The 72,089-nt window shown below is 34.9% G+C and overlaps 1 protein-coding gene across 1 annotated transcript; it reads right to left on the minus strand.

The window, feature by feature from the left end:
- Positions 1–31,144: 31,144 nt before the first annotated feature.
- Positions 31,145–42,416, minus strand: LOC126830164 (uncharacterized). The gene is made up of 4 exons (XM_050560460.2): positions 42,331–42,416; positions 40,103–40,271; positions 35,941–36,102; positions 31,145–35,044 (listed from the first exon to the last, which is right to left on the minus strand). Exons 2-4 carry the CDS (start codon positions 40,222–40,224, stop codon positions 31,915–31,917), a joined length of 3,414 nt encoding a protein of 1,137 aa, XP_050416417.1. The 5' UTR covers positions 40,225–40,271; positions 42,331–42,416; the 3' UTR covers positions 31,145–31,914.
- Positions 42,417–72,089: the final 29,673 nt, after the last annotated feature.

Genomic DNA, 72,089 nt, shown 5'->3' on the forward strand with positions numbered 1-72,089 from the left:
CTTTCCCTAGTCGCTTGTTTAACACCCGTAGTATGATCTCATGAACGGTGATGAATTTTTTTTTTTGTCTCCGTATGACGAATGGTTTGGAAGTCACTATGACCGCATGCAAGACGAATAATGGTGTATTAATGGTAGAATCGTGATGTCATCCTTTGAGAACAGTATATCTATAAGTATAACCGTAAAACCCGTCAACTATATCATCGAAAAAAATATTTTTAGACGATAATAATAATGTGTAATCCAGTGAATGGGAAATACTATAAATGCTTTCAAGAATAAATGAAATGGACTTTTACGCCCCGTTTTTCTGCACCGACTCGGCTAACCAAAATCTACGTACGTAATGCAGTTTGTTACGACTTGCTCCTATTTCGAATTTCAATTGTCAAGAGTCCTTTTACGTGTAGGTGGTGGGGTAGGCGTGGGTGGGGTGGCCGAATAGTTAACGCATGCACGTTGGATCAGGAGGTCTGTCATTGGGTCAAGTTGCGTGGTTTCGATTCCCCGCTGATATGTGACAAGGAGTAGAATCGCCTGTCCAACCCCTGTATTGATTTTAAAATATTTAAACCCACCAAAGGTAAAATTACTCCCCCCCCCCCCCAAAAAAAAAAAACCCGACGACGACGACGAAAAATCGATTGACAGAGACTAGACATTAATACTCCATGATCAGCCTTATTTAAAATTTACAAAGATACTATTGATTGTATAAGACAACTATTTTATAAAGACTTAAATAATCGATTGTATTTCGCTTACAAATCATTTACAATGCAAAAAAAAAAAATAATATGATCTTGTGTTATATATATCTTTACAAAAACAAGTTTTCGAAACTCAAATTCAGCATGATGTCCAAGTAATAATTCGTAATAAATACACTACCATGTATATTTATTGCGTTTTATCTCGATTAGAAACGGCTTCCAATTTAATATTACTCTCCATAAGACATTAGACAATGAGACGAGCCACGCAGTTTATCATCTTTTCTCATTAAGACAAACGACATCTTTTGTCTTTTGAATGATTTCTTGGGTCACAAAATAACGTCAGATGTCGCTCCACACCTCTCTGATATCCGATCTTCTCGTAGCGTCTCGCGGGATTGTTATACCACGAGCTTCGTTACTAATTTAATTTCATTTACACTACTTTGTTAATCGTTGCAATCAGTGATACCATAAGAATTTTTCACTTTTCTCCGCTTTAATTAATCAAACTACGCGTCGTTGCCCTAGAGACGTGGTGTCGCCATCTTGAATTCAAGTGCCCACACATTAGGGGGTAGATTAGTTAAGTAGCGAAAGGGCGTGGCCAGCAATCTGATCCGAAAACGACAAGCCCTTCTGTCACTCAACTAACAGTACTTTGGGCGATTAAGGGAATTAATTTCTGAGAAAGGGGTCGATTTGGTTGTTAATTGAAATAATTATTGTCCAGTAATCGTTTATTGCACGTTTTATTATCCGTGTTTACGATACATTGAATTTTAATCAAGGCGTGAGACGAAGATGAATATCTGTATAAGCTTTCTTTTTTTAAAATGTTTTGCAGGCGTAAATACTAGGTTACACGTGAAAAGCTGCAACATCTGGTGGGGACTTTACAATTTAAAGATTAATTTTCCGACCTTTCGTTGCGATTCATAAAATGAGCTATTTACTTTTATTGAACAATGTAATTTTGTGAACCACAAAGATTTAATCGAACATAGGTGTCAGAGAACTCGGTGAAAGTAATAAATCAATTTGAAATATTGAGCCTCGCAATATATTGCTTCTGGTGGAAGGCAACATAATAAAATATATACCAAGACTTATATTTAGCCATACACGGCAACAGAGAATACCCAGAACTCTTTAGTTTCTAGTAATATATTATCTTTTGTTCTCTATATGTTTCAATAAATATGTATTGGATGCATTTTTAGTTAAACATGGAGGGGGGGGGGGTGGCAGGTGGGATGGGGGTGGGGGTAAAATATTTTATAGTATCCAATATATACTATTTTTGTAATTTACAACAATGCATCAAGTTTGAACAAGAAATATGACATGCACCGTAAAATGAAATAATTTCACCTAATGCTCTGTACTGCTCTTAAGCTTTTCGAACCTGAAAGAATGTGTCGACAATTTGGGCGCGAAACCATACCGCCAATCAAAGATATTTGGTGAAAAAATAACCGCATTTTAAAAATAGGATACCTCCATAAGCTGAGATGAGGGAAACACCAGAGTGAGAGTATAAAGTGTTGCTTTCAATTCACTTGAGTAATTAAAAGCCAAAATAATGTTATAAATTTGGTTGATTTCAAAACAATGAGTCAGTGTTAAGTTTAGAATTACAAAAAATAAGTAAAAAATAAAGTTTTAACTGCTGGTCTCAGATATATAATATAATTCTCCACTAGAACAAAATTATGGAGTTTCAATTTTGAAATTTTATATATTTTCCAAAATGTTACCTTTTTTCTAACCTGAACATGAAATTAAGGGGCTCGGGTTAACTCTTTTACTGACGCAAACTCTAACAATAGCAATTACTTTTGTTCTCACCTCACCCATTGTCCGTAAATATCGTTTTAAAAATACTGACTATTTTTACTGGGGCTCCTCTGTTTGTGCGCTAATAGTAGTGACAGCAAGGTATATCTGTAGTTCTAGAAGATATGATACCACTTCTCATTTGGAAAGTTCACCCTTGTCAGTGTATATTGTTACTTCCTCCCCCCCCCCCCCCGTAAAAAATATTTTGCCGTATATGGCCCTTATTAGTTTGGAATTCAATGTCAAATGAATTAAAAAGTGGATAGTATACTAGAAAATGAACAGGGCAAATACAATAATAGCGTTAACTGGTAGCACATAATATTACTTGACATTTGATGGAATTAAAATGTCGGGGGAAAAAAGAGATAATTGCGCATAAATGTTTCCGTAGCAATGTGATTAAAATAAAATTATTCCCACTTCTTATTAATATACCACAATAAAGCGTATTTGAGTGTAAAAACTACGCTCAAATTGAAAGATTATTTTTATCATATAAGATTATGTATTCTCTCTATACACAAACAAGAAGCAATTTTTCTCAGATGTCGAGAGGACCTATATTTTACTCTCGCTAAGTGGTTTTTCTGAGTCGATAAAATCGAAACTAGAGGTTAACTTCCATGACAACCTAATGTTAATGTCGCATTAATGTCTTAGAACTCGGCCAACACTAAATATAGAGAATAAATTCTCCTAAGAACATTACCAATAAATAGAAGTCCGCTGTATTTATAAATATAACATTTCTTTTTTAAAGTACAATTTTTTCGGACACATACATTTAGAGAAAAATCAAATTTACAAGTGCAGTAACTAAAATTAGCTACACAAAATACAAATACCGGTTCTATTAGAAGTATAACGTATATTAAAGTATAAATATACTACACAACTCCAATATAAAAAATTAAGTACACAAAATATAAATTATATTAGATGTACAACGTACATAAAAATATAAGCTACACAAAATATAAAATAATATTAGAAGTAAAGTGCGCATAGTACGTATACCGTGTATATCAAAATAATTATAAGCGTGCTACAAAATTAGCTATACTGTACAAACGGTAAAATCTGTTACAATAACTCTGAAACAATTAGTGGAACAACGTTATTGATGTTTTATATATTTATATTAAATAAAAATCGGAAACACATTTTGAAACAAAAAACTACCAATTTTCAAATTATTCTTTGAAAGTGTACATTTAAATATGAAATACACCTTTTAAAACATAAATTAATGCAATCAGTTAGAATTCTTCTATCTATAATAATACCCGTAGAGGGGATAACAACCTGAACAGCACAGTACCGTGTATCATTTATCAATGCCACTGATAGCTGAAATATAAAATTTAACTTTATTAGTACGATATAGTAATGCTAAACAAACTCGAAATTAATATAAAATATATCTTACATGAATTTTGTATTAAAACAGCAGATACATTATTGCGATAATATAATAAATGAATTCTATAATACAGTATACATTTTAAATAAGGAAGTATAACGTCCAAGTTCATTGACATACAAAAACAAAAACAACAAAAACAAAGAAAAGTATAACCTCCACGATCATTGACATGCAAAAACAAATATAAAATCAAGAAAAACACCAAAATAATTTGTGCTTAAAGCAGAACTGTAAATATAATATGGACAGATATAAATATAAATACGAAATAATTATTATCCTGATTTAATACAAAACGATAATTTAACGCTCTTAGATAAAGTGAGTGGTAAAATAATTATACCTAATAAAATTAAAACTAAAAAAAAACAACAACTCAAAACTTACTTCGATCCTGTTAAAATTCGGATAATAGAACTGAAACATTGGTTAAATAAACACAATCTATGTATACATCAAATTCATGCTTGTTCCATTTTAAATTTTCATATAGTTCCTGGTTGTTAGGTAGCCGTGGTGCCTGAGTGATAAGGCGCTGGCTCGCTAAGGAGGTCTTTGATTCGCTCACGGTGTTGGTTGAGAAAGTTTCCCAGGATTTTACGAGAATTTTTCCCACTGTCAATGGAGCAGGGACTTCATTAACCCTTGGTTTTTATTCAATAGCCTCGAGGGTGATGTGGGGGTGACTTGTATAATAACAATAACCTCAAAAGAACAATATTCGTGTTAAATTAAAATTATATATATATTATTGTCAACCCACTATGAAAAAATAAATAAAACGAGTTATAAGATGGCTTCTAACTAGTTGGCTACCTTTCCACGTGTTTATCTATTGCCCTAATAAATAATCGCACTGTTTCCGCTGTTCGTATTTATTCCCACAGATAAATAAATTACCTTAAATATAATAATATTATCATATTAGGTAAAGTAATAAACCTTACTTTTCAGTCATGTAATTGATCCTTACTTGAAAGAAACCAGGCTATTAAGTTAACTACAAATATTTCAGCCAGTCAATGAAATGATTTAAATCAGTTGGGGCTGCCATATTTAATTTTTCACGGATAAATCTGTTAGAATTACCGTTATAATGCTAAAGATCAGCCGTCATGATTTATTAATTACATTTTACGTGTTAATATACTTAGCACACTCCAAAACAAAATTATATACATCGCAAATAGAGTTAGCAATTCGAGTGTCGAGCAGGAGCGAAATCTGCAAACATTGCCTGGGCAGCTAACAGCAATTTCTTCTTAACTAGATTCTGTTCTGACCTCCGTGCCAAATCCAATTTTCACCGCCCTAGACGCAAAGGCAAGCTTTATTTCATTATTACTAAATGCTAACTTAAAGACTCGATGATGGCCAATATATATGCGTAAATTCAAATTACATCAGCATTGATTAAAGATTAAATGAAATTTCGACTTTAATCTCTCTTGCCGTCTTACTCACGTTCCGAAAACTCACACATCTTTCAAAGGGGGAGCACTGATCGCTTGGCTGTGTAGATAATTTGGTTAGCGCGCCTTTCAAACATCTTGATGGCATTAAGCGAAATATCAACGCACGGTAGCTTGATGGATTGGATGCCGCTTCGTTTGCTGTGTAATTGGAATTTTATTTAATCAGAAGTTAGACAGCTTTTGTTCTGTAAGTTTTCAGTCGGCAGAGGAAGAAACAAGTGGCCGTTTAATTTCAGCCCTAATCTTTGAAGAGCTCCGTGAAGCGGCGCAACTCGAAACAATTACATGCGCTTCGTATTAGAAGGCTCTGGGCGGAAATCTAATTATATGAATATAAAACTAATATCAATATGCGAGACCCAATTTGACCGGTTCTCTGTGATTCCAAGTCTTTGGTTAACTGAATTACCTATAATCCACAGGGAGAAAGCGATGAAATATTGTATTTTTATGCTATATAGCGTCTGTGGATAAATTGGTGGAGGGAATGGATTCGTGTTAACTCATTTGACAGCCATTTATAAAAGCAAAATAGTTGGGATGATTTAGATGAATATCTCGATTGGGAAATCCTCATGGGAATACTATTAAAATAATCTAGAAAGATGACTCTCGTCTTTCTCCTCTGACTTGATATAATAATTTGGCCATCTACAGATTGAATTGATTAATGCCAGTGACGGTGTAATTAATATTATTAATATATCTATCTATATAGTGATCAGGGACAACGATGGTCACATGAATAGCACCACACTTCTCTCTGTTTCCACAATATTAAAAATATCACATTGCATTCTTTTGGTTTTATAACAATCTGAGATTAATATCATTGTAGATTTATATCGAATAGCGTTTGGTGCATTGCTCATATTAAATGTACATTATGGGCCTTATTATTGAGATATATATTGTCATTTCGCTCAAGTTCGGCGTCTTTCATCCTCATAGATTTATTCACCAAGGCACTGTTTCTGTATTTAACCAATTAGTGTGTTGTTTTTGTTGTTGTTGTTGTTTTGGTAGTGACTGGCGTCGTGCGCTTGGTAGGGTATGCTTAAGGCTTTCGAAACACCTTTGGAACAATTTCCTGGATAAGTCTATGCACAATCGATCATGCTGTATTCAAGTTTCATAATTGTTTTCCTATCAGATATTTTTTTTCCTGCTTTTCAGTTAATGTCTCAATTGGATTTAATTATCAATAACAATAAAGTTATTTCTTAATCATATATATTTAAAACTTACATCCTTCGTGTATACATGCACCAGGAACGTATATAGATGAACTAAAAGCAAAATGGTACCAAGACTATTATTTTAGCGAAGACTACCATTATTGTCGTATTTTTGTATTAAAATACTAATTACTTTTGAAATTAAATTTACTTTTTTCATCTAAGTTACGGACACCGACAAATAGATTAATTATCCAGAGATTTAATTAAAGTGATTAATGCTGTCGCTTACTGTCACATATGGATACAATTTTCATATCATAAACACCGCTTCTTAAAATAGGTGATTTTATCATGTGCTTAATCTGCCACAGACTAAAAAACAATATCTCCTTGTAGCACTTCATAAATAATGAAGTCTTGGGTTGCAAGTCCTTCAGTACAACACAATGACTACTTGAAAGCAAACAATAATCTCTTCGGGAACGATAGTCAGCAACAGAATACCGACACAGGAGGACACTCACCATTTTCCTTTGTAGAATCATTACAATTTCAATCTCCATAGCAGCTTTAATTCAAAACAATAACACACTTTATAATGAAAATTAAACTGATATTTATAGGAAAATGAAAATACGCATTTGCAGTCAAACAATATAAAATATAAACTACACGTATAACGGAAAAGAAATGAGCCTAGTGATACATTCATTGCTTATTGAGATATACATAACAAGGAATTTATTGTTATTTATTAAATTTTAATTTTAGAAACAAAGAATATAGTCATGTTATTGTAAGCTTGTAAAACAATATTTGTAATTTGCATAATATTTCAATATATTTCATTTAATCCAGCTAGCAAACATCCACGATTGTCCTTCTTTCAAAAGATGGGTTAGTTTAATTCCTGTATATATGTATATATATATAACATAATGTTTACACGTACATGCATGAGTAGTTAAAATGGCGGAATCACTGTTGAACCAATAATCGGTTATCAGACCAGACACAAATTTTGATAAAAAATGACCAAGAAAATTGTTTTCTTAGTAAAAAAAATCAGCAGATACAATTGATGGTGTGTAAATGCGTATAACCAGCAGACGCGAAGGTTATTCATATCCAAGATGAATGCGCCCGTCATTCGTATTCGTGATCTTCTGTTGCTAATGTTCAATTTCTTGTGGCGATCAAGGCTACATCAGCGACGCCGGGTCTTGCATCTTCGGTATCTTGCCATTGAGCGTCAGACACAATTTTGTCTACATCAGAATCAAAGGTGAATGAGGATGATTACATGTACATGCACTTCACTCTCGACTCTGTACTAGCAAAGATACATTTCATAATCAAAATCCTTTCAGTACTAAACATGCATAATGCAAAGCAATACATTTTGTTGTCATTAAGTGTTTATTTATTTGCAGAATATTGCCCCGGTAGATAAACAAGTTTCTCCCCCGCCCCCAAGCGACAAAACGGAAGTAAAGTGAACATGCGCGCAAAGTTATTTGGTTCCAATAAACCCGTTGATCTGAATCAAATATTCCACACACAAATTTTGACTGCGAATATTCCGATTCGGGATAGTTGTTCCAGATTAAATTAGGAGAAATATACGGACTCGTTATTTCATATTCAGTTCGGATTTTAGCGAATTAAGTGTGATACCTAAATCCGGAATAAGACTTTATTTTGAGTTCAGTTCAGATTAAAACCCCAGTGTGAACGCACCTTAAGTTATGGTACTGATGAGCTGACAAGCTGTTAGAGCGAAATCTATCGCGAACTGCATGAAGTATAAAATAAAAAATGGGCATCTACCAAAAATATATTAATCTGTTTGTGTTAAGCCATAGTCGCATTTTATTGATTCGTCATAATTGATCAAACTTACATATTTTTATTTTATTTTATTAAGTAAACCGTCTTTTAGTTGTCGTGAGTTATCCATAACATCAGCACTCAGTTCAGTTCTTTATTTACATTGAGTATAAAACTCACCATGTATACATATGCATCTAAATACAATATTTCTATAATCTACAGTATGTACAATACAACAAAGTAAATAAGTGGAGAGTGGCAATTTAAATTATATATCTACTATAATGTCATCAAAATTCCAGTTTAAATAAATTCATATTATTTTACAACAGATTGTTTTACTAGTACTTTACATTTGATTCTGCTGTTTGTTTATAAGATATCTCATGTGAAGAAACGCTTTAAAACTACCCAATGTGTAAAAAGGCGGCAATCGATAGTGTTAACAACATTATAACAACATTATAAAGCTTCGAAAAATTTATGAAAGACGTTATAATGTATTAAATAAAAAGTTACGGCATAAAAACGTAAAATCTGTATTCCTTATGACTTCAAAGATTTTGGTCGGCATTATAAATATATGTCCCCTTTAAGAATAAATAACATTAGCCGAAATAATTCTTTCACCAATCTAGAAAAAATATATGACTAACTGTCATACGCCCCAGTTCCATTAGTACACTAAATTTTAAATAATAAGCAAATAGGAAATAGAACGTCCAAAATTTGAGAAATGAATAAGAAAAACGTTATGGGAAAATGTTTTATTATAGAAATGATGATGGGAATTTATACGATATATTTGGCGCATTACATAACCCTGATGGAGATTACCTGCCACTTAGCATTATTTCGTTATATTTCATTGGCAATTAATGCGAATATTATATAATTTTAGGAAATAAATAAATAAATGAATATTATGATATGATCTTTTTTTCTGTTATGATTATTAAAAAAAATAAAACACTATTATTCAAAAGTGAAATATATACATATCAAAAAAAGGTCGTACAAAAAAAAAAGAAATTCAAAGCTATTCCACGTATTGATTAATTGATCGTTTAAATATATTATAATGTAATGCAGGGAATGGAAATATATCAATTTATCAAATATATATATGGATAACACAAAATAAATATGAAATAATTATGCGTTATGACATAGACACACAAAAACAACGGTGGTGTATTACGTCTTATCAAACAACGGACGTTAAAATTTGGCAGCATGGGGGACGTGTATTATTATTGCTCTTGTGTATTATATTAAATGATCTAAATAAAGTATTTCATTGATACAATAGATCGTGTGTACACTATTGATGTTCTGGGTCCTGGTTATTCGATCGAGATAGGTTTGACGAAAACCAGATGGCTAGTGCCGGCTTATCTAATTTTGCTGAGGTCGACCAATCATTCTATTTCGCCCATTTACCGGGAGCAAATAAGGAAAAACAGAGCCAGCAGCGAGAATTTATTTGATAAATTGGCCGTAAATAAATAACTAGGAATTAACTAGCAATGGTTTCCTAATGTCATATTGTCTACTGTACAACTAATTATTAAGTCCCATTATTCAGTTCTTCTCTTTTGATCTTTCTGTTTTGGTTTTGTCTTCCATTTTGTTTTTTTTTCTTTTGCATTTATTATAAATTTACAACGTATTATGTAATATTTATGAGAATATTTTCTAATTCTCGTGCAAGATGTATTGCATAAAAATGAATAGTAATATCTACGATATAAAAATATAGATAGATAGAATTTATGTTCATTCTACATAAGACATCCAATTGCGCCAGTTCAAATTTCGATATATTGATATCATTTAGATATTACGGCCTAATACTGTATTGGTAAAAGCATTTGAGATTGTATTAATAACAACATTTCAAATTATATTAATAACAATACATTTTTCGGAAATTAATAACAACATTTCAAATTATAGTAATAACAATACATTTTTCGGAAATTTTCGTTATAATGTAATTTAATAATATTTCATATATTAATGTTAAAACATAATTTATTATGTAGCGCTAACAATATTTCATATGTATCATAATGTATCGCTAACAATATGTATTAACAAAGTTCCATCATATAGTATTAACAATATTCGATATGTTCTGTTAACAAAGTTCTATAACGTATGGTTAAGAATATTTCATAATGCATAATATTTTCATATAATCAAAATATTGGTATATTCTTTTTTTCTTCTTCTTTTTTTTTATTCTAAAAGGGATATAGATTAACTAATATAATTCTTCGTGTTTTAAATATTCCAAGTATTATTAATTGCTATTTCATATTCACCATTAAAGCCCAACGAACCATTTTTATTCGTCATCGATGGAATATAAAAATCAAATGTTTATTCTTCGTTTTGTTTCATGGTATATGTAGTAATGCATATTTTACCGGAATAAAGTTTTAGTTTAAAGATGCATTATCTGTGATTTAGATAAAAAAAAAAACCTGTCCATTCTTGCTATATTGGTTTAAAAATAGATAATGAAAAATGGATATATATATATATCAGTGATTATCAAGCAAAGTAGCCACGATAGCGCGGGTGATCTAATCCATTCCATATCACGCTCATCTAATAGCCCAGAGAGTTGATTATGGGCTTGTCAAGTGAATACGCATATAACATTTGAAGTCAAAAACAAGACCTGCTATAGGCAGATTTAGCTATTTTTATAATTTCTGAACTGCAAAAACAAATGACACTGAACGTATCGTATATAACACAGCCGATGTCAGCCGTCTAAACTGCAGAGAATCAGAACCATGTTGATGAAACGAAATAACGATATAATTATAGTGTAAATCTACCAATCTGATTAAAATACAGATCTATATTTCGTTTCGTTTTTTTTTTATACTTTCGATGGCCTAAACTACACGAAGATCTGACCGGTTGGGGTGACTGGTCGCGTCAGAGGTCATACGAACGGCTTTTGACCCTATGGCGTTAGGCATTTGATCAACCATTCAGCATTGATGTTTCTAGTGGATTACCTACAGTTCCGTGCACCACATACCAAAAGCTCGCTGTAACAGACCGTTTCATTGACTAAACCAACACATCATCCAGAACACGTCAATGATAACAACTCTTCCAGATCCATGTGTAGTAAAGACAAGTAAAACGAAATTTTGAACTATAAAAAACGAAACGAAAGGGGATCTGTGTTTTAATCAGATTGTAAATCCACAGTTACAAATACAAAATTATAATATAGTGCAACAGCTACAAGCAAAATAAGAAAGGACCATCGATATTAACGTCGACATTGTAATAGGCATTCGTTGATTTGTTCTTCATACTATAGTTTTATTCTGTCGAACCAAAGCTTTCAACACCCAGCAGCTCACATAAAACCCATTTCGAATATGGATGGCCCCGATAAGCTGATTTCAAAATAAATGTGATATGATAATAAGTTTTTGACAGAAACAGTTATCTTGAAAACTCATTTTACTGGAATTTATGTACAACCCGAGAGAATTGTGACATACGAGTTGAATATTAGCTTAGAAAAAATCTTTTACGAAGCGACACCTCTGTGATCGGTCAATGTAGAGCTTGTAAATGGATTCTGCATGAATTATTAAATTGTGAGCAGACACTTTCACCAGTTTGAATTCCTAACACCTCATTTTTCCGTTGGGAATGCTACAGATACTGTCAATATTTCTCGCGAGCTAAATATTTCGTTATAATTTGTGCACACTGGGTTCCATTGGGGCCAGCAAAGTGACAAATTTTTCGAATCGAAAACACCAGAGCGTGCTAAAGCAGATGCCGTATTTTTAAAACATTAGAAAGAATATTTAGATAGATTTAATGGTTAGCGGTACTTCACACTAAAATGGAGACACAAAGTGTGGACAAGTATGAAAGGTTTTCTTTGACGCCATTTTCTAGCAGAAACGGGTTAAAATAATACCGAAGGACGGCCACCTAACACTATTTTATTCTCTTATTTTCTGATATTTTTGTAGTGTTTAAACGAAACAATACATTCTATATTCTACTGGATAATAATATATATGTAATTGCGTCGTCGCTTCATTTCATCACAAAATTCTCAACTGAGTTCGAAGGCAGTTTCGCCCACCAATGTCAGTATTTTGAGTATATTATAGCCCCAAAATCATGGAATAGTCTGCCATATTTTATTAGCAGCAGAAAACGTTACCAAGTTTTAAAATAAGTTGTAAATCTCATTTCCTTAAAGATACTTTCCCGCGTACAAACTGTGTGATTTGATGATATATTTAGACCAAAAACATATTCAAACTAATTAATATATCAACAGTTTGCTGGCGAGGGACAATTTTTTTAGAATGTATTTGGAATTACTAATTATTACTCTCTATTTACCATACATATTAAGGCCTAAGTAAATATTTGAATTATTTTCTGCCAATTCTTTTGCCGTCCTTTAATTGCAGAGTCAGTTATACGTTTATATACCCCTCAATGTTCCACAAACCGCCTAACCATTCGATCAAGAAATAACAACCGCTCCCTAAGTCAAGCTAGCTTGCAGACAATAAGCCGTCGGGTTGCCAATCAGTTAATATCCTGACAATTTTGCCCACCACTTTCCCCATGGGTGTTTTTCGAGTAATTATGTATTTTCTTGTAAGATTGGGCGTCTATACGTTTCATATATACCAAATTTGCCATACTTTTATTGGAAAAAATCACCCGATAAACACTTTCGTGAGAATGTATCTTTAAAAAAAAGTTAATTATATGAGTCATTTTATAAAATAGTGAGCGATCAGGTAACCGTAATGCATTTATTTTTGTGTATTTCTTTATTAATTACATTCATTTATGTTTTTACCATATTGTAAAGCGTGATAAAGCACTTTTTGTGGAAATGGAATAATAATAATAATAATAATTTTACAGCTAATTCTACTTTGAAAAATTAGGGGGGGGGGGGGGCACAGTTATATTCCCATGTTTAGTGGCATTATAAAATGTATTTATCTCTACCAATTAAAAGTAGCAGACCAGAATATAGTTTAGAAAAAAAACCTTTTTTTATCCGTTCATTTACCATGCACAATTGTCCGAGGTCCGTATTGAAATTACTCAGCACCGGTTGTGTCTGGTTAAGACATGCATTTGAGATTGCTGAAGTTAATACAATTAGCATTTTGCTTGCCCCAAATGAAGGGACCGCCTAGAAGATGTGAAACCCTATAATCAATATTGGTGACCATTTGATTTATAACTTTCACTTAAGAAAGGAGTAACCCCCATAAAGCTACTAAACAACAACATATTCAGAATAGTTTTAAAATTTGATATTTTTATTTGATTTAAATTTTAAGTCACAATAAACTTCTTATAATTTCGAATATTTAAGTAGTTTGTCTTTGTGTACATACTGAAGCTCAAAACAATCTGAATGCTTATTTAGAACGATGAACGATGACTGTATATACATGGCAAGAATCTGTATGAAAAAAATCTCATTTACTCCTTTAAACCAGAAACAAATACGTAAATTAAGACTACCATTCATTACCTGTTAAGCTGGGATTTTTTTCTGGAACGGAAAGGAGAAAAACATAAGATAAACACCGGCCATAAAAAAAATAATGTTATTGCTTTAAATTGAAAGGAAAGCTAGTTGAGTGTAAAATTACACATCAAAGACGCCATACACACCATATGAATGAACAAATTGAATAAATCCCGACTAATAGAATCAAATGTGAAAATTGGATCAAAAATTGAATTTGTAATGTATAGGGAGTATTTTATGGCTTGTTACACGGTAATAACGTGTCATTTGTCCCTTCATATACATTTAGTTATACTTATATACGTAATAATATTTACACACATTTAAAAAAATATATATATTATTAGCTTAATAAGAACATGGATTCACGTGATGGGTGGGGACGTAGTCAGTCTATAGGGTTAAAACAAAAACTTTGGAATTTGATTAAATACACCAAGTCCACATATTTATGACATTTTATAAGCATACAATCGTGTGAATCAAGACTAATTATATTACGAATTAACCTGACTCAATTTTCTTATCGAATATAAAAAGGGATTAATATCCTTAATAGTAAAGACTACAGTTTTTGACATAAAAAATGTATAAGCTAATGTTATATGACCCATTAATAATGTTATTCATTGATTCATCTCTCTTTTTCAGGTTTACCATATAAAATGTATCAACACGCCCATGATTCCAGTGTCAGTCCTGAAAAACGCAAACAAAGGAGAATTCGAACTACTTTTACCAGCGCCCAATTGAAAGAATTAGAGCGCGCTTTTGCAGAAACCCATTACCCTGATATATATACGCGAGAAGAAATAGCAATGAAAACAGATCTCACAGAGGCAAGAGTTCAGGTAAAAGAAAATTGTTTTTGTTTTGTTTGTTTTATTTCGGGAATGTCCGGGATACTTGCATTAATAGGAACTGTAGCGCAGTGATGACGGCTTTCACGCGGTGAGGGTATTTAGTGGTTTTTGGGATTTTTCTTCATCAGATATTAGAATTTATCCGCCATTTGTAAATTTTTATTGAAATCGTTGTGAAAAAGTTGGGTTAGAGTCTTCACGGTCACTGCAACGGTGTGCGGAAGGAAATGCTGAAAAATGATAATCATGTTTAAGTTTACAACGAATATTCGGCAGTAAAATAAGAACATTTTCACGAATTATTTTCATGCAAACCTTTTGTCCCGCACTATTTCACTATTTCTGCACGGGAACCATGGCTAGTCCGGATAGATTCCGGTAAATGTGTACACCCCGTCTCCTTTGAACTGTTTCATCAGAAAGTTGTTCAAAAGTAAGTACCTGATAACCAAATTACCAAGTTTTAAAACAAGTTTTCTTTTATTACAGGTCTGGTTCCAAAACCGACGTGCTAAATTCAGGAAAGTGGAACGAATGAAGCAGGCACCCTCTTCACACCAAGGCAGTAATAGTTCCACAAAATCAGAAGTTAGCAGTCCTACGAATAACAATAACACATCCAGTAATAACAATAACAACATAAAAGAAAAGTCCAAATCACACGACGAACCAGCCGGTAAGGAAATTAGTGATATTCAAGCTCCCCAACATGCCAGAATAAACGCTTAAAGCAGCGTGTAAGACCATACTAAACCATAGGTGTTATTATTGAAAACATTTTGGTCCAACAATTAATCAAATCTTTCAATTCATGACCTTATAAAGTTTACATTGGATTCTTTGTTTATTTAGTCTTAGTGCGTATAAACGATTTAAAACGGATTGGAACCGCATAACAAAATAGTAGACTAATTTTTCAAAACAGCAATCATTTAGGGCAGAGATCTAATTCTCAAAGTAGACAGGTGTGCAAAATGTGAATGACTGTAGTTTGGAATCTCGTCTCTATCGAACTCAAGGTTGTATCTGATCGGGGTTTCTAAACTTCCAGTCTTGTTTTTTTTTCTTTAAAAAAAACAACACCCCCCCCCCCCAAAAAAAAACACCCCAAAAAACAAACAAATTTAAATAAATACAATTACCATTGTCCTGCTGGCTAAGTATGGCTTTAACTGGGGGTCAACACTTGGCTGTCTCATAAATTCACGTTAGGTCATTTTAAAGTAATTACAAACTATACTAATTCCTTATTATCACTATACTGCGCATTGGCTACTTTAAAGAAAAGAGACTACTGTCTATATTGTGTTTGATGAGAGATTGAACAGGACGGGGATGATTATTATTATGGAAGAAATCAATTTTCTATATTTGTGGTTGTGACATCTTCAAACTACTAATTGAATTTGACCCCAAACTGTAGACATGTGTAATTATTTGTATGTCTCGTCAAATCACTTTTACACAAACATTGACATTTTTGATTTTTTTTTCCTATGATTATTCTCTGGTGATCGACAGGGAATCAAGCTGCTCCTTAAAATTGTGATAAAACATATAATTTGTCTGCCGCATTCTTTTAACGGCGATGTAGACACTTTTAAAAGATTTCATAACTATGTAGATATTTCTATCTCTTAACATCCCGATGGGTATGTCTTCAAATGAGAAAGTCAATTTCCAGTGATCACTTCATCGATGATTAGTATTATGATTTTGATTGCGAAATTCGGCCGATTAAAATTGTATTTCCTTTCTCTTTACCCCTTAATATGAATCAGTATCTGAGTTTACAATATTTATATGTTTACTTTGGTGGATATTATGGTGGCTGATTGGTATCATGTCGTAATGTCGTGATGTCGCCTTTCATAACCCGACAACCCGACATCACGACATTTCTACCCGACAACACGACAACCCGACATCACGACATTTCTACCCGACATCACGAGATTTTTACCTGACATTACGACACTATATGAAAAATGTTATAAGCGGTCACGATGATATTCATAACAAAAAAACTGGCAATTAAGAAAATGGTTGATCAAGTGGAAGTAGATTCACACTCACAGTGCAGTTTGAGTTGCATTCGTATCCATTTGTATACGTCCCCATTCATAATGTGAACCGTCTTCATTAGCTCAGTCGGAGCACAACAGTAGGACGTTAAACCCCATTTCATTTCATAATGTGAACATATCATGAAGCCGCCCTTGTCTGTGTGTCTGTCATTGAGTCAAGTGGTGTGGTTTCCAGCCCAAGCTTGTACATGACAAAGAGTAGGGTCGTCTGTCTAACCTCGTGAGTTTTCTCCGGGTCCTCCGGTTTCCTCCCACTGCTGAAGACCCCTACGCGCAAGCGAATTATTGAAATAAAATTGAACCATATGTTAGTCCCGAAATGACCTAGTTTGTGTCGAGTGGACGTTAAACCTCTCTCTCTCTCATGATCAAACTCAGAATTAGCTAGAATCAAGGTTATTGTGTCCCAAAACATCGACCAATCAAATTGCTTATCTCTGCTTGACCTTAAATGTGTTTTAAGTTGTTTTTTAAACGAATATAGAGATGTACAACATGGTCAAGATATAACGCGACAACCCGACATGACGACAACTCGACACCAACTCGGGTAAAAATGTCGTGATGTCGGGTAAAAATGTCGTGGTGTCGGGTTGTCGTGATGTCGGGTAGAAATGTCGTGATGTCGGGTTGTCGCGTTATGAAAGGCGACATCATGACATTACGACATGATACCAATCAGCCACCATAGGATATCGTATATCACAACTAAACAGTGGGACATTAAACCCCATTTCATTTCACTTTTAAAACCTAAAAGGGGAGCTAAGTCTCGTTGATTTAGGTCAACAGATAAGGTTGACCTCAAGTACTATTTCGATTACTGACAGGAACACCTTTAAATTTTTGTTTCGAATTATCAAGCGGAAGTCGGCTTGTTTACTAAATTTAGTTTAATTTTTTAAACCGTGTCGACACGTGAACACACGGGCGCTTATATTTCAACATTGGCAACCATTTATTGACATTTATATGATCGCCACAAAGCAAATCAACGTATACAATCCGATGGATTCGAAAGTAGCTTTAAATTCTGATGTCTGATATACCTTTAAATCAAACTATTCTGTTGTTCGGCAATTTCTGGAAAAACCTGTTTTTGAATGCAGCGAGTGTGTATTTGATAAGGAATTTATCTTATATTTTCAGGAAAAGGCCATTCGGAGAGTTCTAAATGGGGAACGAATGCCAACACTACGACCAAACCGGGTACGCCAATCAACACTCCGCCATCTTTGCACGGGCCGTATACGGGGGTACTAACAGGACCCGGGCAGGAATATACTTCGGCTTCATCACTGGATAAAACAGGTTCATTAACGGCAGGGATGCTTTTTTGAAATCAAATATACCACAGAAGATTTATTTAAATGAGATTGGACTTTATTTATAGTGCTGAGAAAACTTTATATCAATCCCCATAAACATAAAGGTTGTCTATGTGTTTAAAGGACATATTCAAGATCTAAAATAATGTTGACACTACTTCATTTAAAAGTATGTCTAAATGAGATCACTATACTTATAGCTGGAGTAATGCCTGGTGAGTTGGTGATTTGAAGTTGATACTGGATTGATTATTACATTTTTGTAATTAACTATAGACCTACATGTACACTATGATAAATATTTTCACTATCTATTATTAATATAATTTGAAGATGGGTAAGTTTCAAAAATAAAAGTGAATATTTTACCCTTACAGTAAGGAAAAACTAATCTTACATGTAACTGACTTTAGCTTTAGATACGACTGGTCTTCACTTTAGATAAGAGTGTTTTTAAGAAATGTTTTTACCTTTAGATAAGACTAATTTTACCTTTAGATGAAACAAATCGACTACATGGGACTACTTTTACCTTTAGATAAGACCGGTCTTCCCTTCAGACATTACTGAAGTTACATTCAGACAAGACTGAAGTTACATTCAGACAAGACTGAAGTTACGTTCAGACAAGACTGACGTTACATTCAGACAAGACGGATTTACGTTATCTTCAGATCATATTGATCTTATCTTTAAACGAGACTCATTTTAGCTTCAGATAAACTCGATCATACTTTCAGATAAAGCCAAGCTTATCTGCATGTTAATCAGAACTAAGTTGGAACTACATCTAGATCATCTCGATTTCACTTTTAGATCATCTCGATTCGACCAATTTAATTTCGAACATTTCACTAAAGGAATGGAAGCGCCTTCATTCGTGTAATAAAGTAAGGGATAAAGATGAACCATGACAAATATTTAAGATAATATGTTCATTTACTTATCTGTATGGTAAAGTCCTAGTAATAATGTTAACTGTCTATATTATTAGTATATTATTTTATTATTTAAAATAAAAGAACATTTCAAGGTTACAGAATTGGGCTTCCATATCAAAATGTCATCCCGTTATTATTCGGTTACTGATATTCATAAATTGTTTAGTTATGTTCACTGTCTGATATACGAACATACTCGTATTTAAGAGTATAGGCTTCCGTAGCAAAATGCCCGTTTGTTATTATTCAAATAACTAAATACTCATACTCTAAGACACATTTTCAATTTTGAGATCCACAGAACGGGAGAGGTTTGCTAATTCCATATTGTAAACATGGATAAAGTTATCTAAAATATGCAAAAATGTGTAAATATATATACATTTCATGTTTGAATTTGAGATCCACAGAACGGGAGAGGTTTGCTAATTCCATATTGTAAACATGGATAAAGTTATCTAAAATATGCAAAAATGTGTAAATATATATACATTTCATGTTTGAATTTGAGATCCACAGAACGGGAGAGGTTTGCTAATTCCATATTGTAAACATGGATAAAGTTATCTAAAATATGTAAAAATGTGTAAATATATATATACATTTCATGTTTGAATTGAGATACCAGTTCAGTATTGATTGCACTTTAGTCTTCCGACATAATATAATATTTACAATAAAGTATTAGATTTTACTGTGATTCTCCTAAGTAGAATTTGAAATATATAACTACCCATTTTTTAATATGGAGTATTAGATTTTACTACCCATTGTGTACTATAAAAAAATATAGATTTCCATTATTTACATGAAGTATTAGATATTATTTACTCATAATTATTTATATTAATGAGACATGCGATGTGATATTAGCCGTTTTAAAACATAATAAGGCGTATCAGAGATGCATGTAGTATAAAATCTTTATTCACGTGAATAGCTTCTGTTACAGGTTGTTTTTTTTTTTAATTTTTAACCTGTGATTATTTCTGGTCCTTTAAGTTTTATGCTTCTTCCATAATTTGCCAAATTGGCATATATCTTTATTTTCAAAGAAGAAATTGAATTGGTTGTAGTTATCCAATAGTTGTATCAATTATAATATACATTTTTTAAATAATATAAATTTATTGAGGGGGAGGGGGTGTAGTTAGGGAATTATGAAGAAATTCTCTATCTGTTTGTCATGTACTAATTTTGTTTATGAATTTACTGGATCTTAAAACACAAAGAAACGTGTTTAAAACATTATAGTATATAAGTAAGCCAAATATACGTTATTATCCATGATTTATTATATCATTGACGTACAGCCTATATCAATTTATTCCCTTTTGAATTTAAGCTCGTAATAATTAGACTTTTTTCCAAATACTGCCACAAAATAATGAAGTTTCTTCCATAAATTTCGAAAATATCTCAAAGACATCAATCATTCTTGAATTTTTGATTTTTAAACCAATTTAAACGATTCCCCTTAGAATTTAGCAAAGTCTTTAATGCGCAGATGTATTTCACACACTGCTTTTTATTCATTTTGTTTTCTTTTCTTTAAAGTAATTAAAAGTTTGTAAGTAAAAATACGCACGTTTGACAATATGTATCTCTAAAAAAAGTGAGGAAATTATACTCTTGAAAACTGAACAAAGTTTACGGGCATAACGATTTTTTTAATAAAAAATCGAAGAAAGCTGTTTCTGCTGAGAAATTAACGAACAAATTATATTTATGAAAATATTTATTTTCTTTAATTTAAAGTTTTCATAAGCCAAGTATAAAGAAAATAGATTTTAACATAGCCTGTACTATTTATATCAACTGTATAGATTAAAGATACATTATGGGAGATTCGATAAAGAGTTGGCAGTTCTCACTACAATAGTTAAAAACTAGATAATGTAAAGGCAATTTGCTGAAAATTTCATTCAAATTGATCCACTATGAACCGAGAACTAAGCGATTGAAATTTCCGCCTAGCCTCGATCATCATTACTAAAGTCAGTACGATAAACAGCATAATCTCGATTATCCACTTTATCGTGAAATCGTAAAGGAAAGTTATGCAGTAAATCGGCTCATAATCCACTAAAGATCACAGGCTAGCGATGCCATCTAAAGTTGATTATGGTCTGGATAGGTTAATTAATGCCTAATTAATAATTTAAGTAACATTTCAGGCCAAAAGAAAGACCTGCAATAGACAGATTTAGCTCTTGCATAATGTGTGTTTAATATTATTGTTATATAGAAATATTATAGAAATTAACCGTTATACAATGTATATTGTAAAAAAAAAACATTAAATGAACACTGCTATTGAACGGAACCGAGAGTTTTGGTTGTTTCTTCTCTTTAAAACAATAATAGGCCTAATATGCCTCCTATAAAATAAAATGTTTTTGGTTATTATTTTATTTGTTTTTTAAAAATATGTGTAAACTAGGTCTGTCTAGATTATGAATTATAAGTATATGTCTATAGAATATTGTAAAGTGTGTCATTTTGTAAATATAAATATTTGTAAAACGAACTGCCGTGGGTGTGCAGTGCTGGTGGGTTTCACGTAAATTGTGTTTAACATAACCCTATAAAAATCGCAATGAAAGTAATGCGATATATTATCATGTAAATTTCTACATTGTAAAATCATTTGCGTCATATAATACATGTATATCAGAATATCAGATGAAATACCATGATCTTATGATTAAACTATTCTATATGAGAATACACCGTCTTTATTTTTATTTAGTTTAATTCGATGTTATAAGACTGGGGATTGGGGAAGGATGCACAAAGCTGATTGTAATAGACAGTTCTGGATCAACTCCAACACGCACATGCAAATCAACGCGTGTTTTCCAAAAAATACACCCCATCGGAAAAGGTGACAAAACCAGATCTCAAAATGAACACAACATTTAGTTTCATGAGCGTGTCGCAGGTGACAAGTGGTATTAGGTGCTCGAAAAGCCAATCAATCCCATCTTGTAGTCCTGAGACAAACACGCATCCGGGCGGCTACAGGATACCCTGTAATAGTTTTAAAAAACACTTAGCACTTAATTCAAAACTCAAATAATTCTGCAGGACAGGTCGTTGAAATTATAAAAAATCTAATTTTAATTAAATCGTTACGAACACTTAAAAATACTATATATATATATATTTTTTAATTTTGGCATATAATTTATTGTACCAAACATTTCACATCACTTTAGCTATTTTTAAACGCCAGAATCAATAAAAGTTGAAATAACTTTTGTTAAAACCAATACATTATGTTTTCACACTGAAAATATTTTTAATATAATGCTTACATACCGATATAAAAAACCCTATATATTTACAGTTAATAAACAAATGTAAACAGTCGTCGGAGGTGAGCAGGGGCCAAACGCTAATTCAATTTTACAGAAAATGAAAAGATCTCCACATTTCCCTACTAAATTCAATTAATAGAAATCGTTTAACGTTTTTTTTCTCGATATACCATTGTGTTTAACTCCTATCAAAACAGTTCGGCAAAATCAAGCTGGCTGTGTGCGTAGTTGAATCTGTTCAAACGACAAGTCATTAATTGTGTGCGTGCGCACCCCGAAGGGGCACTATCACTGACATACCGCGGGAAGTGCTGCTGTAGGCAGGTGGCGGGAAATACTGTCCTGATGGGCTATGTAACTTTAATCATTTCTGTTGTCTTACTAATCAAGTTACCATTGATCGCTACTGCCTTGTAATGAGGCGAGAGATTTCCCTGGTGAATAACTCAAACACGCATGATGAGTCTTCTGACACGTTGTTTTCAAACACTCGTCTATTTTTAATTACGAAGTATTGCGAACAAACATATATCTCACGGCGTGATATACGGCGCCCGAACACTGTTGCTGCACCCTTCAACTCCAGCTCCCTACATCACGTACTTCACTTGTGTGAAACTTCATACCCTTACTCACAATCCCAGCACTTAACTCAGACCGAGAATGGTTATTCAAAGTCAAGAGGTTATGACACATGGGTTGATGGAGTGAGAGAAGACGGTGGCACTGCAATCATTCTCCCCGACATTGAGTTGAGTCAGAGAAATAACAGTCTATTGGAATATTATCAAGGATTACAGGATGAAGCGAACGATAATTTAGCTGTGATGAATAATTCACTTGATTTTCTGCCCGGTTGGCAATCACACGAGCTATATGGAAAGAGCAATGTTTTGAGAAGAGAGGAGAAGGAAAACGTCATTTAACTGAAGTGCTCTGGGCTATGACTTCTATTGGAGCAAAGTAAATTCTGACATTGTGTTCTTTTCAGTCAATGTGTGAGGTTTGCAAATGAGTGTTTACACTCAATTTATCTCCAGGATGGACGAGCTGTTACAACATTAAAACATTGCCGTTAAAAAGATTCAAGTTGGCCTAAGAAGAAATGACTTATTAATATAAGGTTCATTTCATTTTCCAAATGCAACACCCAGATATTTTAACCGTTTGAATAAGTTTGTACGGTTGGTTAGATTAAAATAGGAGTATAAAAAGATAAATTATTCAAGCTATATAGTGTAGGAATTTTGTGCAGGAAGCAGAAACTGGAATTTGCATTTTAGATTTTTTTTGTACAATGTCCAATAACCATATAGTTTGGAATAAAATTTTAGAATATCATTTTTAAGCAACGAACATGGCATGGTTTGTATTTACAGAACAGTTGGTTTATCATGCATTTAGATATAGATAGAGTTGGTTTTATCGTCCAGTTTTAGATAAAGATTTTAGAAGTAGTTTTGCATATAGATAAAGATAATTTAATGAATGATGCAATGGGGTTTAACGTCCTACTTTTCTATGGAAGACCAAACAGCTCTTCATTTAGTGTATACTAAATTTAACATTAATTTTGTATCTTAAAAATCAAAATTTGTTTTTCAAATCAGACACTTGTCATATCAGATTTGTTAATTGTATCTTTGTTTAATTTAAGAATTAAGGGCTGTGAATTAAGAACTAGGAATTCAGAACTCTGAATAAAGACCTGTTTGGTCTTACATACGTTTCTGCCACAACCAAAGATGATTTATGATACAGTTACAGATGAAGGTGGTTATCTTACAGTTGCAGATAAAGGTGGTTTATCGAGTTGTTTCATGTCGTAGTTAAAGATGATGCTGGTTCATCTCGTGGTTAAAGATAAAGATGGTTTTATTGTGTTTTTAAAGATAAGGTTGGTTTATCGCGTAGTGACAGATAACGTTTGTTTTATCGCCTAGTTAAAGATAACGCTAGTTTATCGTGTGGTTAAAGATACGATTGGCTTTATCGTGTGGTAAAGGTTGGTTTTATCACATAGTTAAAGATAACGTTAGTTTATTGTGTGGTTAAAGATAGGGTTGGCTTTATAGTGTGGTTAAAGATAGGGTTGGTTTTATCGTGTGGTAAAAGATACGTTAGTTTATCGTGTGGTTAAAGATAGGGTTGGTTTTATTGTGTGGTTAAAGATACGTTAGATAAGGTTGTTTTTATCGTGTAATTAAATATAAAGTTGGTCTATCGTGTAGTTAAAGATACGGTGGCTTTATCGTGTGGCTAAAGATATGGTTAGTTTATCGTGTGGTTAAAGATAAGGCTGGTTTATTGCGTGGTTTTATCGTGTGGTTAAAGATAACGTTGTTTTTTTTGGGTTTTTTTTTAGCGTAATTGATTTATCGTGTGCTTACAGAGAAATTCGGGTTATCATGTAATGACAAAGTCGGTTTATCTTGTACAATGTTGCTTTATCTTGTTAAAGACAGAGGTTTTTTTTTCTTGTGGTTAAAGACAAATTTTGATTTCCATGACAGTTTATCATATAATATACAGAGGGTGTCTCATTCCTTTAAATTTACAGATGGTTTATTGGGTGTTTTGGTTAAAGATAAAAGTATATTAAAATATGTGGTATATGTCTCTTAAATATTGTTCCTTTAAGGGTTTGCCAGAAAATTTGTCCGAGTCCAAAAAGTCACCGAAACAATCTGTTGCTAAGCAAAATACGCTCAGAATTTGTAGGAGATGGATGGAGAACGGGGAAAAAATTGGTTATCGCGATCACAAGGCTTCGGAAAAAGGGGGTAAATCCAGAACGGAGGGTCACGGAACGCTGAATGTCGATAGGGTTTGTCGTCCCATGACCCCAATGCTTGAAACTTGAAAAGAATCTGTTAAAAACAATAACATCTGTTGTGCTTAAAAGGTTATCGAGAAAGGGCGTGGTCGCACTGGAACAGAATATCGAAGAACACTGGATATCAATATGAGTCGTCTTCTCATGACCCGAATGGTTGCCACCAAATTTGAAAAGAATTCGTTAAAAACTGTAGGCTCTACCGTGTTCACAATGTTTTCAGCAAAGGCGGAGGAAGCCTTTTAAATGAAATCGCCCACTGCTTCCCACAAAATTTAAAAAGAAACGGGGGTTTAACTCCGGGACGTATTACACATTTGAATAAGAGGCAGTGACAATAAACCCAAGAAGTTGGGGCATGATGCGCACACAACCGAATTCATCCAATGTATTTGGATCCTTAACATATATGCTTAAATTTCATCCTAATCGGAGAAACAGTGTGGCCACAAACTTTTTCTATATTTTGGGTAGACGTTGCAGGGTGATCCTTGACACATCTAAAACTAGAGGGTTCACCACCTTGGTATAGGTATTACAGGCTTTGTCACCATTTGCGTAAGGGGGTGGGGCATTGAGTGGAATGGACATTGCTGGTAGTCATATTTGCCTGAAAATGGTCATTTTACTACCCATGAATAATATGCACAGATCCATGTTAGACTCAAAATGAATATCTGAGAATTAATGAAAATCTTAAGTACGAATGAGAAAAAAAAATTTTGGGGTGGGGGGGGGGGGGTCCAGTCGCTAAATGGGTGCTGTTTTCTGGCTGTTCCGAATGGAAAATTCTACATTTTATTTCACTGCCAAAGAAATGAGGGGTCCCATCCAATGGCGGAAGAAATACACCACTTTTCGTTAGATTACCCACATTATGAATGTTTTAAACCAGCGGCTGCCAGGCAGGATACGCCCACATTTTCGAGAGATGGATAGAGAACAAGCTAAAATGAAAGTGATTTTTCCTACAATCAAGGGCCATAATTCAGAAAATTACAATTCGATATGCGCAAATATCGAAAGGAACCGAGATCTTTTGGTTATAAACTTACATATCAAGTTTCAACAAAATCGGATAAAAATTATGACCTCTATAGGGTCCCCAACCTTGATATACCATATTTTTACGCTATTTGAGAACGAACGGCGGCCATTTTTGGGCCGATTTTCACTAAATTCGAACTCAGTCGTCCTTAGGGTGTAACGGTGATATAATAACACGTTTTTTTTTAAATCGGATAAAAATGATGACCTCTATAGGGTCCACAAGCTAAAAACCCGATTTTTTGTACAATCTGGGGCCATAATTCAGGAAGTTACGTTCCGATATGCGCGAATATATCGAAAGGAACCGAGATCTTTGGGTTATAAACTTACATTTCAAGTTTCATCAAAATAGGATTAAAATTGTGACCTCTATAGGGTCAACAACCTTGATATACCAAATTTTTACGCTATTTGAGAACGAAGGGCGGCCATTTTGTCTGTCAGTTTTGGGCCGATTTTCACGAAATTCGAACTCAGCCGCCCTTAGGGTGTAACGGTGATATAATAAAACATTTTTTTAAATCGGATAAAAATTATGACCTTTATAGGGTCCACAAGCTAAAAACGCGATTTTCGTACAATCAGGGGCCATAATTCAGGAAGTTACGGTCCGATATGCGCGAAATCGACAGGAACCGAGATCTTTGGGTTAAAAGCATACATTTCAAGTTTAAACCAAATCGGATAAAAATTGTGACCTCTACAGTGTTCACAAGCTAAACACGTGATTTTTCGTACAATCAGGGGCCATAATCCATGAAGTTACAGTCCGATATATGCCAATATCGAAAGGAACCGAGATCTTAGGGTGATAAACCTATATTTCAAGTTTCATTGAAATCGGATAAAAATTGTGACCTGTAGACTGTTCACAAACAATTGTGGACGGACGGACGACGACAATATACATCCACATGAAAATGTGGGCGTATAAAAAGTATCGATATCTTTTCACTGTTACAAGAAAATGTGAACAAATGGACGGGCATGGTTGGTAACAATATACCACCATATAACGCTCATTTTTGTAGGAATGTGTATTTCAACAGAGATAAACATATAATATATTATACGTATATATCTATTGACTATATAATGTTAATAAATTAATACACACATGAGATTATTTCAATACCAATAATTCAATTAATATCGCTAATACCATTAATATCAATATCGATAGTATATCTCTCGAGGATACAATTATCACTATTTCATTTTACTTATACACCATTTACTGAAAGTAATGACGACGATTTAAATCTAGCAAGTTGGTTACACGTGGTAAACTGAGCGAACTAGAATACGAATAATGTCCTGTGTATAGTAAATTAATACTACGTTTCAAGTAGTTGTTTGAAAATGAAATGGGGTTTAACATCCTACTTTTCTGCACCGATTGGGCTAATGAAGACTGACATACGCCTTATAGTGTGCTATCTGAGAATTATTTTGACCGGGTTTTACGCCCTACTTTTATTTCTAATTCCAACTGTCAAGGGTTCTTTTACATGCACGCTGATGTGTACACGGGACCTGGGTTTTTGTCCGAACGACCAGACAAGGGCCTTGTCAGGCCCACCGTCTTGCATCACTGACAAGGAGAAAACACCTTGAGAATCCCGAGCAACTTACTTAGTTTGGAATTCGACGGGGAAGGCTTATGGACGAATTGCAGAAAGGTATAAATAATGCCTTAAAAGTGTAAATTAGTACAGTTTTTCACGTAAAAGCTATTCACACGGTGGTTATATAATGGCAAAGTGTAAAAGGCAGCATGAATAAGACACCCACCAGCAGCTTTATCGACTGTGCCGCCGATGATTTAGGTGAATGGGCTTTAAAATTAGAGTGTACAACGTGAGTGTTTCTCCGGTTTCCTCCCGATATGACAAATGCAATGGAGTTTAACGTCCTACTGTTCTGCTCCTAACATGGGCTAATGAAGACGGGCATACGCCATACAGTGTGCTATGAGGGAAATTTTGCCCGGACAGCGGCACTACGGCCTACTCTTATATCGAATTCCAACTGCCAAGGGATCTTTTACGTGCACGCCAATGTGTACACGGGACCTCGGTTTTTCGTCCCATCCGTCCTGCATCACTGACAAGGGAGAACCACGCCGGAAAATCTGGATGAACTTCCTCGGCCAATGCAGGGATCGAACACCCGACCTCCAGGCTAGCGAGCTAGCGTCTTACCCACTTAGCCACGTGATCCCCTCCCGATATGACAAGATACAGGATTGGGTAAGGTGGGAGAAACAATACATCAGGAACGCCTCATATTGTCCTCGTCAACTTATTTGTCAATTCTGTTTCCACATTTAGGGGGTTCTCGTAAACTATTCCTGATTATCGGTAGTCGTGGGATTTGGGTTTTTCTAGGGTCGTTTTTATATGATAGCCATTTCCAATAAAGGATGACAAATTTGAGATACATGGAAAGGGAGATGAAAAGAGGTGTATAGTCCTACAGTTCTGCACCAACTAAGCTAATGAAGATGGGCATACGCCATACAGTGTGCTATGAGGGTAATTTTGCCCGGACAGCGGCAATGTGGCCTACTCTTATATCAAATTCCAACTGCCAATAGTCTTTTTTACGTGCACGCCAATCTCTTTGTTGGAAATATTACATGCTTTCATGTAAGAAATTATCGATACGGAACTGACACCAAATGACTATATTGCGCGAACATATAAAACGAAAAAAGATAGGTTGCTAGGCAACGAAACATACGCCCACAGTAGCTAAATCGTCCATGCGGTCGACAAAGGTTGTCGCATATTTATTCCTTTGTAGGTAATTGGGGGCCTTTTCAAGACAGTTCCATACAGATCAAATTATAATTGTGAGGGTTCACAGGGTTCTGAAAACTGAAACAAGGGTCTCAACTCTGGATGTAATCTACATAAATTGTTGAAATTTGACAGGCTTTTTCGTTTTACTAATTTAAATAATGCATATAAATTTCATACAGATCAGATGATCACTTTTGTCATTCAAACGTTCACAAGGTTCACAATCGCCATAACTCTAAAAATTATTAATGGAAAGTGCTTAAATTCAACAGAGCTCTGTTTCTCAAATTTAAATGATGCATATAAATTTCATACATATCGGATGATAACTTTCAGCAATCGAGCCTTAATAAGGTTGAACAAAGTGAAACAAGGGCCATAACTCTAGAAGTAATGATTGTAAATTGCTGAAATTCATTAGGCTTCGTGGTTTCCCTAATTTAAATAATGCATATAAATTTCACAAAGATCGGATGATAACTTTCGGTGTTTAGAGCGTTCACAAGGTTCAATAAAGTGAAACGAGCCATAATTCTAAACGTAATAAACGGAAATTGCTGAAATTCAATAAGATTGTTCTTTTTACTAACTTAAATGGCACATATAAATTTCATACAGATCGGCAGATAACTTTAGAGGTTAGAGCCTACAAGGGCCATAACTCTAGAAGTAATTGACGGAAATTGCTGAAATTCAATAGACTTCTTTGTTTCACTAATTTAAATCATTCATATAAATTTTACAAAGATCGGATGATAACTTTTGGCATGTGGACGTATAAAAATGAATCTTAAAAACTGTTTTAAACTATCATGTAACAAAAATGATTTTTTATGAAGAAAAAGTAAAAAAAAAAAATCCGTAGAAAAACGTTCTTTTGCATGCCCGTTTTTCAAATTTCCTGTATCGGCTGCAACGTTTTTTAAAGTTTTTTGACGATTCCTTTATCATATTTGTTAATGTTTTGAGTATATATTTGGTCATACCAGAGGGGGGCAAAAAATGTTTTGTCCCCCCCCCTCCCCCGAAAAAAAATTTGCCGACCATAGCTCTAAAATACCTACTGTAGACAGTGCCAGGTTTGCCCCCCCCCCCCCCCCCACAAAAAAAACAACCTCACTGCCCCTCCTAAGCTAGCCTGGCTATGGGCATGGTCCATACTTATAAAGCATTAAGCACCATTTTGTAGGTAGTTCAAAAATCTTGGGCGATTGTCAGCGGTAGAAAAGACGCAATTTTCATTTGACACGATTCTAATGGTTGACAAGGGGAGGAAACTCCATTTCGGACTGAAACAAATTGAAATTGTGACGTCATATCAAAACTCGAAGTGCGTCAATCAATGTGAAACTGTCCAAGGAACAACGTTGCCAAGTTTCTTGTCGATCGTAAATGGATTGGAGTTGCCTTAGACATTTTCAAAGAGCGTCGCTCCAATAACAAGATGATTAACCTGGGAGGACCAATTTACATAAGTAAAAAGAAAATCTGTGAACAGGAAACTTTGTATATTCCCCATGTTTAAAAGACTATAGATGTTGATACATGTACTATCATAAACTGTCTTGAGCAATTTGAATGATATTGGGTATATAGTTATACTTTTTACATATTTCTATTTAAAAGCATATCTTTGTTAAATAAATGTATATATAGACAATTAAAACAAATAATAAAATATACCAAATCCAAAATATACAATAACAATCATAATTTAGTCAGTCTCAACAAAAAAATATACATATCATTTAAGTTGAGAATTTTCAAATTCTTACATTACCAATCTTTTCATCATTCTAATGACCATAATTTATGTATGATTTAATTTAAATTAATTTAATTTATGTATAGCCAACACCGAACAAAATTGATTTCAGTTCACAAATCAGCGAAAGATTTAAATATATTACGCTGTAATTTTGATACCTAAATGAAATAGGGGGTTGAACAAAATCTGGTAAAAAATTATTTTGCAAAGATTGTTTTCTGATCGCTTATTTTTTCATATAAAACAAAATTAAGTTCAATTAAACAACACAGTGTAATAAAAATAACTTCCATAGGTATACATGTGTACATGTACTGGTATGCTTAAAAATCAGCCCGTGCTTTGTACAAATATCTGTAGCGTAATTAAACATTTACAAAATTCATATAAATAAAAATATGGGAAGATTATATAGAAAGTAGATATTATTTCATTACAAATATCTAACTTAAAGAAATATTACTTTAAGCATAATTGGGTCATATATTTAACCAAATAAAGTATGAAAAAATGGTGTTTCTGAAGACAAAGGAAATTATACCTAAATTACATAATAAGCCAACACTGTTTGCCAGTTTTTGGACATCGTAACTCTGTTCATTAATAGTTGGCTCATCCAGTCATCTGTGAATAGGTTTAATGTCCGCTTTCACTCGGGACATATATGACAACTAGGGTGATACATCATTTATAATGACATCTGTGACAGTATTTGTAATATAGAAAATATGCCTGGCTTGAAGTGTCTTTTAGGATATAATAGTTTTGGTATCAAATATATTTTCACCAGTAGTTTAAATAAATTTTACAATCATCGACTATATATTTAGGAGCTCGACTGTCAAGGAAACATATCACTATGGACTGAATAAATCTGGGGAATACTGAAAATTTGGGTGTTGAGTTTGATTATGACTGCAAGGAGAAACATCAGAATGTAATAATGATTGAATAGGTCTATGTTTTAAAGGAGTTTCAACTGGCTGATTATCTGTAGCAGTATTCTTATATTCACTAACGACAGGAAGTTTATATTTTGTCTTCCTAGAAAATGGAGTTCTAATTGGGCTTGGAGAAAAGAGATCCTGTGAAAAAAGAGACAGATCTAAATTTTCAACACTCTTTTTTCGCAAACATGATTTTAGTTGAAAGTCTTCAGAAAATGGACTGGATGTCTGACGCATATTTAGTCTAATATCAACAAGTTGTAGGTTTCGAACTGAACTCAGCCTTCTTGCAAACTGCACTCTTTTCGGTAGCACTGTTTCAGAAACAATTTGTTTCAAAGGATATAATTTTGATAGCTCTAAATAAGAGTTTTGAATGGTATTTGGTGCATCTGGTTTTGGTTTTGCAACATCAGAAATGGAATAGTCTTTGCTGTCTTCTACAGATGAAAAAGAACTGAATAAATCAACAGAACCATTTTGAGAGTCAAACAAACTATTACTTTGAGGTTTACTTGTGGATAATAAAGAACTATTGTTTATGAAGTTACCAACATTTTCTGAAAATGAAGAACTGTAAGTCATGAATGAATTAAACATTTCTGTTTCTGACACATTTGAATTATCACAAATACTGTCTCTTTTTATCACATGTTTCGTGTCATAACCCACAGTTTTATGTTGAGGATTGGAACTAGTTTCACGAGAAACACCATAACCATCAACAGTGTACGAATCAGAAAATAAATCCTCTGTTTCAGTTTCAAATACATTCAAGTCAAATTTATCAGTTTGTGGTTTAGTCAATTCTTCTAAATTCACATTTTTAGTTTGTATGTTTCCATTTTTCTCGGAATCAACAATGGAATCACAATGATAGCTGGAGAGAAAGATTTCTAAATTTTCAGATTCAGGAAAGTCTGCATCTTTCGTTTGTTTGGTTAGAGATTTGCGATTTTGATTCTTTGTTTCTGTTTGATTTTCTGATTCAAGAAAGTCCACAGCTTTTGATTGTTTTGCTATATCCATGAGATTTTGCTTCGTTTTAGTTCTGAAATCCTGTTGACTCTCCTGCTTTCCTAGATTCAAAACATGTGTCATAAATATTTCATCAGATAAAAATATATCTAAATTTTCAGACTTACGAAAGTCCTCAGCTTTTGTTTGTTTTGCTATATCCTTGAGATTTTGATTCTTTGATTCCATTCGAACATCTTGCAGACTTACATGCTTTCCTAGATTCAATATTTGTGACTTAAATGGTTCATCAGATAAAAATATATCTAAATTTTCAGATTCCAGAAAGTCCACAGCTTTTGTTTGTTTTACTTTATCCTTGAGAGTTTGATTCTTTGTTTCTATTCTAATATCTTGTGGAATTTCCTGCTTGAATTGATTCAATATTTGTGACTTAAATGTTTCATCAGATAAAAACATATCTATATTTTCCATTTCCAGAAAGTCCACAGCTTTTGATTGTTTTGTTACATCTTTAAGATTTTGATTCATTTTAGTTCTAAAATCTTGTAGCCTTTCCTGCTTCTCCAATTGATTCAATATCTGTGAATTAAATGTTTCATCAGCCCAAAACGTTTCAAAATTTTTGAATTCGCGAAACTCCACATCACTTAATTGTTTGGTTACCTCCTTTAGATTTTGATTCGTAATTTCTGCTGCGCTTTCTTTCTCTACAAGCCCTTCAAATATCTGTGACTCAAATTTGTCATCAGATAAAAACATATCTAAGTATTCACACTCTAGTTTGTCGAGCTCACTTAAGTCTTTAATTTGTTCATTTTTTTCTGTATGATTTATGTCCTGTTGCAGGATTTCATGTTTTGTCAAACTTTTTACCTTTGTCAGATCATGTGAATTATATGTTTTTATTTCACTACTGGAATTTCCAGGAATGTTTTTAGTTTGATTTTCTATGTGTTGTGCACCACTGTATACTTCCGGCATAAATTTGTTAGTGGTAGAAAGCTTACTTTCATTGCTAGTAGAATCTGAATAACTACACAAAAAGTCATCCAAGTTTTCAGACTCGGGTAAATCTAAAATTTGATGTTGTAAAGGGTCTATCACAACATTTGTATCGTTTATTGGCGAATGAAGATCGGACGTGTTCAACTTGTCCACCTGAGTCACTGTTATCATTGGATGATCTGAAATATTTCTGGAATTTTCCCAATCTGAAAGAGATAGATTATTATATAACAAGTCCATCTCGACTATTTCCAGTTGTTTTATAACATCACAGTCACTTAATGTATCACATGTTTCTTCAGTTTGGAATAAAGCTGTACAATTTTCCACATTTCTTAATTGATTAAAATTTTGTAAATCTTTATGAGTTGAAACATTCATTTTAATTGATGAGTTGCATGCTTCTGGGATATCAGAAATACTGCCACTAAGGTCAACAGTTCGTAAAATTTCAACGGAATGTTCACTACAATCGCAATTAAAAGATTTCACATTATTTGAAACAGTTTCTAAAGTCACATGAGATGTTTTCGATAATGAAAGATCACTGTTATTAAATTCTATCACACTATTAGTACTTTGTACAGATTTATCATAACTGAATTCAATGGAATTTTGAGGACATCTGTTTGGGGAGTTTATTGTTAGGTTTGTGATATTACAAGGGAGGTAACTACAGTTTGTCCTATCAATTTTCTCCTCCAAACTTGAAGGATTTTCTCTATCTGTCTCTGAGTTTTCACTATAAATATCTGTGTATTTATAAAGGTTATAAAGAACTGTATTACAGTTGAATGATACATTAGCAGGGGAGATAATCTGCACTGCCACTAAATCAGATTTAAATTGCTGACTTGCTTCATCTCCATGCTTTATTTTAGAAACAGTTGAAACTGAGATTGGAGAAGAAAGTGAATGGAATTTTTGTAATTCGGTGAGTCTAGCATTAGATTTGATTCCAAAATGAAAACTATGACCAAGAAACGTATCTTCTAAAGCGGACATAAGCATAGTTTTTTCTAGTAGATTATCTTCATCAAGTTTTTCAAGAATTCTGAAAATAAAAAATAATGAAATATAAATAAAGAAGTCATTATGGTAACAAATGACACTAGCAAAAAATCCTCTTCGATTCTCAACAAAACTACTCTGAGATTAATACTTTTTAAGATGCCTACAGGTCATCTCAATTGATTATTTTCAAAGCAAAGCATAATTAAATTGATAAACTCTATTAGACAAGAGGCTCATTGTTTTATCAGACAACTAGTATCATTATGTATAGCATTCGTTGTGAAACTAAATCGGAGAGATTTTGATTTGACAGTTTTTATGTATTTTTGAAACCGGTTTCGAAGTGTTTTGGTTCTGTTATGCAAGATCTTTTTCGAAGTTCCAAAGTAAAAGTTTGGTGCTAAGACCACCTAAAGATCAATTTTAAATGTTCCTATTATTAATTAGAACAGGTTTCGCTTCAGTTTGTATATTTTACGCTGAGATTTTTTGCTTTAAATCTTCCTAGTGCTAAAATGGAAAATTTGACCTTTTGACCTCCAGGGACACAAAGAACAAAGGTGAATTTAGCAAGTTTACATTTTTATTGAAAGGATGATTACTTTCGATTATTTCCAGCTTATTTTCATGATACAAGAATGGCTGCGCATTCCCTTTCAGTGCAAATGAACTTATTTGACCTCTGACCACGAAAATATCTCAAAAGCACCCCAATGGTGGCTTGGATGTGCAACTCCATTACTACAGCTAATTTTTTTCAAATTTAGTATACATTTGAAATTTACAACCCTTATTACCCTTTGAAGCATGTGGGCGACAACAAAATATGTCTACATTAAATACAGTGTACATGTAGTTAAGAACCAATGTGATGATTTTTTTAGCAAACAATCCCAAAACTTTTCAGCACAGAATTTTATATACCATTAATTTTACCTGTGAAATTTGTTGGCTGTAGTTCCAAAATATGGTTCCAAAGTTTTTCCAAATAGTGCAATCTCTGTCAAACAATTTTTATCTGCAACAGTCAGAGAAAGACGATACCGCCAAGATACTTTTATTTCATCACAGAAGATATCACATTTAAAACAGAACCAACTAAAAAAGAAATTAATAATTGAACAAAAATAATATAGATTATTACAATGATTTTGGTGAACAGTTTTGTTATTATTAAGTCTGTATCAACGGATCAAAATGATCCAGATGTTAATAAACTTAGTCAACAAACTTTTAACACCGTTCGACTTTCAGGGAATGTAGCTCGTCGACGTGTGTTCTCTAAGTATCAGAAATGAATACAGATTCTTGGAATGGATCTTCAACACTTTATTTCAGGAGCAAATAATTAACAGCAACAATTTAACAACTTATAATTTCATATATATCGGACCTCCAACTAGTATAGGTTCCCTAAGCTGGTCTCTCCAACTAATATCCTCATCTAACATACATTTGTCTATTTATACAAATCAGTTACTTAGAAAGTGTTGACATAAACATATAATTATTGAAGGATTAAGACTTAAGGCATTTAAAACAATAGTTAGATGAGACTTAACGGATCAACCACTTTAGTTGCCAGCCCGTCATAATTTGACTGACAGGTTAATTGCTGCCTGCCTCTAATGATTAACCAAGCATTAATGAAAATTAAAATATAGCTTTGAAATTTAAAACAGAATTGAAAAATAATAAAATAACATATGACCTAGACATCGGTCATATATCCCCCTTACTTCAAACAAAAACATGACCCCATGTTTTAAGCATTTAATAAAATCAAAAAACCTTATTTTTCGATTAATCAAAGTAACATAATCTATCCCTTTTTTCATGATAATAATTTCATAAAATAATGTTCTTGCAAATTGTACTGGTTAACTTTTTCATTTGGTAAACATAATTTGGGTCCTTGTATTCTATTTGACTTCGCATTTATGTATTGTTGAGCACAATAATCTAGTTCCTCCTCACGAACCCAAGAATTCTTCCACTGAATGAGATATTCTTGTTTTGTGTTCTTAACTCTTTGTCTAAGCACTTTGTCGGACACTTGTACAGGTGGATTTGTTGAACAAATTCCTACATATCGATGGTCTTGACTGCTGGTACTTTTGGCACTAGAACTTGAAACATCTTTCATCGCTGCCGCACTGTCCAAATATATTTGACAACCTTTATCATGGCTATTGGCAGGATGACACATTGTTTCTCTTGTCACCATTAACACAGGGTTATTCCCAACAGCCACATCTTTAGTATCAGGAACATTTTGGACACCCACATCCTTTTTACTGGAGACCACAGAAATCTGTACTTTTTGGGCATCCTTCTTAGCAAAAAATTCTAGCTGCCGCTGTCTATCCCTTTGTCTTTTGGCAAAAGAACGATATTTCTTTTCCGGACTGGGTAATGAATTTTCTGAGAAGCCCCATTTAAAGCTGATTTCTGTAGAACCCCTATCCTGTTTGAGACTCCAAGACATTGGTAGTTGACAGACTTCTTATTGCTGCTACTGCTGCTGAAGGAAGAATAATGTTGATATCCATCCTTTCTTCTTCCAAATATGTTTACAATTTATCTCGCTTAGCTGTACCGGAATCAAGAGTAGACAATTTTGTTCACTCTGCCCGCTTTCTCCACCATATAACACCGTTCGACTTTCAGGGAATGTAGCTCGTCGACGTGTGTTCTCTAAGTATCAGAAATGAATACAGATTCTTGGAATGGATCTTCAACACTTTATTTCAGGAGCAAATAATTAACAGCAACAATTTAACAACTTATAATTTCATATATATCGGACCTCCAACTAGTATGTTCCCTAAGCTGGTCTCTCCAACTAATATCCTCATTTAACATACATTTGTCTATTTATACAAATCAGTTACTTAGAAAGTGTTGACATAAACATATAATTATTGAAGGATTAAGACTTAAGGCATTTAAAACAATAGTTAGATGAGACTTAACGGATCAACCACTTTAGTTGCCAGCCTGTCATAATTTGACTGACAGGTTAATTGCTGCCTGCCTCTAATGACTAACCAAGCATTAATGAAAATTAAAATATAGCTTTGAAATTTAAAACAGAATTGAAAAATAATAAAATAACATATGACCTAGACATCGGTCATACTTTTAAAATTTAGTGCGCACTACACAAATCAATTCTTTTTAATGCTAGGAAATCTATATTTATCTAATTCCTTATTCCTTAAAGAAAGAAGCAGTCCCTGACATATTATACCTGTAGTTTTCATTTGGCACTGGTCATACATTTGCAAAGACCATGCTGCGGAAGATTCTGTGCTACCATGTCTATACACTTGCCCAAGTTATAGTTTTAGTGATTGCTGTCCCGATCATAAAGTCGCTTATATACTGAGCGCCATGGAAAACACATCACTTAGTTTTTCGTATAACAAAATGATCCTGTAAACATATCTTATTTATTTTGCTTCTTATTGTGAACAATATTCAAATGGGAACACATCAATAACAACACATTTGTACACTTATGGATGTTTAATCTGTAATCAACGGTACAAAGTCAGAGTGGTCAAAACCAAAAGTACGACACAGATGTCAGTAGCACGTGTGTCCTCGATGGGCTCTTACGCACGCTGTGCAGCGACATCGCATGGAATTTACCAATGTTTGAAAGAAGGCCTGGGGCAAATTGTTCCATTCTTGAAAGCAGCAATGTTGTGCACCTGTGGTCTCCGATACAGACGGCGTCCAATCTCATCCCAGACATGTTCTATCGGTGCCATGTCCGGAGACATGGCTGGCCAGTCCAAGACATTGATGTTGTTAGCAACCAGGTAGTCCATACTAAAACGGGCGGTATGCGGACGTGCATTATCCTGTTGGAAGTGCTGAAGTTGTGGGTGCGCTCGAAACATTGGAACAACAATTGGTTGCAAGACATCATCACGGTAGGTAGGCTACAGCATTAACGCGACCCCTGCAAATGTGTAGGGCGGTCCGGTGATGAAATGTGAAGCCTCCCCACACCATTACACTTCCCCCACCCCATCGATTCGTTTCGAAGACGCAGCAGTCTGCAAGACGTTCCCCAAGATGTCTCCACACACGTTGACGGCCATCAGCGTGATAAAGATGAAAGCGACTCTCATCATTGAAGAGCACACTTTGCCAGTCTACTCTTCTCCATGTCTGGTGTCCTTGAGCCCATATCAAACGCCGCTGACGGTGATGATCCCTGAGGATAGCTCCAACATAAGGTCGTCGTGCACGGAGTCCTACTTCTCTTAGACGACGTCTTACAGTGTTGGCACTTACTGGTCCTTGTCTTCCGACGACTGCTGCACCTGTTCGAGTCGCTGGGCGGAATCTGTCATGCAGATGAGTGACCCGGATGTAGCGGTCTTGAGCCTGGGTTGTAACGCGTTGTGGACCAGGACGTTGACGGTCACGTGTTGATCCAGTAACTCGAACAATAGTGGACTGATGACAATTGAAGTGTCTGGCAATAGCACGTGTAGACATGCCAGCCCTGGACATTCCCATGGCTTCATTCCGTTGATTTTCAGTAAGTCTCGGCATCTCTAGCTCGATTCCTTCACACGTCCAACAACAAATTACGACAGATTGACGTTTCACAGTTCATGTACTGCACATTAAGTTGAAAACATGCTTTTAAAGGGCTCACACACAATGCTGCACGTGCATATTGGGTTTTTCATGTGCATCTCGTGCAATTTATTTTTTTGCACACGGGCCGATATTTTTTGCGTTTGGGAGCATTGTGTGAAACAATAATTCATAGTATTGCATAATATTATACATACAAAACCACCTAGTAACAATAACATATTTGGGAAAAAAAAAGTGATGCGTTTTCCATGGCGCTCAGTATACATGTAGAAGCAAATTAAGTGATCAGTTCTTAAAGGATCAATGGTTTGAACTGAAATTCTCAGACCAGATGAATAGATTATAAAATTGTCATATTTTTTCACCTGACTTACATGTACATACTTTAACCAACTGTGAAAACCAGGACTTAAAATTAACACATATAAAGGATATGGAATGACAATGTCATGAAACACAGACTTAAACTTACTCTTTTTCATATTCTTCTTGCTGCATTTTAGAGTAGCACTGTGTACAGCTTGGATAAAGAATCTCATTATCTCTGATACCAGTTACTGTAGCATGAATTAAGACTCTTCCATTATCAGCCATTGCCTGCTTACCGGTACTTTATTTAATCTACGTTATTCCAGTTATTACTGTAAAAAAAGAGACCAATTGTTTAAACTGCATTTTGCTGTCTGGATTTAAGCAAACAAGATTATGAATAATACTAAAATGAACTTACGTGGAGCCTTTTTTATATCAAAATAAAGCCTTCCATTTGATTACATGATTATTATTTTTTTTACAAATATGGAACACCTAATATGAAATACGTAGGTTTCTCTAGTCTTTAAACAGAAATTGTATTTCATAGAATTGTCCTGAGTATTTCCAGTTCACTTATTAAACTTGAAACAATTTATAATTCATGATAAAATGATAAAGGAGCTTAGCAGTATATGAAATAGTAACACATAAAGATAGGTTGCCAGGCAACAAAACATACGCCCACAGCAGCTAAATCGTCCAGGCGGTCGCATATTTATTCTTTTGTAGATAATTAGGGGAATTTAATAGACAATTTCATACAGATGACATTATAATTTTCGTCGTTTGAGGTTTCACAAGGTTCTAAAAACTAAAACAAGGGCAGTAACCCTGGAAGTAATGTACAGAAATTGTTGAAATTTGACAGGCTTTTTCGTTTTACTAATTCAAATAATGCATATAAATTTCATACAGAGCAGATGATAACTTCTGTCGTTCGAACGTTCACAAGGTTCAACAAAGTAAAACAAGGGCCATTACTCTAGAATTAATTGACGGAAATTGTTGACATTCAATATAGGCTTCTTTATTTCACTAATTTAAATGATGCATATGAATTTCATACAGATTAAGTCATAACTTTTCTCCTGTCAAAAGGCAAAACCTAGCAACTCACTTTTTTCTTATTTTGAGAAAACGAAGGAAAACGTAATGCATGAATATTAAACCCTAGCTCATCCATTGATTTGACTATTGAGTTACTAGGTTTTGATGTGGTATACTAGGCAAATGAGGGAAGTTGCTAGGTTGTGTCATGGGTTTAACTGCTTACAAAATCAAAAGACTGGAATATCTAGTACAACAACAGGAAGCACATACCCTAGTAACTACAAATTTGGTCCTAACTAGGTTTTGCCTTTTGACGGGAGTTTTGTCGTTCAATTAACGGAAATTTGCTGAAACTCAATAGGCTTCTTTGTTTTACTAATTTAAATGATACATATAAATTTCATACAGATCGGATAATAACTTTTGTTGTTGGCATTCACAAGGTACAACAAAGTGAAACAAGGGCCATAACTCGCGGCATAATTAACAGAAATTGCTGAAATTCAATAGGCTTTTTCGTTTCACTAATTTAAATGATGCATCTCAATTTCAAACAGATCGGATGATAACTGTTGTCATTAGAGCGTTCACAAGATTCAACAAAGTCAAACAAGGGCCATAACTCTAGATGTAATTAACGGAAATTGCTGAAATTCAATAGACTTCTTTGTTTTACTAATTTAAATGATGCATATAAATTTCATACAGATCGGTTGATAACTTTTGTTGTTAGAGCGTTCACAAGGTGCAACAAAGTGAAACAAGGGCCATAACTCCAGAAGAAATTAACGGAAGTTATTGAAATTAAATAAGCTTCTTCGTTTCACTAATTTAAATGATGCATATCAATTTCACACAGATCAGATGATAACTGTAGTCTGTAGAGTGTTCACAAGAAATTGTGGACGATGGACCCAGGGACGGACCGACGGCAATATACGACCACATTTCCATGTGGGCGTATAAAAATGTACAATAATATAGAGCGAAGCTGTAAAGCATTGTGCGAAGCCCGGTGCTTGAGCAAAGCTCTTTTCCGGTAACACAGGAGCGTAACTAAAACTTTCACCACAGACTGTTAAGTGAAGGCTCCTTACTCTTTCAAGATGAACAGACTGACATCACATTTGAGTTGTACTCGCGGCATGCCGCATTGCCGTCACATAATCGTTGTCGGGACATCGAAATGAAATGAAAATAATATATATATATAGGCCTATCTTTATTATTTTCAATTCCAGTCAGTCGTAACAGGGTTCGATCTCATCAACGAACTACTAGTCCCAGTTCTTTTTGCCTGGTTGTCAATAGTAAAATATAATAAGGGGTTGGCACCTTTAAACGTACGTGAAACTCTGTTTTACATTGCTTTTAATTTTAATCATATTTTAAGTTGAAAAAATTAAATTTCGCGCCGCCATTGCTACCATAAAATGGCATATCATTGTCGTAAAACAATATAACATCACTTTTGCCTTAGTTTTAACATCTGTCTCCTAATTTCTTTACAATCACCTGAGCACTAAACAAATCAGAACCGTTTAATAGAGAACAACAGTGTGCTTTAAGATTCATTAATATGTACGACAACCGTCGGTAAACAAATTATCTTGATCATCCAGTAAATATTTTGGTAACTGGATGATCAAGACCTATTCACGGCGGGAAATTTTGTCAGTGTTGACAGATGAGCCATGTGCATACAAGATAACTATAAATATGTGCGCAATATAATTTCATTCTTTTTTTATACGGTTTATGAAGAAGGTAGTGGCTTAGTTTTTATGGGAGGCGTATACATAAATAATTGAATTTAATAGTTGTCATTATCCGTACTTTACTGCACTAACCTAATTAGTGAAGACAGTCATAATTACCAATGTAGTAAGTTTTATCCAGAAACCAGTCCACTCCAGTGTTTCTGCCTACTCTTCATCAAATTCCAATGAAAGTCAAGGGTCCTTTTCTGCGCACTGCATGCCAACGTCTATTTCCACTAGTCGCAAGTTGGCATGCACGTATTTACTTGCCAGGTCCTCCTTTCTGTTAGTTCAGCTCTGAACGTAGGTCTCCTTACACTCACCCTGTACGTTCAGGGACTCTTCTATTGAATCCTTGTCGAAATGAAAATCGGCCCCAGTCAATTTTACTGGGCAACTTTTTACTGCTAAACGGTTGCGTGTCAGTCCCTGTGAGCGACTAAACAATGTAACTGAACATCTTATTGAGAAAATAAGACCTTGCTTACAGGGGCGGATTGGGGCCGGGAACCGGCCCGGGCCCCTGTGTCGGGGCGGCCCCTTTCTTAATGACCGCAGAGTCTGGACTCGGGGTCTGGCTGCTCTCCCCTGGGAACATTTTGAAAAATGAACCCCAAATATGCGATTTGGTGGCTTATTTGATTATAATCTCTGTCAGATAATATATCTCATATATCGATTAATTTAGGCCAAAACCCCGACCTGCAAGTAATGTATAACCCCAAACAGGGTGCATGTGACTTAATAATTAGTAAATTTGCGGGCGACAGTGTCGGGTGAATCCGATGAAATTTTGGGATGAAATTCGGAATCCCCATTGCAGGATTCCGAATTCCGGCCCACACCCAGCACACCCGGCCCAGAAAGGCTATTATACCAGCCCATTCCAGACTCCAGTGATGGCATGGCGGGGCCGTTAAAGCCACTGGCCACATGCAACATGATCATCATCGCTCCATGGCCAGTCCAATACTCCACCTCCCATATAATGTTCAGCAGAAAAAGGTTTTTTAGACGAATTGGACAAAATTATTTTTTTCATTTTTTGTCTGACTGGCCGATGGCCCAATTTGCCCCTGCTTGCTTACCTCGCTAGAACCAGTATGAGCGTCGAGCGACCCATCACGCTGTTAAAAATATGTCCCACTAGTCCAGTCGCCAAACCCAATTTTTCGAGTGAACCTGGAAATTATATACAAAGTTTTTTTTATGATTGATTTTAGTAGCATATGGTGTCCTCTTTCAGAATCTGTCGGGTGAACCTCGGTCACCCTTGAGCGTTTTGAGAAATTCAAGATGGCGTCAAAGACGGCTGCCACATCAAATAATCCCCTATAGCTCCCATAGTATTTATTCTAGGATGATAATTTTGGTGTCTAACCGTATGTTTTTGGGGTCAAGGAATACACTGAAATCATGTATTATGTTGTGGGGTGATGGTAAAGCACAAATTTATGAACTCGGCCATATAAGATGAAACGAAATTTAGGTAAGCCTGGGAGAAAAAAATTTAAATCTTTGTAAAGTTGAGAATCTTCAGTCATTTATTGCTTTGCCTAGCCTAATTACAATAATTTAAATTCAACTTTACAAAGATTTCAATTTTTTTCTCCCAGGCTCACCTAAATTTCGTTTCTAGCGAGGTAAGTAAGGTCTTATTTTCTCACTAAGATGGTCAGTTACATTGTTCAGGCGCTCACAGGGACTGACACGCGAACGTTTAGCAGTAAAAAGTTGCCCAGTAAAATTGACTGGGGGCGATTTTAGTTTCGACAAGGATTCAATAGACGAGTCCCTGAACGTACAGGGTGAGTGTAATGAGACCTGCGTTCAGAGCTGAACACCTTTCTGTAGTTCCATTAGGATCTGTTTCTGATCGGACTATGTCCGGATTGTCCGCTGATAGTCCTATCGCTTATAGCTGCAATGTGAAAATACGGTGAACACCGCTCTTCCCCCACCTCTGTTCTCAGGCTACTTTGGAACCCTTACCTTCTATTTTTCACAGTGAATATTTATATTTTGCGAAAGGAATCATTTCTAGTCATATCTGACATAAATTTATATTAATTCAACACTATGTTCAAGTAGAAAATTTAGCAATTAAATAAACATGTATGGTCTTTGCATGTTCGAGTCTTGTAGTGTCTGATCAGTTCAAATGTATTTTGTGTATGTTTTTAATCGCAAAATATCGCTTGAAAATATTGTTGAATTATTATAAATGTGTGTCATTTGTAGCAAGAAATGATTCCTCTGGCATGTTTTAAATTAGCTGATTATGTATATAAATTTACAAATATATGATGATGACACCTATGTTTTATAATTAATTTCTTGTATTACTTGTTGCGTTTGCTATACCTCACAACCCATACAAAAACATAATACAATACAGGTCAAACATAATTTTCTAAGAGTAAGCAGTGTTTTCAAAGTAGTAAACCAAAGTTACCCCCAAAAGTACCCCCCCCCCCCCAGCCTACTTTATTGTCTCCATGCACATGTACCTGAAGGGAGACTGTAACATTCGGTTGACACTGCAGTTCTATCTGAAAAGATTTAGTGGGGCTACCGTATGTTATCTATGTATTTCTTGGAATTTGTGTCCCTCACCCAATAACCGAACTCAACACTTGATCAGGTGTAAAATGTCATTTATTACTGACAAGAAATAAATGACTAGAAAACATTGTAACTAAAACATTAATTAATATAAAATTACACATAAGAATCACAATAATTATATAAAAATACACATAATAAGAATTACAATAATTAAATGAAAATACACATTATACTACTCCAAATAATTATATTCCCTGACCCCCCACAATACTCATGTTGGGCTAAATTAGTGCCCCCAGTTCTGCTAAATGCCTTCCCACTAGAACACAGTAAGGAATGACTAGCCCAACACAGGGAAGGGTAAGCAGAACGATAAGCAATTTGATTGAGACTTTGGAACACAATAACTCTCCTTCTAATTGAGGTAGAATGTTCAAACTTGGTGTAGGCGTTGATTAGGTGAATGCCTTGATGGAGTTAGATGATAAACATTGTCTGCTTATGGTAAGCAGAGATAAGCAATCTGCTTGGTTGATGCTTTGGGGCACGATAACCTTGGTTATAATGAAGTGAGAGTGATGAAAACTCCGAATATAGATTCATTATATCATCACTTTGACTAAGTTCAATGTTGAGAATTTTCTGCTTAGGCTAAGGAACGATAAGCAATTTGATTGGTCAAGACTTTGGAACATAACTCTACTTTTAATTGAGCTAGAATGTTTAAACTTGATGTAGATAGATGTTCATTAGGTGAATGTCTTTACTGAGTTCAATGGTTAACATTTCAAACTAAAGCTATTAAGCAGAGCTAAACAATTTCATTGATCGATGCTAGATAACTTTGATTCTATGTGATAGAAAGTGATGATGAAACTTAGTGTATAGTTTGATTGCTCGATACTTTTGAAAAAAATAAATGTGCGATTAATTAATATAGTGTCATCTATTTATTTTGAGATTTTGGCGGGGGTCATCAGCCTCACTGTTGGCTTGTTTATTCTAGGTAATGTGTGAAAAGATTATTTTGCCCACATGGATGAATTTGATGATGACGATGATCAATTTTTGGCTACTATTGAATTAGATGTTCCAGAAATAAAGCAAAAATCAGAAGTTCAAGGTAAGAAGTTAGCTTTCATTTTTATACGCCCATATTTTCATGTTGACATATATTGTCGTCGCCCCTGTCCGGACATCCGGACGTCCACTATGGGTCGCAATTTTTATACGCCCACATTGTTTTTAGCTTGTGGACCCCATAGAGGTAACAATTTTTATCCGATTTAAAAAAATGTTTGAATATATCACCATTACACCCTAAGGATGGTTGAGTTCGAATTTCGTAAAAATTGGACCGAAACTGACGGACAAAATGGCCGCCCCTCGTTCGCAAATAGTGTATCAGGGTTATGGACCCTCAGACGGTCACAATTGTCATCAGATTTTGATGAAATTTGAAATGCATGTTTATAACCCTGATTGTACAAAAAATCACGTTTGTTTTTAGCTTGTTCTCTATCCATCTGTTGCAAAATGTGGGCGTATCCTGCCTGGCAGCCGCTGGTTATTTGATTTTGACGAAACTTGAAATATAGGTCTATCTCCCAAAGATCTCAGTTCCTTTAGATAATGGCATATATCGGACCATAACTAAATAGATTATGGCCCCTGATTGTACGAAAAATCGCTTTTTATACGCCCACATGAAAATGTGGTCGTATATTGCCGTCGCCCCCGTCCGTCCATCGTCCACAATTTCTTGTGAACACTCTACAGACTACATTTATCATCCGATTGTTTTGAAATTGATATATGTTGTTTGCATTAGTGAGATTTAATTTCAATAACTTCCGTTAATTTCTTCTGGAGTTATGGCCCTTGTTTCACTTTGTTGCACCTTGTGAACGCTCTAACGACAAATGTTATCCGATCTGTATGAAATTTATATGTATCATTTAAATTAGTAAAACGAACAAGCCTATTGAGTTTCAGTTATCACCTAAATTAGTGAAATGAAGACGAACAAGCCTATTGAATTTCGGCAAATTCCGTCAATTACGTCTATAGAGTTATTTCCCTTGATTTACTTTGTTGAACTTTGTGAACTTTCGAACAACAAAAGTTATCATCCGATCTGTATGAAATTTATATGCATTATTTGAATTAGTAAAACGAAAAAAGCCTGTCGAATTTGAACAATTTCTATAGATTGCTTCCAGAGTTACGGCCCTTGTTTTAGTTTTTAGAACCTTGTGAACCTTCAAACAACGAAAATTATAATGTCATGTGTATGAAATTGTCTTATTAAATTCCCCTAATTACCTACAAAAGTAAAAATATGTGACAACCCTTGTCGACTGCTCGGACGATTTAGCTGCTTTGGGCGTATGTTTTGTTGCCTGGCAACCTATCTTTATTTAGCTTGTTCTCTATCCATCTCTTGCAAAATGTGGGCGTATCCTGTGTTATTTTCCACGTGCAGTTTCTTTTGTATTTTGCAAAAAGAAATGTGCATTTAATTGAATTCCGACAGAAAAAGACTTAATTTTTTCAAAACAGATAAAATTTCTGTCAAAAGGACCAAAAAATGTTAGTATATTGCACACCTACATTTTACAAAACATAAATATTTATTTCTTAAAAATAACAATTTTGAAAATGGTTTATAAAAATGTTAAATCTAACATTAATTTGTGTCACATTCATCTGGGTAATTGTTTTTAAATAATAAGATATATGCACTAAAAATGTTTATATTTGTTAAGCAGGTGTATTCTGTACTTTGAATTTGATTTCTTTTATAGTTGAAGAAGATCATTCTACTCCTGACACATTCCCTTTTCCGTTTGAAGCTTATGATATTCAAAAAGGTTTTATGAAAGAACTCTATAAATGCTTGAATAATAGTAAAATCGGCATTTTTGAAAGTCCAACTGGAACTGTAAGTATAATTAACAGCATATAAAACGTTAAAATTTAGTTTGTGTAGCTGAGAAATCGGGTCCTAAGTTCAAGATACACTTCACATGTTAACATAAATGCCTATGGGTGGGGAGAAACTAAATATACATTTTTATGCGAACACATTTTCACGTGGAAGTATATTGTCGTCGCCCCAGTTCGGACGTCCGTCCATCTGTCGTCCACAATTTGTTTGTGGACACTCTACAGGTCACAATTTTTATCTGATTTTGGCGAAACTTGATATTGGTCTATCTCCGAAAGATCTCGGTTCCTTTCGATATTGGCATGTAATGGACCATAACTTCATGGATTATGGCCCCTGATTGTACGACAAACCACGTTTTTAGCTTGTGGACCCTCTGGAGGTCACAATTTTCATCTGATTTTAATGAAACTTGAAATGCATATTTATAACCCAAAGATCTTGGTTCCTTTCGATATTCACGCATATCGAACCGTAACTTTGTGAATTATGGCCCCTGGTTGTACGAAAAATCGTGTTTTTAGCTTGAGGTCCCAATTATTATCCGATTTAAAAAAAACGTTCGAATATATCACCGTTCCGCCGTAATTTTGGTTGAGTTCGAATTTCGTGAAAATTAGACCAAAACTGACGAACAGAATGGCTGCCCCTTGTAAAGAAATAGTGTAAACATCTGGTATACCAAGGTTGTGAGCCCTCTAGAGGTCATGATTTTGATCCGATTTTGATGAAACGTGAAATACATGTATATAACTGAAAGATCCTGGTTCCTTTCGATATTTGCGCATATTGGAGCGTAACTTCCTGAATTATGGCCCTTGATTGTACGAAAAATCGCCTTTTTAGCTTGTGGTCCCTCTAGAGGTCACAATTTTTATCCCGATTTGATAAACCGTGTAAATATACCATAGGCATACAGTCCCTGTCAATATTTGTGCATTTCAGATCATAACTTTCTGGATTATGGCCCCTGAATGTATGAAAAATTGATTTTGTTTTTAGCTTGATCTCTATCCATCTCTTGCAAAATGTAGGCGTATCTTGCCTGGCAGCCGCTGGTTATTTACAAAATGTATCTTGTCATCATCCTAGTCAGTCTTGCGTCAATTTATTAGTACAAGCAAACAGTAAGAAATGTTTTGACCAAACTGGATGGTGTTAGTCATGTGACATAATCTTGTCTTTGACACAAATTTGTTATAGTTCTAGTCCTCAATAAGCTCGTAAAGAATATAAAGTTCATTTCAATCTGATGAAAAATGATAAAGAAATCGTGAGTTGAGTTGGCATGTTAGCATGGATAATAGAGGCTATCGCTCAAATTGTGTGAAATTACACTGGTTAATTTTTCATCATAATGACGTGCCCTAACATTACATAGTGCCTGTGTTCAAAAATTCATTTCAGACTATGACTTGTTATATCAAACTGAATTAATTTTTTTTAATTGATCAGGGAAAATCATTAAGTTTGATATGTGGTGCATTGAAATGGTTGAAAGATTTACGTGAAAAACAACAGAAAGAACTGGAGGAATTATCTTATGACGGAAACAGTAGAGGGTAGGACCTAGTTTTGTAATCAGTTAAATCTTCATGGATATTTCTTAAATGTTCAACATTTCAGCTAAATGTAAGACAATCATCTCTTGATTCAAATGATGTACATGGCAGAAATGAACACTTACAAGTCATAGATATCATTTTTATATGCCCATGTTACAATGTGGTCTAATACTGTCGTCACCTCCGTCAGTCCAATGTCCACAATTGCTTGTTAATATCCGATTGACTTTAAATTTATGTTCTGCGTTTAAGGTCATGTAAAGAAGAAGCCTATTCATTTTCAATAATATCCTATCACCAGGCCTTCACGTGAATAAATTCCTGGGGAGTCAAAAAAAAGGTCTCCTGAAATTGGAAAAAGGGCAAATCGCTCTCCAGAGAAAGATCCCTTGAATCTCTTTATATAGCAGTTGTGATAAGAACAGGGATTTTAATCCATTTTGAAACCAACCGTCCAGAGTTAGGTCAAATGAAGTCCCAGTAGGAAATAGGGTAATTAGAAGCTCCCGTTAACTTTAATATAACCAGACTTCAACAAAAATATTATTTGGTAATTTGTTATGGAGAATGTCATATTCTGAATAGACTAAGATATGACTGGAAGTTCAGGTCAGTAATATTCCTGAATAAATTACTGTCTTCGTTTGTATAAAATAAAAATTAATAAAACTTAAACGCTATTTAAAACTAAATCTAGCAATGCTGCTTTATTGATCTAAATCCAACCGATGCATGTCAGGTGTTAACAGGAATTGGAAAGCATTGGAGATCCTGACGGAAAAATATATTATTAATGTCTGTTTCTCGGGATATTCAGTGTTCTATCCTGGATTAGTCAAAGACCATTTAATTTTAACTAACAACGGGTCAGTGAAACCATAAAATGTATTATCTAATTATTATTTTAATATCTACCTGGAATTCGTACTGATGGAGCGTAGAAGACATGGCATGATTCCTGAGATTCACAATCCATGCCGAGCGAGATGTCTTCATTTGCCACGTGGCTTAATATTACAAAGAAAACTTACTGGACCTGTTATGAATAACCTGCAAGCTTGTTTTGTTTTCTTGCTGAATTATCAAAATTACCGTTAAATGTGCTAATTATTCAGATTATGAGCAAGATGGCCAATTCTCACTAAGGTATGACTGTTATTGTTGCCGACAAGCAAGTTGAGTGTCGATATTGACAGTATTTTTCATTAGCGGTATATTTTTCCTGATTTGTTTTCTATGAGGGGAGTCAATTTAGACATTGAGGCGAGCTGTAAAAAGTGCACCTCGACACTGGATCTTGGTCACTTTGATTGACTTCAGATTTATACACAGTGTTTACGTGCATGAGATTTATACACAGTGTTTATATGCATGAGATAAAGAAGAATCTGATAATTACTTAATGGGTTGTTACGCTTAATCGGCTTTTAGTTTGTTGTGAATGCTTCCATTACCAACAAAAGAAAAATATGCGACAACCCTGGTGGACTGCTTTCGGCATATGTTTTATAGTCAGGCATCTTGTATTTGGCATATATAATTATGTGGTTTTTTTTGCTTTCAGAAATTCACAACCAGAAAATAAAAATGGTAATTAGACTTGTATTTACTCCTGTTGGTTGTTATATTTATTATCCCCCGCCTTTCTAAGAAAGCAGAGGACTATTAAAATGGGTTTGTCTGTCTGTCCGTCACACTTTTTGGGACACAATAACCCTCTTTCTAATTGAACTACAACGATTAACAAGCAATCACCAATCAATTATCGGTGAGATTAAAACTCGCTCGCATAGGTCTTTGTTGATTACTTTGATAATTTTATAATCTCTTGTGGCAAATACTCAAGAATACTCATGAATTCAGTTGTAAAAATATTCCTAGCATCTGTTGGAAACATTCGTTGCGCATGCCGATTGAACCCGAATACCTCAGTTTGTTCACCCTACGGATCTCTCCAAACTGCGTGACGACGACCTGAACATAGAACGACAGATTATCAATGAACACGTGACAGCAAAGACAAGTGTGCAATAAATATGCATTGTTATTGTTAGACATTTCAATGTAATAAAATTTTGAATGTACAGAAAGGTTTATCATTTTTTAAAGGGAATAACGTTCTAGGGATTCGAAGCTACATTATAATAATACTTCCGGTTTTCAAAGTTACAATAATACTTCCGGTTTTGAGGAAACTGAATATTCCGACACTCTGCGTAATCCGACATATTGTAACGATCCTGTACGATGTCGGATATTGCATTGAATTATTGCCTCTGTTTCCAAAACCTTTGAACACATTTTTTGAAATCTTTATTTCTAACTGGCAGTTATTGTTTGGCTAGTCATAAGACAGAACCCCATCCATCATACACTTTACACCAGTGATGGGATTTTTCCCGTATATTCCGGACTTGTCCGAATCTTTTTTCCAAACGCCCAAAATTGTCCGACAGGGAATATGCCCAATCGAACATCAAGACATGGTGAATAATATTCAAAATTCCGAAATTAATATAGTTTACTGAGTGTATAACTACCACTCAACCAGATTATCGTCGATAATACGCTGGATTATTAGGTAATTAAGTGATCAACGTATTTATCGTGTTATACGGTCTATAAATCTACCTTGATTAACTACTTAATCTGCCTTGATTGACTGACTTAATCCTTTGTCGGACAATTCATCAATCTAATCTTAAACAGAAGCCATTGTTTCCCCTTTGTCGGACTATTCATCAATCCATTATAATTTTAATCTTCGTGTTAACCTCGTGGTTTCTGCATTGTCGGACATTTTAATCGCATTGATGTGAGCCGACAATATGTATAAACTAGTCATAGAAGTCACATATTGTAAGAGTATATAACGTCCAGATCAATAAACAGTCATTATAATTCGTCTGCGATATCACTTCGATGGAAGCGAGCTAATAAAGCTATTTCACACACACACACATATCCGAAAAATACAACACATTGCTAGCACGCGTTACAGCACTCGGAAAACCTCGGCAGATTCCGTTACTCTACATCTAGCTTCGGCTGTATGACGGTAAGTGATATGTACCTACGAACTTGCCGGTTATAGAAAGAAGTTATCAAAATTGCCTCGTTCGAAGCGTGTTTAGAATTTTCAGAGCAAAGTTGTCCTTGTTTGAAGAAAATCTAATTAGGTACATATCACTTACCGTCATACAGCCGAGGCTAGATGTAGAGTAACGGAATCTGCCGAGGTTTGCGGAATGCTGAACCGGTATTAGAAATCTCGCGAGACACGTAAAATTATGAAATGAATATGCGACTAAATTCACGCTTCTAATGTCGAAGAAAAGATTCTATTTTGATGGCATATTCTCGGGTTTATGATCATACTTTGAATGGGGTTTATGTTTTTAAATAAAGAAATAAGTAATCTGGGCAATGTTGAAGAATATGTCGATTGGAATAGTGTAAGTACTTAATTGTTTTAGACGATAGCTCGTGCTAGAGTAGAATGCGATTATTTAGCGGATGGTGTCATTCCTCGTTGTGGTATAGCGACGTTTATTGCCCAAAAAATTTCGGGATATCAGGCCTCGCTGTTTGAAAAATGATGGAGAGCCATAAACAGTCCTCCTAAATATCCCGAGGAGAGTGATTCACTCTCCTGGAATTTAACTACTTACAATTGAATTTATTGTGAGTATATGTTACCTGTAATGGTGAAATGTATTTCATTTGTCCAAATAAAACAATCTACTTCAAATTCTATCAAGTTTCTGTTGGTTTAATTTCATTAAGATACAAGTTGTCAAGGGTATTTCCATCAAGAAGAGGATAAAATTCTCAATAAAATACTGAATATATATACTATGAACTGTTAACAAGAAATAAAAGCTTAGAGAAAAAATTGACTAGTTCAGGTTTGTTGGAGTTTTTTGTTTAAAAAGAACATGATTCAATCTCGATTATACGGTTCTGACTGATGTTCCATATAGCTAAAGTTGTCAAGGTCTGACAGAGGAGGCTCCATCAATTCACCAGGATCTAGTTGCGACTTCATGACATCACCCGGGTCTGCCTGAGGCTCCATGACGTCATCAGGGTCTGCTTCATCCATAGAATAATCCTCAGAACTGGAGGAATCATGGTCAACGTCATCATCATAACTGTCACTGTCAACAAGAATTACATCTCTGAGGGCACTTCCTCTTGGCTTGTCCTGATTGTCTAGCTTTAATTTCCTCCTCCTCTCCATGAAACGATCTAGGGAAAGCTCAATGATTTCTTCTCGCTCCTGTTCCGTCCACACTAGATCATTCATTTGATAAGCAGCAGGTTTTCTATGGTCCTGTGGATCATGGAAAGCCTGCTATCAGGCAGCATAGCAGTGAGGTGGCTGAAACCTCCCTCTACAGAGCTGTTGCTCATACCCAGGCACAGCAAAAGTTCGACAAGAAGACACACATTGGGGTATTTGCTCCGTCTGTACTGCAGGATTTTCACCCACACTTCCTTTGCTTCAACTTTCTTGTAGAAGTTCAGAATAGTGAATTTGAGATCCTTCCATTCTCGCTTCAGATTCTTATCATCAAAGGATTTGGCTTGGAGTGGGATGTGAAAGTGTGATGCAATATATTGAAGAGATTTCATTTCCTCTGTTACATCAACCAACCAGTTAGATTGATCCAGCCACAGACAGTGCTGGAACAAATCTGTTTCAAATGGCTGGAACCTCTGTGTGATACAGACAGTGATATTTGGAATCGCTTTGCTCTGGAGGTTCCTAATAATACTCACAATCCCTTCTGTATGTGTCATGCCAGAGTATGTCATCTGGATGAATTCTCTGTTTTCTGGCCTACGCCTCTTGTGCCCAGCTTTGTGCAGTTGACAGGTTAGCACTGATTTCCCATCCTCTTCATGTAGTACAAAGCCACAGTTTTCTTGAGCAAATGTATCTTCAACTAAAAGCTCTGTCAGTTCATTGATCGTGCGCTGAATAGCAGGCTGAATTTCAAAAACAAGAAGGTCTCCATGCTCAAAGTGGAGAGAAACTAAAGCTAGTTTCTCCACTAGCTGTTTATATAGACAACACTGGGACAAAAAACTGTAGTTCTTTAATTTCCGCAGGTAGATCAGCAGTTTGGTATCTTGCTTTTTCTGTGATGCCAGAGTATTCTCAATACTTTGGAGGAGAATTGGCCAGTTGTGTAATAATATTTCTACTCCTCGGCGCTGGTGATTCATAAACCGTGTCCCATGTACTTTTGGGAATTTATAAGCCTGTGTTCCCAAAGCTTCTGCGGTGGCATGCATATGGCGAACAAACTTGCCAGGTCTCTTACAGTGATAGAAAAGTGAAACCATGAAATCTTTAACATCCACAAAGGCTGAATTGGCCATCAAGGAATTCTTGATAGCAAGTTCAAGTCTGTGAGAAACACAATGTGTTGTTACAAGCCATGGTCGGTCAGCCTTCAACTGCATTAGAACCCTACTGTATGCACCGGTGTTCACCGAAGCCCCATCAGCTGTAACCGACACAAGAAGTTTCTGATAGTTCTCTTTAGGAATCTTGACTTTAGCTTCATTTTGAAAGACATCATCTAACGACCTCTTTATGTTGTCTGCTGTAGCATTGCCATATTCATCAATATTCTCTAAGGCAACAGAATGATAGACTGGGCGGCCATCGCGTACTACACGAACAAGCACCAGTTCCTTTTCAGTGTTGGTTTTTCTGGCCTGGGAACCATCTAACAGAATAGCAAAAAAGTTTGATGTACCTAGAATCTTCACCATCTTCTCTTTAACGGTCTTTGCTATTTTTCCAACAAATTCATTTGCTCTCTTGCTACCATCAGCACCTGGAATTATATCATTTAAAAGAAATATAATATTGTATTCATTATTTTTACTACAACTAATAAAACTGTTCCAATCATTTTAAATGTTATCCAATCATTAAAGTGAAGAAATAAATCGAAATGAAATAGGGTTTAACTTCCTAATGAAGATGGGCATACACCATGCAGTGTGCTACGGTCTACTCTTATTTTATGTTCCAGCTCTCAAGGGTTCTTTTATGCGCACATGACTTCAGTTTATCGTTCCATCCAATAATCAGACCCTCCGTCCTGTGCCAATGCCAAGGGGAAACCATGCCAGAAAAACCTGGTTAGCGAGCCAGCGCCTTACGCACCGATCCATCATCCACAGCCTTATTCGCTGAGTTACCACGGCATGGCTGCCTTCAAGTGAAGAGATAAAACAATTAATTACACATCACAAATCAATTGATAATACCTGAAATCAGTTTAACTCCATTGGCTTTCTGTATATCTACAATAGTCTGAAAGGAAGCCAGTGGCTGGCCCCTAGCAGCCAACATGTTCACAGTCCTTGTCAGCTTCCTGGAATAAGAAAAATAAATAGGCCTTATTAAATTTATCTGATTAATGTTTATAGTCATGACAGTTGGCCTTACATCAGTTAGTAGGAAGACAAATTAATGGCCATTAAAACTGACGCTATTGTTGTTGTATTATCAAATGTTGGTACTATAAATATTATAATAGTTTCAAAACCTTAGAGTCTGAGGTTTCAGATACGGTACTATTACTTTTAATCAATATTGCTTTGAATCATTCATCCTCCATATGATACAGTTTAATGTAATTATAGAGTACTGTCAGGCCTTACCTGTAAGCATCCCTGGCTGCTGTTATTATTGATGTGTTGATTTTTGGTTGATTTGTTGTTGTGTTTTGTCCTGTCACAGTCAAGTTTAGTTGTTTCCCTAACGTGTGTTTCTGCTAACTTTTCTAACTGCAGACCCATCATGTGTACCTTAGAATCTAAATGGCGAAGCACAGTGTGTTTGGTGACAAATGTTGTGCCGGTTACATATTTCTGTAAATCGTGCACTGCCTGGCCGCGTACGGAAGAGGAAATTTTATTGCTCTGCTTAGCACAGGTTTTGCACCATACTTCAATCACCGCTTCAGTTCCTTGGTTGTTTGACGATTTGTACCCAATAACGTCGCCCGTGTTCCAGTTTAAAAACAATTTAAGTTGGACGGATGGCATGATGATTTATGGAAACGAATTACAGTAGAATAACAATAACAATTTTAAACAATTCGTCTGCTAAATGCAGCCATTTTGCCGCGACCAAAGGGACCCCTATCGGCGAGGTGAGATGAGATAACGCTAGTAATGTCATTACGTGATATTGATATAAGCGGCCCAATTATTCAGTGCAAGGCTCTATATTATATCAATTGGCTAACCGAAGCACTCCGAATGCATGAGCTGCTTATATCATTGTAGGGTCATAAAATGACCCATGTGATCGACCGTATTCAAACTAGTGTTTTCGTTGATAACGACTAGGAATACCATGGAGATTCAATTCAATGAGTTGATTATTTTTTGATGGCTCTCAGGATTCGTAAGGAGCGCTTATATTAACGCTCCTGACACGAAATATAGGTGCGTGATGGAGCGCGAGCGCGATCGCGCTCCTAAAAAAAGCAAGGCCTGGGATATAATATTCTTACCCTCTGTACATAAGTCGTAACGGAGTATAAGACGAATGCCGGACTTCTGCTGAAAAATGTAGCGACTTATGACCCGAAAATACGGTAATTTTGGAGGAATTTGAAACAGTACAGATCGGCAGTAGTTGGCACGCTTTCATTCTATCGTATTACGAATTTTGGAGGAATATTACTGACATAAATTTGTATACCGTACGGGAATTAAATATGAAAAATAACGAGGTGCACCTATTTTTTTATTACGGACGAATTTGAATATTTTGTTTACACTTGATTTTTGTGTGTGGTCTAAAAACTGCCATCTTAAATAACGATAAGAGTTATGTCCCTTTATTTTCAGTAAAAATGTCTGACAAGAACAATTTTGAAATCCCATCACTGCTTTACACAAAGTTATTGCCCCTGCCCACGAACTTTGTAAAAACTCTACATATCTATGTGTTTTGGGGGAGGGGGGTATTCAAATTTGCTGGAATAAGGAAGAACGCTATTTAATTTTTAATTAGTACTCCTATCACTGAACCGTGTGCAAATTCTTAATCTCAGAGTTTGAGATGGAGTTATTGCTTCCTTGACTGCGTACATCCTTTGATATTTACTTCACGAAGCTCCTGTGGGTTTATTGTTGTCGGCTGGAAAAGTTATGTTAATTTCGAAACCATCAAAACCAGTGTTGCTATTTCAAAAATTTTATTGTCAGATATTGTTCCTAAAAATAAAGGAGCATAACCGTTATTTAAGCCAACAGATTCAGACCACAAATATGTTAACAAAATAATCCTCTGTATATAATAAAAATATATTTAATTCCTGTACGGTATTAAAATTTATGTCAGTAATATTCCTACAAAGTTACATGTTTTCCAAATAAAAAAGAATGGAAACGTGTATACCTGCTTCAAATTCATAGCCAACTTCTGTGTATTGTCATGTCTGTAATTGGCCTACGTGACTGTTAACATCTAATTGGCGCCAAAATCAACCCTATTATTAGTTTCGTAGCGATGATTTCCGTGCGACAGCTTGATCACAAGAAAGTACCTCTGTAGATGGGAATTTCTATATGAAGTCTTAAAAGACCTACTTTCATTACGGAAAATAAGTTAATAGCTAATAGGCAGCAGTTCTTATGAAGGAAAATTGTTACAGATAAAAATTGTTGTGTGACGGCAAAGAACTAGAAGCAGAAACCAGGGAACAAAATAACTGTCAACAATTGGTTAGAAGTGTGAATACTCAATATTAAACATACATTATGCAAGAGCTAAATCTGCCTATTGCAGGTCTTTCTCTAGGCCTGAAATGTTTTCTAAATTATTAATTAGACATTAACTTATCCAGACCATAATCAACTCCCGATGGCATCAGATTTCTCCAATATTAAATAGATTAGAACAGTTCAGCCATATTTTGATTTAAGCTAAAAAGTGGAGGAGCGAGACTTCGCTTCGAACAACCAGTACGGTGGTTGAAATTATTGCTCACGTCTTGTCAAACCTTCAAAGGTTATTATCTTCGCTCGCAATAGAGTAATTTGAATGAAATTTTCAAATTATTCATTTTATACTAACTATTTTCGAACTATTATAGCAAGAATGGCTAGCTCTTTATTTAAATCTTACATAATCTTTAATTAAATGTAACAGTTTACTTTTTGTTTACCATAATAGCCTATAAATTACAGTACGGTAAAGTTTGGGGGTTATTGTTATTTCGGAAAATATTATTTTAAATTGATATTTTGTGCATAACTTGCAAGTTACTGATGTCACACTATGAATTGTATTGTGGGTGTTATTTTCGACGCCAATCATTTATGATCCATTACTACAGAGGAAATATTGCATGTTGATGTCACATGGTCTTAATTACCCCTACGCCAACGAAGACCTTATTTTATCGTGCAGAAATTGGCGTGAATATGAGACTGATGGAAGCGTGCGATGTCAAAATTTCAGTGTCACACATCGGGAGCTTCCGACTAATTACGTAAAATATGTCAAACTTTGAGCGTTGTTTTGATCATTGGAAAAGTTATTTAACACTTTAAAAAAAATCATGTATAATACGATTGACTATTAAGCAATATAGAGAAAAGAGTGAAGAGACGTGGCATAGTAGTCACCTTTTACAGACACATGACCAATAATTCCAGGCATTTATTATGTCCGGATAAGCGTGACCGAATTGAACGTTGTGTTGTAAAAGTATAGCAAGGATAGGTTCACATTTTCTAAGTAACTGTGAAAGGTATTCTTATCGTCAGTTGAATTTTGAGGCACTGATGGTTGAAGTTTAAGGTACTATATCTGATAAAAGTGATTCACAATTTTATAGATTCCCAAGTAAAGTTTTGCTAGTGAATTTTTCCATTTGCTCACAGTAACCCGGTTATTTTGTTCCCTGGTAGAAACAGAAGACACAAGTGTTTCAGCATTGTCACATTTTCTTGGTAGAGGAATTGGCAATAATAAGAATCGGAGCATTTTAAAAGTTAAGACTGTCCATTGATTTGGGGTGTTATATACATGTGTGACATCTATGCCTAGTTTGTACATGCTGTCAGCTGACATCAAGGAGATAAAAATGTCCAACAATGGAGATATAACGAGGTAATCACTTAGATTAAGTTTATAATCACTCTTGTTGGATTGATAAATAGTCCGACAAAGGAGAACCAATGACTTCTGTTCAGGATTGGATTGATGAATTGTCCGACGTAGGATATAGTTCTGGCACGATGATCGTAAGATGCTGAATTATCCATGTCAGACATTATCCACAAGTACTCTTAAATTGTTTTCGTCCTTATTTTGATCCCCATAAATCTCATGTTATAAAACAGTTTTATTTCTTCGACAACGGCAGGACTGAAAATGTCAATATTTCATTTATCCTGTTGTTTTCTTGGTAAATATTGACCTGGTTATGAATCGTGATACCAATCATATCATAGCACCTGAATCTCAATACCTATCGTGACTGAAGTGGCAGTATCCAGTTAGTCAAGGTAGACAGTATAACACGATAGATATGTTGATAACTTAATTACCTAATCAATCCAATGATAACCTGGATGAGTAGTCAATACAGTCAATTAATTTTGGATGTTCGATTTGTTGGACATTTGGAAAATAGCATAGGACATGTCCAGCATATAGGAGCAAAATTGCCTATAATAAAATTATAATAAAAAAAACGCCTGCTTCCATTGTATTGACAATCTTTTTTATACGCCCACATTTTCATGTGGACCTATATTGTCGTCGCCCCTGTCCGGACGTTCGTCCACCCACAATTTGTATGTGGACACTCTACAGGTCACAATTCTTGTCCAATTTTTATGAAACTTGAAATATAGGTTTATCTCCAAAAGATCTCGGTTCCTTTCGTTGTTTGCATGTATCGGATCCAAACTTAATTGATTATGGCCCCTGATTTTATGAAACTTGAAATGCATGTTTATAACCCAAAGATCTTGGTTCCTTTCGATATTCGTGCATATCGGAGCGTAACTTCATGAATTATATCCCTTGATTGTACGAAAAATTGTGTTTTTTGCTTGTGATTCCTCAAGAGGTCACAATTTTAGTCCGATTTAAAAATAAATAAATTTGAATATATCACCATTAAACCCTAATGATGGTTGAGTTTGAATTTCGTGAAAACGGACCAAAACTGCCAGACAAAATGGCCACCCCTCGTACCCAAATAGTGTAAATATATGGTATATCAAGGTTGTGGATCCTCTAGAGGCCACAATTTTGATCCGATTTTGATGAAACTTTAAATTTATGTTTATATCTCAAAAATCCTGGTGCCTTTCGATAATCACATTTTTAGCTTGTGGGACCCGCTAGAAGCCACAATTTGTATTCAATTTTAAAAATCGTTTAAATATATCACTGTTACATGATCATGGAAGGTTGAGTTCAAATTTCATAAAAATCTGACACAAACTGCAGGACAAAATGGCCGCTCCTAATACAAATAGTGTTAAAGTCAGTAATATCAAGGTTGTGGACACAATTTTTATCCTATTTTGATAAAACTTGAAATGTATGATTATAATCCAAAGATCTTGGTTTCTATTTCGATATTTGCGCATATCGAACGGTAACTTCCTGGATTATGGCTTCTGATTGTATGAAAAATCACGTTTTGAGCTTGTGGACCCTCTAGAGGTCACAATATGCCGTCACCCCTGTCCGTTCGTCAACAATTAGTTTGTGGACACTCTACAGGTCGCAATTCTTATTTGATTTTGACGAATCTTGAAACATAGGTTTATCTCCAAAAGATCTCGGTTCCTTTCGATATTGGCATGTATCGGATCGAAACTTCATGGATTATGGCCCGTGTTTGTACGAAAAATCACGTTTTTAGCTTGTGGACACTATAGAGGTCACAATTTTTATCCGATTTTGTTGAAACTTGAAATCTAAGTTGATAATCCAAAGATCTCGGTTCCTTTCGATATTCGCGCATATCGGACCGTAACTTCCTGAATTATAGCCCCTGATTGTACCAAAAAAATCGTGTTTTTAGCTTGTGGACCCTATAGAGGTCATAATTTTTATCTGATTTAAAAAACCGTTCAATTATATCACCGTTACACCCAAAGGTTGGCTGAGTTTGAATTTCGTGAAAATCGGCCCGAAATTGACAGACAAAATGGCCGCCGTTCGTTCTCAAATAGCGTAAATATATGGTATATCAATGTTGTGGACACTATAGAGGTCACAATTTTTATCCGATTTTGTTTAATCTTGAAATGTAAGTTTATAACCCAAAGATCTTGGTTCCTTTCGATATTCGCGCATATCGGACCGTAACTTCCTGAATTATGGCCCCTGATTGTACCAAAAATCGCGTTTTTAGCTTGACCCTATAGAGGTCATAATTTTTATCCGATTTAAAAAAACTTATTATTATATCACCGTTACACCCTAAGGATGGCTGAGTTCGAATTTCCTGAAAATTTGCCCAAAATTGACAGACAAAATGGCCGCCGTTCGCTCTCAAATAGTGTAAAAGTATGGTATATCAAGGTTGTGGACACTATAGAGGTCACAATTTTTATCCGATTTTGTTGAAACTTGAAATGTAAGTTTATAACCCAAAGATCTTGGTTCCTTTCGAAATTTGCGCATATCGGACCGTAACTTCCTGAATTATGGCCCCTGATTGTACGAAAAATCACGTTTTTAGCTTGTGGACCCTATAGAGGTCATAATTTTTATCCGATTAAAAAAAAAAACAATTATTATATCACCGTTACACCCTAAAGACGGCTGAGTTCGAATTTCGTGAAAATCGACCCAAAATTGACAGAGATAAAATGGCCGCCGTTCGCTCTCAAAAAGCGTAAAAATATGGTTTATCAAGGTTGTGGACACTATAGAGGTCACAATTTTTATCCGATTTTGTTGAAATGTAAGTTTATAACCTAAAGATCTTGGTTCCTTTCGATATTCGCGCATATCGGACCGTAACTTCCTGAATTATGGCCCCTGATTGTACGAAAAATCACTTTTTTTAGCTTGTGGACCCTATAGAGGTCATAATTTTTATCCGATTTAAAAAAAAACGAATTATTATATCACCGTTACACCCTAAGGACGGCTGAGTTTGAATTTCGTGAAAATCGACCCAAAATTGACAGACAAAATGGCCGTCGTTCGCTCTCAAAAAGCGTAAAAATATGGTATATCAAGGTTGTGGACACTATAGAGGTCACAATTTTTATCCGATTTTGTTGAAACTTGAAATGTAAGTTTATAACACAAAGATTTCGGATCCTTTCGATATTTGCGCATACCGGACATTAGCTTACTGAATTATGGCCCCTGATTGTACGAAAAATCATTTTTTTAGCTTGTGGACCCTATAGAGGTTATAATTTTTATCAAAATTGACAGACAAAATGGCCGTCGTTCGCTCTCAAAAAGCGTAAAAATATGGTATATCAAGGTTGTGGACACTATAGAGGTCACAATTTTTATCCGATTTTGTTGAAACTTGAAATGTAAGTTTATAACACAAAGATTTCGGATCCTTTCGATATTTGCGCATACCAGACATTAGCTTACTGAATTATGGCCCCTGATTGTACGAAAAATCATTTTTTTAGCTTGTGGACCCTATAGAGGTTATAATTTTTATCAGATTTAAAAAAAACGTTTTATTATATCACCGTTACACCCTAAGGACAACTGAGTTCGAATTTCGTGAAAATCGGCCCAAAAATGACAGACAAAATGGCTGCCGTTCTTTCTCAAATAGCGTAAAACTATGGTATATCAAGGTTGTGGACCCTATAGAGGTCACAATTTTTATCCAATTTTGTTGAAACTTGAAATGTAACTTTATAACCCAAAGATCTCGGTTCCTTTCGATATTCACGCATATCGAATTGTAATTTCCTGAATTATGGCCCTTGATTGTAGGAAAAATCACTTTCTTGTTAGCTTGTTCTCTATCCATCTCTCGAAAATGTGGGCGTATCCTGCCTGGCAGCCGCTGGTTATCCAATTTTAGAAAACCGTTAAATGTATCACCGTTTTACCCTAATGACTGTTGAGTTGTATTGAGGACATAATTTGATATCTTGAATTGACTGTTTATTTGAAGGGGAGCTGGATTGGATTGCAGAGTTTTCTAGAAAAAAAGAAAAGGAAGAAAAGTTACATAAAATCAAGGTACTAGTAAAATTTGCAAATGGGAATGATGTGGTGCTGTGAATAAATTGTCCACTAACATTAAGCCCATGTAACCAGGGTTTACAGTTTTCAGCCCTTAAATTATCACATGTAAATAAGGAAAATTACTCTACTCAGCCAAATTAAAATCTTGACACTGATGAATTTCAACAATTTTTTTTTTTCTGTTAAGTCAAATAAATTTTAAAGTGTTTCTAACGATAGTAAGTAGTAAGAAGCCTTTAATTTCATAAAATTGTAAAGTCACGTGGATTACGTGACTTTTGAGCATATAAAGATGAAAAACCTGAAAAACACGTGCAAACGCAAACTCGTGAGGTCAATCGATGCAAGTTTGCTTAAACTGAACACGCACACGTAACAAATTAAAATTGTTATTGTCCCCCGCCTTTCGAAGAAAGCAGGGGACTATTAAAATGGGTTCGTCCGTCTGTCTGTCTGTCCGTCACACTTTTTGGGACACAATAACTCTCTTCCTAATTGAGCTAGAATGTTCAAACTTGGTGTATGTGTTTATTAGGTCAATGCCTTGATGGAGTTCGAAGATGAGCATTTTCCGCTTAGGGTAAGCAGAGATAAGCAATTTGATTGGTTGATGCTTTGGGACACGATAACTCTCTTCCTAATTGGGCTAGAATGTTCAAACTTGGTGTATGTGTTGATTAGGTCAATGCCTTGATGGAGTTCGAAGATGAGCATTTTCCGCTTAGGGTAAGCAGAGATAAGCAATTTGATTGGTTGATGCTTTGGGACACGATAACTTTTAATTGAGCTAGAATGTTCAAACTTGGTGTATGTGTTTATTAGGTCAATGCCTTGATGGAGTTCGAAGATGAGCATTTTCCGCTTAGGGTAAGCAGAGATAAGCAATTTGATTGGTTGATACTTTGGGGCACGATAACTCTCTTCCTAATTGAGCTAGAATGTTCAAACTTGGTGTATGTGTTGATTAGGTCAATGCCTTGATGGAGTTCGAAGATGAGCATTTCCCGCTTAGGGTAAGCAGAGATAAGCAATTTGATTGGTTGATGCTTTGGGACACGATAACTTTAGTTCTAATTAAGTGAGATTGATGAAACTTGGTGTATAGTTTCATTACAGTAATACCTTGTTATCTAAATTATCCCCCTTTGGTGATACAGTTTTTAGCATATAAACTAGATAATAATTATTCGGTTGACACACAATCAACGGCATAGAATACACGATGGCACAAGCTATAATAATTATTGATATAAAATATTATTTTATCGCAATTTAGCTGATATATAACTGGATAGCCCTCATAAATAAGTAGTGGAAGGAGGGAATCGATTTTCATATTCCGTTTTCCTGCAAATGTTATTTAACTTCTTTATTATATAATATTTGTATTTTTGTCCCCCGCCTTTCGAAGAAAGCAGGGGACTATTAAAATCGGTGTGTCTGTCCGTCCGTCACACTTTTTGGGACACAATAACTCTCTCTAACTGAGCCAGAATGTTCAAACTTGGTGTAGTTGTTTATTAGGTCAATGCCTTGATGGAGTTCAAAGATGAGCATTTTCTGCTTAGTGTAAGCAGAGATAAGCAATTTGATTGGTTGATGCTTTGGGACACGATAACTTTAGTTCTAATTAAGTGAGAGTGATGAAACTTGGTGTATAGCTTCATTACATCAATACCTTGACTAAGTTCGATAATGAGCATTTTCTGCTTAGGGTAAGCAGAGCGATAAGCAATTTGATTGGCCGAGACTTTGGAACACAATAACTCCCCTTCTAATTGAGGTAGAATGTTCAAACTTGGTGTAGGTGTTAATTAGGTCAATGTCTTGATGGAGTTCGAACATGAGCATTTTGTGCTTAGGTTAAGCAGAGATAAGCAATTTGATTGGTCAAGATTTTGGAACACAATAACTCTCATTCTAGTTGAGTTAGAATGTTCACACTTGGCGTAGGTGTCTGATAGGTGAATGCCTTGATGGAGATTGAAGATGAGAATTTTCTGCTTAGGGTAAGCAGGGATAAGCAATTTGATTGGTTGATGCTTTGGGACACGATAACTTTAGTTCGAATTAAGTGAGAGTGAGGACACTTGGTGTATAGCTTTATTACATCAATACCTTGACTTAGTTCGATAATGAATATTCTCTGCTGTCATGTCATGGCTGAGTTCAATGATTTACATTAGTCGATGCTTTGGGACAAGATAACTTTGATTCTATCTGATGGAGAGTGCTGAAACTTAGTGTATAGTTTGATTGCTCGATACTTTTGAAAAAAATAAATGTGCGATTAATAAATATGTGTCATCTATTTATTTTTGGATTTCGGCGGGGGACATCAGCCTCACTGTTGGCTTGTTTTCATCTTTGTTAGAAAATGCAGCGCCTTTCAAATGTAGAACATCTACGTGCTATAGGTAGGCTCTATGCTGGTCAGTCTGTGGTCACTGTTGCAAGAGCCTTTAATTGTTCACGCCAGACAATAATTAATCTTAGAATGAGAATGCTTCAAACTGGAACTAATGCCGACCGCCCAAAGGTGGGAGCGCCACGAGTGACGTCACTCCAGGAAGATCAAGCAATACGATTACGTCATCTTAGAAACAGATTTGTCACTGCAACCTCCACAAGTAGAGAGATGTTTGGTGGAAGGGTAACTGCACAAACTGTTCGAAATCGCTTGCAGGCTACTGTTCTTCGAGCTCGGAGGCCCTATAATGGACCAATATTGACACCTCTTCATCGCCGTAACCGACTTGTGTGGGCCACAAGACACAAAAGATTTACTCAAAGACAGTGGAATTCGGTTGTCTTTAGTGACGAGGTGAACGTTACGCTCAAGTATGCGTCAGAATAGTTGACCGATTTGGTTGCGGCAGCATTATGGTTTGGGGTTCTTTTTGTGCACATGGACATTCTCCTTTTGTTGTTGTCCAAGGGCACTTAAATGCTGTCCAGTACAGGGATCAGATTTTGCAACCTGTTCTTCTTCCGTTTATGCAGAGACATGGGCCTGGACTAACGTTTCAACAAGACAATGCTCGACCCCATACAGCAATTGCTACCCAGAAATTTTTAAGAAATACCGGTGTCCAAGTCCTGGATTGGCCGTCGCTTAGCCCCGACCTTAATCCTATTGAACACATCTGGGACGAACTGAGTCGACGTGTTCGTCAGCAAGTGAATCCACCACTGACGTTGCAGGACCTTCAACAAGCTCTTGCTGAGCAGTGGCGACGTCTTCCTCGGGTAGTGTTTACTAATGTTCTGAGATCCATGAGAAGACGTTGTGTGGCAGTACGAGACGCTAGAGGAGGCCACAACCATTACTAAACACTTTATTCCGATTGTTCTCCAAGTCTGTGAATTTCATTTTGGGGGGTACTGTGACATCACGAACGTTATCAATGTCAAGGACTTTCGGCGAGACGTATTCTTGCTTTCTGTTGATGTCAAGGTCGTCTGTGCACAACATAACACTAAAATAGTTGCCTTAAACCAAATATTAAAAATCTAGTCCCAAAAATCCTGAGTGTCAAGTTTTTAATTTGGCTGAGTATATTTTGACTTGTGGCTCATTGATGCTTAAAAAAAAATATAGCTTCTTGATGAGAACATATTTGTTCTACTTTTATATATTGTGTTGTATCTCTTTTATTGTCCCCCCGCCTTTCGAAGAAAGCAGGGGACTATTAAAATGGGTTCATCCGTCCGTCCGTCTGTCTGTCCGTCACACTTTTTGGGACACAATAACTCTCTTTCTAATTGAGATAGAATGTTCAAACTTGGTGTAGGTATTTATTAGGTCAATACCTTGATGGAGTTCGAAGATGAACATTTTCTGCTTAGGGTAAGCAGAGATAAGCAATTTGATTGGTTGATGCTTTGGCACACGATAACTTTTGTTCTAATTAAGTGATAGTGATGAAACTTGGTGTATAGTTTCATTACATCAATACCTTGACTAAGTTCGATAATGAGCATTTTCTGCTCAGTGTAAGCAGAGCGATAAGCAATTTGAATGGCCAAGATTTTGGAACACAATAACTCTCCTTCTAATTGAGTTAGAATGTTCAAACTTGGTGTAGGTTTTTATTGGGTCAGTACATTGATGGAGTTCGAAGATGAGCATTTTCTGCTTAGAGTAAGCAGAGATAAGCAGTTTGATTGGTTGATGCTTCGGGACACGATAACTTAAGTTCTAATTAAGTGAGAGTGAGGACACTTGGTGTATAGCTTTATTACATCAATACCTTTACTAAGTTCGATAATGAACATTTTCTGCTGAGGGTAAGCAGAGGGATAAGCAATTTGATTGGTCGAGACTTTGGAACACAATAACTCTCCTTCGAATTGAGGTAGAATGTTCAAACTTGGTGTAGGCATTCATTAGGTGAATCCCTTGATGGAGTTCGATGATGAACATTGTCTGCTTACTGTAGGCAGAGATAAGCAATCTGATTGGTTGATGCTTTAGGGGCACAATAAATTTGGTTATAATGAAGTTAGAGCGATGAAACTCTGAATATAGATTCATTATATTATTACCTTGACTGAGTTCGATTGTGCGAATTTTCTGCCTGGGCTAAGAAGCGATAAGCAATTTGATTGCTCAAGACTTTGGAACATAAAAACTCTGCTTTTAATTGAGGTAGAATGTTTAAACCTGATGTAGATGTTCATTAGGTAAATGTCTTGACTGTTTTCAATGATTAACATTTCAAGATAAAGTTAAGCAGAGCTAATCAATTTCATTGGTCGATGCTTTGGGACAAGATAATCTTGATTCTATCTGATAGAGAGTGATGAAACTTAGTGTGTAGTTTGATTGCTCGGTACTTTTGAAAAAAATAAATGTGCGATTAATTAATATTTGTCATCTATTTATTTTGGGATTTCGGCGGTGGACATCAGCCTCACTGTTGGCTTGTTTGATTGTTCTGTTTATAATGTTTTTCCAGGAAGAACATGAAAATATTGAGAAACGAGAGGCAAAATTAAAAGAGTTGGGGAAAGGTGCAGGAACGCACCAAGTGAAACGTAAGGTATGAAAAGATGCCCACATATGAATGTAATATGAAACACATGTATGAAATGTGAAGCATATGAATGGAATATGAAACATACACAAACCAGATAAAGAAATCACAAGTATCATAAAATGAATTGTTTCCTTCATCATTTCACAAAAGAAGAATTTGTTTCCTTCATTAACCATAGAATTCATTTTTGAAAAAAAGAAAGATTTTAAAGTAGGTCTCTTTTCTTAAAGGAACAAGCTTTGGGCAGAGGTTTCATTTACGGTATTTGTTTGTAAGCTTGTGTGAAATATAACCAGGAAAACAGCAATATATTATTCTCTATATATTTCAGCGTGTAAAAATGGAGGATGATTTTGATGACCTTATGAAAGATGCTTCTGGTGACATCAAAGCAGCATTTGAAGCTGAGTTAGAGGCATTAAAGAAAGAATGTAATGTATCAGGAGATGCTAATCAAGAAGATGCTCATCTCATGTTAGATGATTATTGTAGTGATGAAGAAACAGAAGGTAGAAAGAAAGAAGATAGTCTGGATGAAGAAGACCATATTACAAAAGTAAGACTAAACTTAGTGTTTCTTTTCTACTGAGGACTAAAATAATACTATTTCATTAATTTGCTTATACACATGAAGAACCAGGAGTAAATCCACTTGAGTACACTCAATGTACTCCTTGTCACAGAGAACTTTGGGATGAAATGTGCATATAATAGACTTATCACCATTAGTTCAGGGAATTAGACCAACTGACACCAAAATATCTTCCAACAGCTATGTACAGTATGACCACGGAGTGTCATATGAATTATGAATCAGTGATATCAATTTGAATGAATGTTTTAACCAACATCAACAAAACGGCTACATGTCCATCTTTTGGTTAATAAATAACTGTTTTTATACGCCCACATTGAAATGTGGTCGTATATTGTCGTCACCCTCATCGGTCCGGTGTCCACAATATATTGTGGACGCTCTAGAGGCTAAAGTTAATATCCAATTGACTTCAAATTTATACACAATGTTTAAGATCATGAGACGAAGAAGCCTATCGATTTTCAGCGATTTCTGATAATTACTGCCAGAGTTATGGCCCTTGATCACTTCAAAAAAATTTGTGGACGCTCTAGAGGCTTAAGTTAATATCCGATTGACTTTAAATTTATACACAGTGTTTGAGGTCATGAGACGACGAATCCTATAGATTTTCAGCGATTTCCAATAATTACTGCCAAAGTTATGGCCCTTGATCACTTTGAAAAGTCTTGTGACTGTCTAGAGGCTAAAGTTACCATTCGATTAACTTCAGATAATTGATACACAAAGACGAACAAGTATATTGATTTTCAATGAATTTTGATAACTTGAACAGCTAAATCCATGATATTAAATATTTCGTATACTAAACGTTTACATGGGCCATATCTTTATAAAAAACAAATTCTAATGATTTTCTGATAATTACTTAATGAGTTGTTACTCTTAATCAGATTTTAGTGTATTATAATTGTTTCATTACCGAAAAAAGTAAAAATATGCAACAACTCTTGTTGACTGCCTGGATGATTTAGCTGCTGTGGGCATATGTTTCATTGCCTGGCAACCTATCTTTTTGTTTTTTGTTGTTTTTTTTTAGATTTATTTTTGTAGTAGAACACATTCCCAACTATCACAGTTTGTTAGAGAAGTTATAAAGAGTCCTTATGGTGACGATACACGAGTTATATCTCTCGGCTCTAGACAGGTTGGTTAGTTACCCTCATTGGGTGAAAATCAGCATAGTAATACCAGGTTTCATATATTTGTTAAATTATTGATACATCCAATATTTGTTCAAAATATGACCAAAACCACAATTTTATTTGCAATTGATGTTTTTAAAAATTGTGGCTAATTGTTTGTAAAATTGGGTTATTTTAATTATATATTAAGACTTCTTGAAGATAAAAATTGATAATTTCTTCATATATTTCAGAATTTATGCATTAATGAAACAGTCAAGAAAATCAAGTCTCTAAGTTTAATGAATGAAACATGTTTAGATATGCAAAAAAAAGGTACATTATGATCATGTATAATAAACCAATGGTTGTTGTACCATATAATTGTTCTAGTTGCTACAAAATATTCTCAGATTATTTCAAGATGCATTATGTAAGAGATCAGTCTATTGCAGGTTTATTTTCTGGGTCAAATCTCATGAATTATTATTTAGACATTTATTCACATAACAGGCCCATAATAAACTCTCTAGACAATTGGATGGCCAAGATATTAAATGGATTAGAACATGCTATGTAATGATATGATGGGTAATCAACACTTAATCTTTGTCAAAACTTCAAACATTCATAACTTTGATTATATATTGTAATTTGACTGAAACTTTCAATATATTCATTTTTCATTATCTATTTTTGAACTATTGTAGCAAGAATGGACAGCTCTTTATCTAAATCTTACATAATGCATCTTTAACAAAATCAAAATGTCAATGGCTTGATTATTATTTAACATTTAATTAAAAAAACAAAATCAACTTGTCAACGGCTCGAATTCAGTCTGATTAAAAAAAGGTCTATCAAGAGATTTTAGTGAGGGTTATTGGTGGAAAAGACTTGAGTTGACCATACCCCCTTCATATCACCTGCAAAAAATGCTGAATGTTTATAAATACTGGACAAAATTCAAAGAGGCAATTAGTAAAAGATTAGATAAAGAGCTGATACTTCTGACTATAATAGTTAAAATATAGATCAAGAAAACAGAATTATGCTGAAAATTTCAGTCAAATTACTTCGCTCTGAACCGAGATATTGGCGATTCAATTTTAGGCTAGCCTCGATAATAAACAAAGGGTCGATTATTCATTTTTACGTTAAAAATGTATTCAAATCCACTAAATATCACAGGCTAACAATGGCATCGAGAGTTGATTATGGCTTTGATAA

Source organism: Patella vulgata, chromosome 8 (genome assembly GCF_932274485.2).
Source record: "Patella vulgata chromosome 8, xgPatVulg1.2, whole genome shotgun sequence".
Classification (NCBI taxonomy): Eukaryota; Metazoa; Mollusca; class Gastropoda; family Patellidae; genus Patella; species Patella vulgata.

Excerpts from the sequence above, each read along its gene's own strand:
- LOC126830164 (XM_050560460.2), bottom strand. The coding sequence starts at position 40,224 with ATGGCTGATAATGGAAGAGTCTTAATTCATGCTACAGTAACTGGTATC. Across the intron at positions 36,103-40,102 it reads CAAGAAGAATATGAAAAAGA|TTGGTTCTGTTTTAAATGTG; the intron begins GTAAGTTTAAGT and ends TTTCTTTTTTAG. Across the intron at positions 35,045-35,940 it reads ACAGCCAACAAATTTCACAG|AATTCTTGAAAAACTTGATG; the intron begins GTAAAATTAATG and ends TTTTATTTTCAG.